Source organism: Mya arenaria, chromosome 6, assembly GCF_026914265.1.
Source record: "Mya arenaria isolate MELC-2E11 chromosome 6, ASM2691426v1".
Taxonomy (NCBI): Eukaryota; Metazoa; Mollusca; class Bivalvia; order Myida; family Myidae; genus Mya; species Mya arenaria.
Window position 1 is genome coordinate 9453194 of NC_069127.1, and position 72089 is coordinate 9525282.

General features: G+C 35.5%; 6 protein-coding genes across 12 annotated transcripts; 3 read left to right on the forward strand and 3 right to left on the reverse strand.

Annotated features, from left to right (window-relative positions):
- The first annotated feature begins 3513 nt into the window (after positions 1 to 3513).
- LOC128238588 (5-methylcytosine rRNA methyltransferase NSUN4-like) lies at positions 3514 to 9686 on the forward strand. Its single transcript, XM_052954659.1, has 6 exons — positions 3514 to 3631; positions 6152 to 6773; positions 7246 to 7377; positions 7649 to 7794; positions 8784 to 8908; positions 9352 to 9686. Exons 1-6 carry the CDS (start codon positions 3530 to 3532, stop codon positions 9626 to 9628), a joined length of 1404 nt encoding a protein of 467 aa, XP_052810619.1. The 5' UTR covers positions 3514 to 3529; the 3' UTR covers positions 9629 to 9686.
- A 1563-nt stretch (positions 9687 to 11249) lies between these two features.
- LOC128238557 (sulfotransferase 4A1-like) lies at positions 11250 to 15374 on the forward strand. Its single transcript, XM_052954601.1, has 6 exons — positions 11250 to 11946; positions 12132 to 12343; positions 12699 to 12828; positions 13032 to 13126; positions 13558 to 13741; positions 14043 to 15374. The coding sequence occupies exons 1-6, from the start codon at positions 11532 to 11534 to the stop codon at positions 14177 to 14179; spliced, it is 1173 nt and encodes a 390-aa protein (XP_052810561.1). The 5' UTR covers positions 11250 to 11531; the 3' UTR covers positions 14180 to 15374.
- A 1043-nt stretch (positions 15375 to 16417) lies between these two features.
- LOC128237364 (rho GTPase-activating protein 1-like) lies at positions 16418 to 41863 on the reverse strand. 4 transcript variants are annotated; one of them, XM_052952821.1, is made up of 14 exons: positions 41432 to 41863; positions 37292 to 37369; positions 36874 to 36903; positions 36255 to 36320; positions 33429 to 33538; positions 29091 to 29248; positions 28466 to 28597; positions 27242 to 27328; positions 24297 to 24395; positions 24009 to 24119; positions 23490 to 23560; positions 23055 to 23261; positions 20817 to 20923; positions 16418 to 20094 (listed from the first exon to the last, which is right to left on the reverse strand). In XM_052952821.1, the coding sequence occupies exons 1-14, from the start codon at positions 41502 to 41504 to the stop codon at positions 19921 to 19923; spliced, it is 1503 nt and encodes a 500-aa protein (XP_052808781.1). In that variant the 5' UTR covers positions 41505 to 41863; the 3' UTR covers positions 16418 to 19920. The 4 variants fall into 4 exon arrangements, with proteins under 4 accessions (XP_052808781.1, XP_052808783.1, XP_052808782.1 ...); XM_052952823.1 differs by lacking the exon at positions 36255 to 36320; XM_052952822.1 differs by lacking the exon at positions 36874 to 36903 and having other exon boundaries at positions 41432 to 41862.
- A 2803-nt stretch (positions 41864 to 44666) lies between these two features.
- Positions 44667 to 59270, reverse strand: LOC128236586 (growth arrest-specific protein 2-like). Of its 2 annotated transcripts, XM_052951554.1 has the most exons (8): positions 59196 to 59270; positions 56209 to 56356; positions 55209 to 55330; positions 54403 to 54544; positions 50499 to 50737; positions 49725 to 49820; positions 49339 to 49365; positions 44667 to 48731 (listed from the first exon to the last, which is right to left on the reverse strand). In XM_052951554.1, exons 2-8 carry the CDS (start codon positions 56342 to 56344, stop codon positions 48537 to 48539), a joined length of 957 nt encoding a protein of 318 aa, XP_052807514.1. In that variant the 5' UTR covers positions 56345 to 56356; positions 59196 to 59270; the 3' UTR covers positions 44667 to 48536. The 2 variants fall into 2 exon arrangements, with proteins under 2 accessions (XP_052807514.1, XP_052807515.1); XM_052951555.1 differs by lacking the exon at positions 49339 to 49365.
- A 982-nt stretch (positions 59271 to 60252) lies between these two features.
- LOC128237107 (snaclec coagulation factor IX/factor X-binding protein subunit A-like) lies at positions 60253 to 61094 on the reverse strand. The gene is made up of 2 exons (XM_052952328.1): positions 60861 to 61094; positions 60253 to 60627 (listed from the first exon to the last, which is right to left on the reverse strand). The coding sequence occupies exons 1-2, from the start codon at positions 61092 to 61094 to the stop codon at positions 60253 to 60255; spliced, it is 609 nt and encodes a 202-aa protein (XP_052808288.1).
- Positions 61095 to 62225: 1131 nt separating this feature from the next.
- LOC128239342 (echinoidin-like) lies at positions 62226 to 65910 on the forward strand. Of its 3 annotated transcripts, XM_052955959.1 has the most exons (5): positions 62257 to 62299; positions 62533 to 62629; positions 62938 to 62981; positions 64576 to 64816; positions 65384 to 65910. In XM_052955959.1, the coding sequence occupies exons 2-5, from the start codon at positions 62621 to 62623 to the stop codon at positions 65768 to 65770; spliced, it is 681 nt and encodes a 226-aa protein (XP_052811919.1). In that variant the 5' UTR covers positions 62257 to 62299; positions 62533 to 62620; the 3' UTR covers positions 65771 to 65910. The 3 variants fall into 3 exon arrangements, with proteins under 3 accessions (XP_052811920.1, XP_052811919.1, XP_052811918.1); XM_052955960.1 differs by having other exon boundaries at positions 62226 to 62629; XM_052955958.1 differs by lacking the exons at positions 62257 to 62299; positions 62533 to 62629; positions 62938 to 62981 and having other exon boundaries at positions 64405 to 64816.
- The last annotated feature ends 6179 nt before the right edge of the window (positions 65911 to 72089 follow it).

A 72089-nucleotide genomic window follows, 5' to 3' on the forward strand; every position in this document is an offset into this window, starting at 1 on the left:
GTTCGGCGTGTCCATGTTTGAGTTTTGTCTTGTTCGGCGTGTCCATGTTTGAGTGTTGTCTTGTTCGGCGTGTCCATGTTTGAGTGTTGTCTTGTTCGGCTTGTCCATGTTTGAGTCTTGCCTTGTTCGGCGTGTCCATGTTTGAGTCTTGCCTTGTTCGGCGTGTCCATGTTTGAGTGTTGTCTTGTTCGGCGTGTCCATGTTTGAGTCTTGCCTTGTTCGGCGTGTCCATGTTTGAGTCTTGCCTTGTTCGGCGTGTCCATGTTTGAGTATTGCCTTGTTCGGCGTGTCCATGTTTGAGTCTTGCCTTGTTCGGCGTGTCCATGTTTGAGTATTGCCTTGTTCGGCGTGTCCATGTTTGAGTCTTGCCTTGTTCGGCGTGTTCATGTTTGAGTCTTGCCTTGTTCGGCGTGTCCATGTTTGAGTCTTGCCTTGTTCGGCGTGTCCATGTTTGAGTATTGCCTTGTTCGGCGTGTCCATGTTTGAGTCTTGCCTTGTTCGGCGTGTCCATGTTTGAGTCTTGCCTTGTTCGGCGTGTCCATGTTTGAGTTTTGTCTTGTTCGGCGTGTCCATGTTTGAGTCTTGTCTTGTTCGGCGTGTCCATGCGGTTTAAGTCTTATTCTGTTCGGTGTGACCATGTTTGAGTGTACTCTTGTTCGGTTTTTCCGTTTCTTGACATAAACGCAACTTATAAGATATTTAGCGTCAATAGCATTCTCGACTCGTTGGAATATTGTAAGTGTGAGATAATCAAGAATTAAGAGTGTTTAATACTTAAAATATATATTGCCGGATGTATAATGTGCATGATTTCATATGGTTATATATTATATTGAAAAACTTGCAGATCGTTGAATAAATGTTCCATTGTTTTGGTCGGACAGACATGAACTATTTATTGATCTTCTTTCCAGGTATTCAATTTGTTTAGACGAATCACATTTAATTTGGAATGTCTACATTAAAATGCTGTTCCTAGACAAATATTTTCTCAGACAAAATGCAAATACTCGGAGTTACGCCATATTGCAAGCCTTGGTATTCGTGAAGATTTGTGTATATTTTATTACCACTGTAAAACCCATCAAATACGACACTAAACTTGATCTCTATCGTCGGAAATAAGGAAAGTCGCTTCAGTTCCGTATGTGCATATTCTGCATGCTTTATAATAATATGTGTTTAAAGTGTCAGTCAATCAATTTATACCAGGTACAAATAAAATAAATAGAACATACAAAGTTAACTCACCACCTTATACGACGGTTGCCCTAAAACGAATAATACTGGTATTATTTGGTTTAGTTTAAACCGGCATATTTATTTTACAACGATTGTAAAACAAGTTATTACAACATTATATTTACAATTCTCGTTGGCACGCTTTTCCGTGAGAGTGTGGTCTTGTGTTGTGTGGGAAACCGGAGAACCCAGTGAAAACCCACTTGTCCGGGTTGGTAACCACAAAGCAATACTAGTATATACTGATTATCATTGCCGAGTGGTACATTTTCTGACTATGCACTTCTCAGAGGAAACAAACAGGATCGCATGCATACTGACCGTTGAAGTTGAAATAAACATTTGTATATCAACTCCTAAGTATTGCAAAAACATATTCATATTGGTGAGTCCGTTTCCAGTCCTCATTATGTCAAGTTCCTTGACACCAATGGCCCTAACTTAAATTGTTCAAATTACACTATAACTAGTATACGTGCAGACGGTTTTCATGACACAGTTGTAAAAATAAATCCAAAGAATTATGATGTTAACTAAAAGCCTTGTTATTGAAATTCAAAAGGGCATCAATTGAGTACCAGAGTATGAAAGGTCGATTTTATGTGCGTCTAACAATGGGAGATATATTAAACCTGTGCTTGGTTGCACAAGTGAAGGTTAAGCCAATTCAAATGACAAAGAGAGATTGTCTACACATGTGGCTAAATTCTTTTGATATACAATTTAATTGGGACTTACTTCGGTAATATGATGATTTAAATGCTACAATGTTTCCCTAGTCTTATGGAGGCTAGGGTTGTTGCCGCAATTGCTACTAAGTATTGTTCTACTCGTATAACTTCACTTGTATTTTCATCATGTCATAGGAAAGTTTGTCGTTTGACTCTAGCCAAATGCCGCTTTTTTCAGCTTTAAAACCAGGATTGTTTTAAGAATTATGTTTTTTGTGTCCTAAAACTGAATGAAATTGTTAATACTACTATCGAAACTATATAAATGATAGTGACAAGTCCAGTACACAAGACTGTTTAGAGGCCCAAATTAAGGCGTACCAGGTTCTGTAATCACGCCTCAATGACGAACCGAGCTGCTCTACGCTTTACCCCTTTCTGTTGGTTACTGTTCTTACAGGCGTGAGGGTCCCAAATAGTTCAACTGGGTTGGTATAACACCGCCCTTGATTTTACAAGGGAACCTGGCCAGGTTTCTACAGAGAATTCTGGGTGTGTTTGTTAGCTATTCTAGTAAGGTAAATTGTCTTATTAGGATACCTCCAACAATTTCGTTTTGGTATAAATAAGAATTTAAACAATGATGGAATAGGACGCTTTGATTTGATTTTCTCTTTCAGGGATGAGGATTACCTCGCATCTGCGGTGTTGAAAGACATTTGCTAGTCGCATTCTCACTGTTGCAGAGGATTAAATTATTTCTGTATCATAAGCGTGTCCTGCATTGTAAAGATCGTATGATACGGTAGCCTGTTGTCTGCAAACAGGCGTTGCGTGGACGATACCTCTGCTGTAGGTTATCATGTACAGTAAGCCAAAAAGGACATGGCAGCCAGTACTGTATTCTGGGTTACACCAAGTGCACTGGATTACTGCCCTTCAACGAACGTTTTCTGATTTCTTTTAGAGAGAAAACACTCAATCCATGTTATGGTGTCGCAATGAACGACTTAAGCGTAGTTTAAAGGACAGGCGTTGGTGGGATACCCTGTGGAATGCTTCGATGAAACCAGGTAGGATGGCGTTTCATTGATTCAAGGTCCAAGTTTTCGAGTGTTACTAATATATCGTGCTAGCCATCACAAATCCATTTTTCGAAATAGGTTCTGTGCCTCCGATGGCCGGTATACTATAGGCATCCCGACGCTACATGGCTGTGGATAATACATAATACTTTCCAATATTTTGAAGCAGATTGAGAGGATGATGGGCCGATAGTTCGATAGAACACATTTTTAAAGGTTGACGTTCCAAGAGCCTTCTTCTAGCCATCTAGGACTGTGCTCTTGTGTAGGAAGCGGTCTGAAATGTAACGTTGATCTCTGAGCCAACTCATTCTCGTACACCAGAGAGATGATTTTATCATTATCAAACATCTGGTGAACGAGAAGGAGCAAACTTAAGAGTTCACATTTTCAATCTAATGACCGATCTAAAATGTCAATGTATGCGAAGGGCAGTCGATAAAACTTAATGTGAGGGGAGGCCACTGCTTGCGGAATGTTCCGTTGAGGGATTATTCTTTTGCTTACAATCGAAATTGTACATACTCAAAAATGAATACATTTATCGGTTGTAGAAAGTTAATGCTTAAAAGTAGCAATTCCTGTTTGACATTTACTTTGAAAAGAGGAAAGTTCAAGATGAAAAACAAGCAAGTAAGATTTTGCATACTCAATTGTCAATTATTCGTTTGAAGTTAAATACGATATTTCGTACTCTTTTGTTTCGTACCCTGTTTTGATATATGTCAAAATCAACATTGATTTGAGCTTCCTGAACCAGTTTTATACGTGTTGACAAACAAAAGAGAATAATATTATCTAACAATTATAAATGTATTTCTAGTTTGGTGACAAGCTGATTTAAGTTCATGTCATCAGTCTGCAGTTGAAGAGTAACCACAATAATGCGCATATCGGGAACTTTTTTAAGTCATGTCAGATGGGCTTACATAACAGATGTAAATCACTAGATTCTTAAGGATAGTCAAGTCAGTGCTGTCATCAATTATAAATCCATAGTATGGTGTAAATTAGTTCACATTTCAACTGTTCTATGATCAAATGTAGGTGGCTATTCTGGATGTTGAATAAATTGTCCGAGTGAAGGTCTTTGCCACTAATGTGTAGGATTTTGAGTAGGCAGTCATGTTTGGATCCATGTTTTATCATACTTGCCATATCCCTCGGTGGGGGGAAAAATCCACCGGAATTTCAATACATCTCCCGGTCTCCCGGCGTGAGATAAATCTCCCACGGAACTAAAAAAAATTATAATATTATATATATATTTATTTTTTTTAGATATTTTACATCAGGCAATAATGAAACCACAGTATGTGAGTAAAAATGAATGTAAATAAACAACTCTGCAAGGGTGAAAAGATGATTTGATAAATGCCAAAAGGAAACCTTAATAACAATGATCAATTAATTTGAAGTAATGATCAAAGGCAAAGAAATATTACTATTATGGAAAAGGAAGAAATTAATAATTTTCATTCCATTTTTTTAGTGTCTGAACGTCATCATAGCTGATTGTTTTAAGCAGAATTTTTTAAAAGACTTTGGAGGAAGGTAAATTTAATTTACAGTATTACAGTATGACAAGACAGTGTATCATAAGAATATGATCAATCATGACATAAAATAATCCTGTATAATGAAAAAGTTAGAGGTTTTCATAGCAAAATATATGTGAATACATTTTTTCGTACTTGAAAAATACTTTAAAATCGCTGACTTAAACCTGCTAAAAAATCCCCCTGAATACTACAAAAATCCCCCTGAATTTTCAGCCTTTCTGAACAAATCCCCCTGAATGGTCTCCAGAAAATATGGCATGTATGTTTTGGATGCTCATAGTGCTGACTCATCTTTCCCGACGGTGAAGGTGATCAAATCTAAGAACTCTTGCTCTGCAGGCAGACACTTTAGTGTGCTGAGCTGATATAAAAGATCTTAGTTCAAAAGCAATCACACCAAGACAAGTGCAGAAATATACAGCATAAAATACATATAAAAAATTGTTTCACTAGCACCTTTTCATTGTGAATTTGTTAGTGAATTTCGAGACTTACGGGCAATTTGCAATGACATTGTGGCTTTTATAATGCAAAATGGGTTATTGATCATGATGGTAGTGTAATGTTCCTGGAATCATGTAGTCCGGAGCCCGGAAAATAAACATTTCTTTTTTAGTGATATTTATAAAGTATTTGATTTTTATGAGTTCTGCTGTGTTCTTATTACCTTTTTAAGATGATTTGTGTATTTAATATTAAAGTCATGGTTTTAGTATAAGATTGATACTAAAGAAGTATATTCTTAATTGTTTTCTACTTTTTCTAAAGATTAATGAACTTGACACCCCTAGCCTGTAATGTAAGTTAAATATAATGGTTTCACCCATAGGGTTTGTTAAAATGGTTCATTCCGTTTTGGTCATGTGATGTTAGGGCATATAAGCAGGGAAAGGCAGAGAAATGGTAATTTGTGTCTGGACGCCGATGGGATATTTTTTTGTACTGTTTAGGGCGGGTTCTGAACTATTGGAGACTAGGAGAATTAAATTGAAGCATTGTACTACAGCTTCTAGTTTCCAGCTTGGACATCCGTGAGGTTTCATTTTTGGCCTCTTAGAAAGCCTGGATCATTGCGATACAGACGGAACAGGGTCAATGGTTTGATTCCCCGTACAAGCTGTACATTTAGGACTGCTGGTTTCACTGATATATTGTGAGATTGGTTTATGAATGTTTTGTATGCTGGTTCTGTAAGGTAAAGCATAGGTGTTATAGAGTTTCTTTTTGTGCGTCTTGGTTTTGGGATAATTAAACATTGATTTTTGAACCATATTAATAATTTCTAATCATTTGGTTTTTTAAGCAATCATTGTTAATCGTGTGTATATACTGATTTCTTCTTTAATTTTTGGGACAATGCAGTCTGAGAATAGGTTTATAATTTAATTTGAGGTAGCGTGGCTGTGCTAGTTAAGGAAGAATCGTTAGAGTAGAGCCAAAGTGACATAGATTTTTAAACACAGAGAAGGTACACAAATATATATATATATAGCATTGTTGATAGAACTTGCTATTTACCTGATCAATACAATATGTCTATTTATGGCTTCTTAAATTGATATATCAGAGAAGATGTCTATTTCTATTTCAGGAGACCATTTCAAAGTTTAACAACTGTGACCGAGCCCTGGAGAACTTTGATCTTTACTACAAACCTGTTTATGGAGAAAGGTGGCCATCAATAAGGATATCCTTGCTTACTGCCAAAAAGTCATGTGTTATTATAAATAATTTTGTAACAGAAAATGAATATGGCGACACATTCAGTGATCTGGGCGCAGTGGATATTTTAGAGCTTGCAAGAAAAAGGCAAACGGCTTATGCTAATAAAATGAATAAAACAAATATTAAACAAAGTTCATTAGACCAAGCAGATGTGTTGAGAAATGTATCGAGTGATCAGTATGCTTCTCAAGAGGACAATTATAGCAATGTTAGTGAAGAACAAAATCCAGTTTATGACAGCATCATCAGCGAAACCGACAGGAAGAACCTGGATCTCTTTATGCCTGCTCAGGTGGTCTACTCTGACCATATGGAGCAACGCATTGAGGAAGTACGACAGAGCATTTACACCCCGCAGGATGTAAAGGTTGACATTGTTCAACCAGCCCCGGTCAGTCTCTCAGTGGACCTTACTGCCCTTGCCTTCCCACCCGGTGATGTCAACATGTTCCCAGAGCCAAAAACACAAAACCGTGGAGGCCTTCTCTGTTTGTTTTTACTTTCCTTTATGTGCAGGATTTTTTTTTGTGATATTATCACGCCCCACCTTTTCATTTCAACTTAATACAACTTGAGTCAATGAAGCTTAAAGATGATAAATTTGGCCTACATTTTTGTAACTCTTACCGGAACAGATTAGATATAATGCAATCTTAGGCTCTAAGAAACCTAGTAGCCTAAAGGTTTTGCTCACTGTGTCCCCACAAGAGTGCTGCCTTAGACCTTCCAAGATTATAACATGATAAACCCACTGATTGAAACATTGATTTTCATTTACCTAAAATATTGCGAGATTTTCCAAAAATAAATATCATTTTAATACATTAAGAGCATGATAAAAAAGAAGAAGAAATGTTTAAACAAATATAGATATTTGGCACATGGCAAAGTGCGCTATCTTCTGGATTATTATGCAGAAAAGTATAATTATTTGGCAATTTGATAATTTTTATTATCTAGGTCACTTCATGCTGGATGCCAGTTCCATATTGCCTGTGTTGGCCCTGGACCTCCACGCTGGGAACCGACTCCTTGACCTGTGTGCTGCCCCGGGAGGCAAGGGCCTTGCCGCTTTACAGACCCTTAAACCAGGTGGGCAAAAAACTAGACATTTGTCTATTTGATATCCATATACTTAAAAGTTAAAAATTGATAACTTGATAAATTATCTTTTGAAAATTTATTGGAGACATACACTATCATGACAAGACTCCTAAGATTTTGAAGAATTGCAGGTGATGAAAGCTTGAAGCCCACTAAAGTTATTTCAGTTAAGGATAATCACAGTTTGGGTTCTCTGCCAATATCAGAGGTCAGCAAAACTATATATATTGCCCAACATAAGTTGAATACTATGTTACAGATCAGGTGCTGTGCAATGATATATCCAAGTCACGCCTGAATCGTCTCAAGAGCATCATGCGTCTGTACGTGCCGGATGAACACCGTGTCCGGATCAAGACTACCCTCAGAGATGGCCAGAAATTTACACAACAAGAGTTTGACAAGGTGAATTTTGGTTCTATTTTACATCAACATATTTTTATATAAAAAAATGTTTTTGAATTTGTTTTACTTAAATGTACATTATTATTTGCATATGAATTTTAAGTTTAATACTTCATAGTTCAATAACCTGGTTTTATCTACCGGTATTTACTTTAATAGATAATAGATTAATAAAAAATAATCAATATTTTTTCTTGGCATGTATTTATCAATATTTGTTTCGAAGGTTCTATTATTTTTTTAGAATATAAATATATTATTTGCGAAAAAGTCTGTGAGTTTTTTTTAAGAATGTTATGGAACATTTTCATTTTAAATGTAAGAGCAATTTTCAAGGATCTGGGGTCTAAGGGTAAAGTTCTTTAAAAAGTAAACAAGTCTTTATAAAAGTTTTACCAGTGGTATTGTTTTGTAAATTTTTTGATTTAATGAAATTATTTTGTGAAGAATACATTTTAACCTTTTGTGGACATAACTCTGAAAGAGTTGTTTGATTTTATTGTTGTTTACTATTTCATGTTGATTCAGTTCTGTGGACATTCAAAAATACCATGATAAGTGAAGATATTTTGTGAATTTTTGGACATACTGGTAATTCTTTATTTCAAGTATTTAAATTGTCACATACCTTGATTACTTTTGGAAAACTGTTGATTCACATGATGCAAGACTATAAAAGACAATAAAAAATTTAATACACACATCTGTACTAATGCCCATAACTCTGGTTTCATATTTGCCGAGTAATGAATGTTGCTCAACTAAAGAAACAACAACAGGTGAACAGCAGTGTTTATTTTACTGAAATTTTTGTTTTTGTTTTTTTATACTGTTCATTATTCCCCAAATCTAGTATGTTTGACCTCTGGTATTACAGGTTGCATAATATTTTTTTATGATTCTTGGGAGTCTTGACACTTAAAAGTACTAGTGATAATTGTATCAAATTTACTTTTTACAATGAGCCACTGTGTGATTTTGTGTGTTAGGTGTTGGTGGATGTGCCATGTAACACTGACCGACACTCGGTGCTGGACGGAGGAAGGAACCTGTTCAGTCCTGCACGCATCCAGGAGCGCATTGGTCTGCCAAAGCTGCAGACAGAACTACTTCTGTATGTAATATGCACCGTCTTCTTTTGGCTTTTGACTTCTAGCATTCAGTATTGACCTATGTTGTGTCCATTCATGTTCATTTTGAATTTGATCTTTTGTCTCCTAATTATGAATGTGTACAGATTGAATTTTAAGTTTAATGTAAAGTATGATGTGCATGTATTTATTATAACATATGTTTGTTGATCAATATTCAACTTTAGTAATAGAACCCAGTTATAAGGGTGTATAATTTAATAAACAATCAACATACATGCCATTATATTTCATTGAAAAAGATTAGATCTCAGATTGGACTTTTCCATTTCTCCTAAATAAGGTTACAAACTGTCTAAAGAGAAACTATTTTGATCGCTTAAAGCAGCAAGTACCCAGTTATTTTCGTAATGTTTTGTGTCTATGTCATTGTGTAGTTGTATTAACATCCATATTTCATTTCCAGATCAGGGTTACAGTGTGTGAAAGTTGGGGGATGTGTGGTGTACTCTACCTGCACACTTTCCCCCGCACAAAATGACGGCATTGTGCAGTCAGCTCTTGACAGACTGTGGCGCGAAACCAACATCTCAGTGGAGATAGAAGACCTTGCAGAATTTAGACATATCTTCTCAGACACCCTTTCCTTCTATGACTCTTGTAGATTTGGACAACTTGTGATACCATCACTTTCTAAAAACTTTGGACCCATGTATTTTTGCAGAATTCGACGAATATCGTAGTGATAGTTATGTGTTTTTTGTTGGTTCATATTATGCTTGCAGAAATAAAATTAAGAAAATAGAAGAGTATTCAGTGTTTGATAGTACGAGGAATCAACCTTTATAACAAGAATTTCCTCCCAAATCATGTCTGCTAAATATGCAAAACAAAAGCTGATCTTTCTAGCATGTGGGTTGCGGGATTGGTCCCCCTCTGTATGCACACTGCAAGTTTGTTCTTACAAATGGTGGCCAATGCTATTTACCTTACTTGTTATATACCAAACAAAGACAGAAGGCGGTATGTTGGAGTCACCTGGTGAGCTGTTGGTTGGTCCATTGCAATTTTCCTTGCCCAGGGCATAACTTGAAAACTATAGAATTGAACTTTATTTAACTTCATACAATGAATATGATTATGAATGTATATATATATAGTTTGTTAGTTAGAGGAAGTGCAATTTACAGGAACCATAACTCTATTTTAGGAAGTTACAGATTAATTGCCCTTTATTTCTTTTTCTTGTCTAGCGCGAAAACTGCCAGAATCTAATATATCTTCATACAATGGTCAAAAATAGACGGACAATGATTGGATAATGTGGTGTACAAGAACCATTACTCTATATTGTTTTCAAACTTTTTTCCGGACAAGAATTAGAATACTACTGGATGGAAATTATTAAAACTCCATACAAGAGGTGCAGTGTATAAGAACTGTAACTCAATTTTAGCCTATAAAAGAGTTGTAATGCCATCTGTTTCAGATTTTCACAGCATTATTACCCATTGTTACTTTTTTCTCTTGAAAGTTATTAAATAGAATTTATAGAAACTTCATACAGTGGTAAAGCACAATAAGAGGAAGTGCAGTGTCCAAGAACCATAACTCATCTAGCTTATTACAGAGTTATTGCCCCTTGCTCAGAACATTTTTAATGAAAGTGTCAGAAATGATCCTTGCTCAGAACTTTTTTAATGAAAGTGTCAGAAATGATCCTAGTGCTCAGAACTTTTTTAATGAAAGTGCTAGAATTGATCCTAATGCTCAGAACTTTTTTAATGAAAGTGTCAGAATTGATCCTAGTGCTCAGAACTTTGTTAATGAAAGTGCTAGAATTGATCCTAATGCTCAGAACTTTTTTAATGAAAGTGTCAGAAATGGTCCTTGCTCAGAACTTTTTTAATGAAAGTGTCAGAATTGATTCTAGTGCTCAGAACTTTTTTAATGAAAGTGTCAGAATTGATCCTTGTTCAGAACCTTTTTAATGTAATAGTTTAATGTTAACTGTACTGGTTATTGTCCTGGAAGGGTTGAATGTTTGTGAATGCAGATGTACATTAAACCTTATTTTCATGTGTGTCAAGCTTTAGGGCTTATGTGGAACATTTTGTGGGTTTAATTGGGGCATTTAACCTTGCTTGTACTTTTTTATAGCAGAATTTAATTCGCTGTACTATTAAGCAAGCATTAAAACAAATTCCTAATCAGAATAATGCACTAAACAGGAGTTGAGAAATCTTGATTTAGGTTAGACAAAACATGAATTTTGTATGAAGAAAAAAGTTGAATGTAACCTGTTACTTAACTGATTATTGCACGATTGCCTCCCTTGTTTGTAAAGTTATCATTAGTGTTTACAAACAACGTGGGTTTATTTCAACTGTCAAGCATGACCTTCACACAAATAAAGCCTTTATACTTTAATAAAATGCTTGCAAAAGGTAAAGCAATTTAAAGCTTGTACTCACTTGTTGGAACAGAATACATGAGAGATGAATAAAATCAGATCCACGAAATTTAACATCTAGTGTATGCAGATTACAGCCTTTTTGATTTTTTGAGTTTGTTCAAGAAATCTGGAGACTAGTTTTTGTCTCAAATCTCGAACTTTTCTACTAATCGGCTAGAGTATTGATATCAATGGGTTCTGCCAAAGTATACTGCAGATTATTGGGTTATTTGCCGCTCAAGCATAGTGTGAAATTTCAAAGACCTTCGCATTTGAGAGCTTTTCAAACCTCTAGTAGGAACAAGAATAATGCACATACAGGGCAAGAAAGCCAAGGACTTAAAGACTATGTTCTTCGAGGAGCAATTTATGGATCTTTCCTAGTTGGAGCAGGTTTGCTTACAGCCATAGGGATTCGGGAGTTTAACCGTTACAAATTGCGCAAGAAAGGAATAAAGTTCCTAAATATTCGAGAATGGGGCAGAACAAAGCTGTATGAGTACAAGGGTTATGTGTTACCAGATTTTGTCATCAATCAGATAGATGATCTTGAAAAGTTTGAAACAAGATCCAATGATGTCTGGGTCATCTCTTACCCGAGGTCAGGTATGTGTTCATTAAGTCTGTCTGTTGAACTTTGATTGAAATATTAAAATTTGAATTACATTTCATATTTGTAGAACTTATCGATTGATAACTTATGTTTTAAGGGAAATGGTAGTTTCTGTCAATATTTTCTGCACCTCTTTATTTTGTAGCCTTAGCAAAATAGTGTGAAATCATATTTTAAGGTACAACTTGGCTACAGGAAATTGTGTACTTGATCCACAAAAACATGGACTTGAGTCATGCCACAAGGGCACTTCTGGACGACCGGTTCCCATATTTTGAGTTCTCATATCCCGGACTGAAGGAGATTGTGGATGCTCGCTCCCCACGTCTCATCAAGTCCCACCTGCCTTACACTCTCCTGCCACGAAGTGTGCATGATAACAAACCAAAGGTGCTTAGTCATTAGTCAATAACAAAAAATACCAGTATGTTGAAGTCTGATTTAAGGACATTTATACATTTAGTTTATACAAATATGTTTGTTTGTTTTTTATTTGAACAGCTAACTTTAAATTCTGAAAATTAAATCAAGTTAAAGTTTTAAATTAGTGTTAAAGTTTTTTTTTTTTCTCTCCTGGAAATTGTATTAAATATTAAAAAAGTATGAAGAGAATACTTTGTTTTATTGCAGATTATGACTGTATAACCGGTACATTGCAGTCATAAAAAGTTGGCCCATAGTGCATGTTGTTTCATTGTTGAAATTGTATTCACTTTTTTAAAATATTTTATTGATTTTCTTACAGATAATTTACATAGCTAGAAACCCCAAAGATGTATCAGTATCCTTTTTCCACTATGTGCGCTACCTTTTTCCGGTCACGCGATACAAGGGCGAATTTCCAGAGTTCTTCAAACTGTTTCTCCAGGATAAAGGTTTGACATTGTAGTGTTTTAAGTTTGAATGAATAAGACTAGATGCATTTCATAATGTTTGCAAAGACCGCATGTCTATTTTGTTTACCATGATTGACCAAAATCTTATGTTCCTAGTTCCAATTAATCATATTCCTTGGTTTATTTGTATGTGTGCTATCCCGATGACCTCGAGTTCTTGATTGTCTTTAACATCGTTTCAGTGATGTACTCGCCTTGGAGCAGCCATGTTCTTGAGTTCTGGGAGAGACGGAATGAGGACAACATACTCTTTATCACATACGAGGAGCTTAAGAATGTAAGCCTGAGTTAGGAACACTTGTATATACATACTGTTATATGGGTTTTTAGCCTTGGTTTAAAAGGGCAAGGTGCTGCAGAAAAGGCAACAGGGTGCTGCAGAAAAGGCAATGGTGCTGCAGAAAAAAGGACGAGGTGCTAAAGGGCACATTGTATCAGGCTGTATTAAACTTAAATATTATAAATTTGACAAAATGTGTAAGAAATGCATTTAATTTAGTATTTTTAGATTTCAACTGTCAGATCTATTAAGTTTTATGTATAAGTGTTGTTGTTGTCCTGATGCTGCCTATAGATTAGATGTTTTGAACATCAAATACATGCAGTGTACAAGTATATTAATTTTGTGTTTATATCAGTAGCGGACACTAATTCTTGTATACTGATATTTAAAAAAGATACATGAAGTTTGAAATATTTGACGTCTAGGATACAGATGGCACTATAGAGAAGATAGCATCATTTCTGGGGAAGCCTGTCTCAGCAGAGGACAAACGCACAATAATTTCCCACTGCAGTTTTGAGAGCATGCGCAAGAACCAAATGACAAACCACAAATGGTTTGAGACTCTTGGAGTTGCAGACAGGGACCAGGGCACGTTTATGAGGAAAGGTAGGCGGAATATTTCGGTATCACTGAAATGAATCTGCTGTGACCACATTTTATAATTGTTCTTACATGTATGTAAAGATGATGTAGTGGTGATAAAGTAAAGTTGTTAAGTGATCTTCAAAAAAAAATCTCACTTTGTAGTCATTCTTTTCAGTGGCACTCAAAAAAGGTTTTTGGGTTACATTGTAAGCACCAGTTTCTACAACACAGTAGTAAGCATTCTTTCAATATCAAACCTGTTTTATGAGGAAATAAACCTGCAGTTTTCATCCAAACTGACATATATTGTTTTTTTCTGCAGGCTGTATAGGAGACTGGGCAAACTACCTCACACCGGAGATGGACGGAGACGTGCAGGATATGGTTGATACCAAGTTCGGTGACTCCGGCTTGACTTTCACCTTCAGCGGAACTCACACCCAGAGTGAGGATGTCTAACCTATGCCAAGTGATTCCCTAAATTTGGACACTGCCATAACTTACAAGAACGGAGGTGGGAGTCAGAGACACCTGTTTAGTTAAACTTTGGCCCCCTGACATTGCCAGAGGATGACTATTTACTAGGGATGGCAACGAGTACCCGAGTACTCGAGTACTCGATCGAACGTCCGAGTACTCGAGTACCAAATCACTACTCGAGTACTCGGAAAAATTAAAAAAATCTATAAAAATCACCAAATACACGATTTACAGACAAAATATCAGATCTGGTTAGTTGCCAAGAGGACAATTTACGGTCCCTCTAATCCCCGCTGTGTACACAATTGACCTCAATCAATTATTTGAAAGTTGTTGTGATAGTTGCAAACTGTCAACAAAGGACCCCTATTTCAAAATAGCTCTGATGTCAATAAGTGAAGTTTTGATAGTTTTTTCACCTACGCAATTCTATTGTTTACCAATTAGAGACCTTTCACCAAACAATGAACGCTAACGAGCGAGAGTATCGACCGTTGATTTCTTAATGGGCGTATATTACTTATTTTTGCAATGATTATCACAATTGATTGGTTGATATTTTAAATCAAGAATTATGAATATTTATGAGGTAAACAACAATTACACTGTACGAAAAACTATCATTTTAGAAAAATAATAATTCTAGAGTGAACAACTGAACGTCATATTGAATTTCGTTCACTAGTTTTATGTATGCTATTAATTTTCGTTCATTGTAATTCTGGTTGTTGTTCATTTCTGCAGTGCATACTTGTATAAAATGAAACGAATAAGACAAATTAAAAGCCTAAAACAACATTCGTTATCTTTTTATATCATTTTTTGTTAAAATACGTAATGAAAGTTTACTTTAAAGGTGAAAATGACCAATAATACGACCAACGCACAATATACGTCATTAACGATACATGTATACACAATCTTGTCTTTGCGAACACATATTCAATTTTTCCGAGTAATCGAGTACCCGAGTACTCGATCGAACGATCGTCCGAGTACTCGAGTATTAATTTTACTACTCGTTGCCATCCCTACTATTTACATATATACTGTCTGTCGTGTCATCTACATGTACAATTTATATCGACTCCATTCTGAAAATAATAGTGGGTAATGTCATCTTTGAGTGCTATTTTATACATCTATGCATTATGAATAAAATGTACCGGTATTAGATTTTATAGTTTTATTCTGTCATTGAATATGAATCTTTGATAATTTCGACTTAATATATGGATGGTGTATAGAAGAGGTTAAACCAGGTAGGGGACAAATGTATTGCTAGAAAAACTATTGATTTGTTGCTCAAATAACTTTGATGTTTTGTTGATATTCAATAAAGAGCCATTGCAACATCAATTATGACAAGATTTTCCAGTTTGATAATTTGGGGATATGGTATGTGAGAGTCTGTGAAATGATATATAAAAGCCAAATAAACAGGCGACATTGGCATATTGCTTTGGCCACCTAAAAGCATCTCTGCCATCTGCATTTTAATGTGCTATCGACTCAAGATATTGATAATGAACAATTGAAAAATAAATAATAAGATGAAACCACGCTTCAAGGAAGTAGCGGTTGTTACAACTTTTAGCTTGATTGTGGAGATAGCTGACAGCTTACAGGAACCATGCTCCAGTATGTTCCTGGGTTTAAACTAGTACTAGTGTCTCTTGTGAAAGGCCATGTAGAATTTGGGATAACATCTCGGCTGAGTAACGGACACCTATGCCATTAGAGGCGGACACCGATTCAACTAGACCACTTTGACCCTGGTAGAGATTAAACCCACAACCTCTTGGGTGAGAGTTGGACATCTATTCCACTAGACCACTCTTACTCTGGTGTGGTTCAAACCTACAACCTCTTGGGTGTGAGGTGGACACCTATACCGCTAGATCACTCTCACCCTGGTGGTGATGGAACCAACAACCTTGTGGGTAAGAGGCAGCACCTTTACCATCTCGTGGGTGAAAGGTGGACACGTATTCCACTAGACTACTCTCAACTCGAGCCCACAAAATCTTTGGTGAGAGGAGGACTCCTTTACCACTAGACCACTCTCACCCTTGTTGGGATCAAACATACAACCTCTTAGGCCTTACAACTAGAGCACTAGCACCCTTTTCTTTACATACACATTACACAGAACCACGGGGCAAAAAACTAATTTTCAACGGCTAATTTTCAGTGTGTACAAACAAGCAAGATGTATGAAAATTGTCAACAATTGTATTTTATATTAATCATTTAACAAGCAGGGTGTTGCTCAAAACACATAATTAGAACAAAAAACATTACACCACAGTGATACACAGACATGGTTACTTATAATGTACATTAACATTTACATCTATATCAGATTTATATGGAACCAACATAATCATGGGAACATATACAAAATGTTCATGGGAACATATACAAAATGTTCATGGGAACATATACAAAATGTTCATGGGAACATATACAAAATGTTCATGGGAACATATACAAAATGTTCATGGGAACATATACAAAATGTTCATGGGAACATATACGAAATGTTTATGGTTTACTACTTACATGGATTATTAAGCTATAGAAGCCATTATTGTAAAATTATGTACATACAAGTATGACTTTTTTCAGTTTTATGAACTAGACAATCAAAATCATAGGAGGTCTTGAGTCTACATGAAAGAAAAACTGTAGCCTCATCATTCCCAGTGATTAGATCCATTATAGTGTGATACTGAAGGGTACAATCTGAACATGATTATGTTTGAAGCAAACAAATAAAAATATAAATAAATTATGATCACATAGGATATAAATGTCATGACAAGCAGAAAGGTAGAGCTCTGTAGACAAAGTACTGTCACTGAGACGGCATGCTCGACGATTCCGCCTCTTTTTCAGTTTAAAGATTGCAAAGTTTTAGTGAAACATTTTTACTGCATTGATCAGTGTGAAATTAGATTAAATGCAAAACCTTAACTCAAATTTCCTTATCAAATATATAAATATAGGAATTTTTTTTGCATCATGCACAATAGAGTTATCTAACTAATTAAGCAGGTTGTATGGTTGATAACAAATGTCAAAAGTTTCAATGCAATACATGTTGTATTTGCTGAGATGTTGACTTAAATGTAGTAACATGCTAAACCTTAACCAGAATTCCTTAGTTGAATAAAAACGGGCCATAATTAGAATAAAAACGGGCCATAATTTGCATTCTATGCAAGATAGTGTTATCTTACTTTATTTAATTAGGTTGGATGGTTGAGTACCATTGTATAAAGTTTCAATGCAATACATCAAGTTGTTGCTGAGATATTAACCTATGTTACTTGCATGCAAAACCTTAATAAGAATTTCTAATAATAATAAAGGCCCATTATTTGCATGTAATCAAATTAGTGTTATCTAAATTCATTAATTAGAGTTAGATAGTTGGGAATACATGTCTAAATATTCAATGCATCACTTGATGGATTTGCTGAGATAGACTTGAAGGTGCTTACATGCAAAACCTTAACCAAGGTGTGACGCAGACACTAAGGGGAGTAGTATACCTCTCCTTATTCTTTAAATAGTCGAGCTAAAAACTGGGGGTTCTGAAACAGGAGCCAGGTGGAAATATCTGGTGGAGTGTTAACAATTCATAACCTTGGTGCTATAACTCCTTAACTTAATATAGACATAGAAGCAGATATTGAGTTATTGAAATAAGGTGATGATACATTGTATGTGATAGGAGTTGAGTTTGGTGGGAATATCCTGACAGAGTTTTTTTCATTTACAATCCAGTACAATGTATGTGTTAGGAGTTTAGCCTTTAAAGCAAAAGACTAATATCAGGTAGATAATTAAGTACCTTATACAGCAGAAATTATTTTTTTGTGTTGAAAACAAGAGGCTTTTTAGATTAAAAAGGATTTCAAATCTGAATACAGTTTGAAAAAACTGAGATTTCCACCTACTGGTGCTGCATCCCACTTTCCAGCTGTCCCAAAGTTGAAGCACAGAACCCATAATGAAAATTGTTTCCTTCAAATTCATTGCATTTAAACAGAATGCAAATGGAGGAATTTTATATAATATGTGTTCGTACGCACATTAAGACTAATTGGACCAAAATTTGTGTTCACCAATGGAATGTTTAAAACAAGGTCACCTAAAAATAAACAACAGAAAAATAGTGGATTTCATTGCCATACAACATTTAGAACAAGAATCTCATGCAAAAGTATTCCTGTACAAACTACTTCAATGTTTTGAACAGGGGTGAGTGGTTATTATACAATGATGACCTAGTTTTTAAAATGGTATTTGTCAAATTAAACAATGTATATTTTATCAAAGTGTTTATGGGTTAAGAAAAAAGTTGTAAAAACATGTTTTTTCTACTTCAACTATTAATAGCACAAAATGAATCAATACCAATGAATAATTAATAAAAGGAAAGGTTAGCAAAATAGTTTCCTTTAGAAAAAATACAAACTTCAGGACCCTAGCACTGCCAGCGGATTCCAGTGTATTCCCATTTCTCTCTGTCAAACAATCATAATTCTACAAATAGTTTTACCGGACTTATGGTCCTTGATATACATAATTAGGTATATTACCTGATCAACTAAAGCACTTATTTCATTTGAACATTTTCCATAGTTTTTTAGTTATTGCAGAAGATAAAAAAAATTCGCAAAGAAACCTGAGGTAGGACAATACCATGACCTTTTCTTTGCAAACCCAATCTGACAAGTTAACAAGCAATATACATGTTCCATAATTATAAAAATAAACCCCAGCAGAAAACCAGATGATTTACACTAGTGTGCTGCAGTTGATGACCGATGTTCACCAATGCACACAACATATAGCTGATATGTCTAAAGTGTGAAGGCAATTTGGGAAACAAAACCTCGAACCTCGGAAAATCTAACATGAACACATCATTCAGAGCACCTAAAACATTTAACTCTGTTCAACACTTCTACAATATTTATAAGTCAAACATTATACTTATCACTAAATATGAATAATCACTATCTACTTTAACAAGTGAAAACAATCCTCAGTAAGACATGAACTACTCGGGGTTAAGCTGCAGAGTTGTGGAAGGGTGCTGCCTCTTGTATTTTTTAGATAGATAGACCTTCTTCCCTCATTAAGACCAGCTTGGGCACCGCTCTACCTTTATATAATTATATATTTAAGACTTTCAAATATTTGTTTTGTTTTACTTTAAACTTATAAGATTATTAATACATACAAACTTTATGTGTTTGGCAATTAAAATTCTTTACAGCCCGACACAATATGCCCTCTTCTCCCTAAGCACCCTGTCCCTTTTCTGCAGCCCCTGCCCTTTTAAACAACCTGCATAAAACCCTTCAAGTGCACAACTGAAATGTGCTGCCATTGGTATTTGTGTAGAAGTGTCAATAACAAGGAATATGATGTGATATACATCACCTAACAGGAATCCAGCCTTAGGAATGCAGACCAGCCCATGAAGCCCTTAACCTGACTGGCCTCAGTAAATGTCAAAGTACATGTCATCTATACAGAGAAGCTCTATTGGTTAGTCAGCTTCTCCCTCCATCACCAATACAGGTACAATGTCACTAAGGGCTAAGCCAGACCACCATAGAGGGCTGACACCATCCCTATTCCCCCTGTTGGTTCCCACGCCAGTCCCTGTTTGCTTGGCTGGTGACTGTCCCGTGAAACTAGGACTCCTGTGGGAAGAGAGTGTCAAAGTTTTCCAGAAGTAGAAGTGTAAAGGTGTTGAAATGCCCTAGAGCGAGGAGGGAAACCTGACCACGTGGCCAAATCAGATTGGGACCGAGACAGATTGCCAGGTTCGTACATGTCATCTTGTTCTTGTCTGAGTGGGCAGCAACCTGAAATATAATGCAAAAATATGATACAAATATGACGTCATTGTTTGAAAATAATGTAAACAAATATAATTGATGACATTATTAGGATATTTTTAGGAACATCTAATTCTCACCAACCATTGGATGAAACATTTTGCCGATCTCTGAACATTTTTGAGAGAACTACTCTCAACAGCTGAGTGTTTTAAAAAACACTACCTTATTACAGCTACATGTAAGTGTTTATAGAGCACTACTATCTCACCAAAGAACTAAAGGGCTCTGTTTTAATACATAGTATTTAAAGAGCAATACTTTATTACAGCTAAGTATTTCAAGAGCACTGCCTTAAAATCCAACTATAATCAAGAACACTGCTTTTATAGTATTTCAAAAGCATTGCTTAACAGCTAAGTAATAAAAGAGCACTGTTTTAATACCTTAGTATTTTAAGAGCACTGCTTAACAGCTAAACATTCAAAAGCTCTGCTTAACAGCTATATATTCAAGAGCACTACTTAACATTCAAGAGCACTGCTTAACATTCAAGAGCACTGCTTAACAGCGAAATATTCAAGAGCACTGCTTAACAGCGAAATATTCATGAGCACTGCTTAACAGCTGTTTTCCAATTAATATAGTAAAAACTTGGATAAATAAACACAGAGTGAGTGGATATATCATTATATACAAAAACATATATACAAGGTACCAGTGAAGTTATTATTATATACACATATTACCTCAACAAGGAGGTCCACGATGTATTTGAGCACTATGCGATTATCCTCTGGTAACTCCTCTCGTAACATACGCCGGGCCTCCTGCAGTTTACGGTCCTTATCCTGGCCTGTTAACAATAATTCATACTAATTCATTTTAAGTTGATGATAAAGACAGCTATAAGCCAATATAAATCACCGTTGAGTCTGTTTCCTGGGTAGAAACCAGTAGTGATGTCTAATGACCGATCAAAATGATCATGCCCCTGCTTGGGATGGAACCAAAAACCCTTGGGATAAAGGCAGACATCTAACCATTAGACCACTTTCACCTTGATAACATTTATAATTATAGTGATGATTGCTATATTGGAAGGAAAGCGGAGGGACAGATGATTAGGAATAGTTGACAAAACCATACATGAGGGATCAGACTAAAACTTAGTTTTTACCATTTGCTATTCTTGAATTTTGAATGACAATCAACCTGAATGTTTCTTATGATAAATGTTTTAAGGTAAGTTTGTCAGAGAGCTTTTTAATATAATCTAGACAATTGTTTTTGTAATAAAAAACTGACGTCTCCCCCTCTGCACATTTCAATATGGTTAACAATGGTAGTGAGTTACTTCAAAATCTTTCCAGCTGTTCAAGAGATGTGCAGCAGACACTAAATATAATCACATGACCTCTGACTTCTAAATATGACTTTGAACTAAGCTGATTGTCAGATGCGCTCTACACATCATCTCAGTATGGTGAACATTTAAAGCAAGAATTTTATTGAGCTGACAAGATTTGTGATGAACAGACATACAGATGAACAGACAACTCGAGCAAAAACAATTTGTCTCACCATTTATGGGGGTGATAATAGATATATTTATCAAATTTACAACAGATACAATGTACAAGAATACTCATACAGTACTTATCAAAAAACAGATACTGGGTTATATATGGTATCCTGCGCCCTGTATATCCCATATCAGGTCACCTACTTACCACAATACATACAGTCAAACCTGTATAAGTGGCCACCCTTGGGAAAAGATCAAAGTGGCTGCTTAAGACAGGTGGCCACTTAATCCAGGTTGGACATTTCCGCCACTTTAGCTTTGTTCAAACATAGGTCGAATATGTATCTTAACCACAACCTCACACCACAATCAGTATCATCAGTGCTATTGTTATTAAAGAAGATTAAATACAGATATAGATAAAATAACTTCATTTCAAATGTATAAAAAAAAAATACATAAGATAAATGATTTATGCTTTCATATTCCTCCAAAATTGCACACTTACGCCTAAGCAAGAAATTTACTTGACTCCGTCCACAGTTAAACTCCTTGGCAACACTTCTTGCACTACGGCTGTTTTCTAATAATTTTATACACTTGACATGTTTGTTTAGAGTCAAACACTTTCGATGTGTCTTATTTTCAGCCATAAAAAAAATAATATATATATCAAGATGAATGCAATGTAAATATCTATTCGCAGAAATATAAATCTGTTCACTTAAAAAATTAATATGGAAATTAATACACATCATGACTCGTTTCACATCTTCAAGAGACAAAGCAAACTGTAAATTCATAACAATCGATGGTCTTCATAAATATATGATAATTAAGTTCATAATTATTAAAGTATCTTCATGAATTGTGTCAATTCTGATTAAAACATTAGCTTCTTGTTGCGTAAACATGCATGGCAATCGTGTGATGTAATATATATTTTCACTAGATAACAGAAATATCCATGGCCGTCATTCTTTCTCGTAAACTTCAGTATGCAATTAAAGCTGTGTAATGGAATTTACAAGCAGAAGTGTCAGTGACAAGGGATAAGTGGCCACTAATTAGCGTTTATATGGCTTCATGGGGTTAAAATGTTGTGGCCGTGACTGCGTTAGACAGTTGGTCGCTTAATGCACATACTTGATATAGTAAAAAAGAAAGGTGGAAATCAGGAGTGGTCCTATAATGCAGGTGACCGTTCAACCAGATTTGACTGTATATATATCAAGTCTACAACCTGTTAATAATGTCCAATTTATAGTAAATGTTTGTTAAATGTTTCATTTATTCATTAGAATTGGAAAATAAGACACCATTTTAGTATGATATAATTAAGTGACCCAATATGCTATAATTTGGATTCATGTGCAGTCATAGTCGCTTGCAACATTCATGTTGGAGGCGTGATGTATATATATATATTTGTTTAATAAATAAATACTTGGTATCTTACCATGCAGCCTGACTATTGGTTCATACAGTTCAAACGTGAGTATTGGTTCTTTGAGCTCTCTCAGGAATGTTTTCAAGGTAACCGCAGCGATCGTCACGTCATTGAACTCCTCAAAGTTAACTATCTCCCCATGATTAAGTCTCTGCTGGACCTGCTTCAGTATGGCTGCATTGGCTGACCGACGGAATATGCCCTCAGAGTCGAGTGCTGGAAATACATTAGTGTATTTTAAAATACAAAACATAACAAAATAGTTAATTTCTACTACAAGATATTTTCAAATTCAAACTATTTCCTTACATACTTGTAAAACAGTGAAGTAATACAGTCTAAAGAACTTTTTACTTTAAAACTTACATCAAGAATAAAGTTAAAACTTTCTCATCTGAAAAAGTACCAAGCACATCAATGTTCAAATTCTCAAATGCAGCGTACCATTTCCCCGCAGGAACTCGACCGTCTGCTGTACTGCTGGTGGAATTACCTGGTTGTAGTTAGTTTTGATCCTGAAACAATCATTCACACCAACATGATTCAAATTGTCTTAATGGACGTTCCTCCTTAAGAGAAGCCTGAACACATTGCAGCATGATATTCTGAAGGTTCGGTGTTCCATCACCACTGTAAGGCTTACTTTCCGCCACTTTCTTTTTACAAATACGAAATATTGGGGAAATGTATGACGAATGTGCAGGGCCTGAATGCCATGGTTCGGATTAACATGATTACCTCATTGAAATGCCAAAGCTAGTCTCATTTCTATTGAAAATGAAAGGGACATAACTCAACAGATATTCTAGCTATGGTGACTAGCTATAATTACCCAAGAGCAGACAACTATCTTATCAACAAGCAGTTACCAATTGCCTTTAAGTCAGTTATTGAAGTGGAAACAGGTATTTGGAAACATTAAACAGCTTAATTTCCTTACAGAGCACAAAGAGGAATACTCACATGTCAAGGGTTACGCCAAACTGTTGTGTCTTAAGAGAACTATTGTTTCTCTGTACCTCTCCAGTGTACGGGTAGGCAGGCTTCTGGGTGGACACAATATTGGCATCATGCCTGGAAAAAAAATACATCAGGCTATATAATCAAGTCAAGAACTCATTTAGTATCAAAACATTTCATAAAACAATTTAAAAGGGAAATAACTCTAAAATAATTTTATAACAAGGGTGTGACAGAATTTGTTTTTTCTTGGAAAAAAAAGACAACCTAATAATGATGTTGATGTCTTACTTAAGAACAAGCGGTGGCACTTTGAGCTGGTCAAAGTGTAGATGGGCTTTTAGCTCATGAAGATAGTTGACATACATCAGCTTTTTACCAAACTTGGCACTGAAACAGGAAAATACACGCTTATAAAAAAACACCTTAAACACTACGAGACACTGTGTTTTCAAGGGACACAGGACTGCTATAACAAGAACGCAGAGCTTTCAAAATGGACACAAAGCTTTCAAAAAAGGCACAAAACTTTCAAAAAATATGTTTTAAGTTGCATGCATGGAGTCCTGGGCCGGTATTTATAAAACATCTTAAGTCATTCTCCTAAGTTAAGTAACTCACTGATCAAATGATATAATAATTTAAAGATATCTAAAATACTTAATAGAAACTGACTTTTTCAATATACATACTCTTTTTTTTAAAAACACTTTAAAGTTTCTATTTTATTTGACTTTGAAAAAAATTACGAAATAAACTTAGGTTAAAAAATTACTGAAGATGTTTTATGAATACCCACCATGGAAATCTGCTGTGTCTCATTCAGGATTTAATTACCCATCTATTGTTGTTTTTAAAACACTCGTTGTACAAACATACTTACATAATAACGGCAACCACACATAACAACCAACTTCAACTGTCATCATGAATGAAATATTTTGTACAAAAACAAAAAAATAAAGAATTAACTACTGAGTATGAAAAACAAGCTGAATTGTTTTTTAATGTTAAGCAGATAACAAAATAACAGTTTAGTTTCCATGTATCATATGGATACAAGATGATATATAGCGTTATCATAGTAAATAAACAATAAATAAATATCTATAACAAGCATGCATAAAAAATAAATTCATGAATAGGATTTCTTGGTGTATTTTTATAAAAACCCACGTATGAAACCAGATTTGACCGCCAACTCTTCAAGAGTTGAGACTTTCCAACAATGTATAAGGATATGCAACCCTTCAATTGACATAGATCTGCTTCATAGTAGCCCAACATGCACATATTTCTTTTTCTAAATGGAAATCAAGACACCTCAGAAACATTTTATATACTGGTAACTTAGCATATTTAAGAATGTTTTATATACCGGTAACTAAGCATATTTAAGAATGTTTTAACCAAAATATTATAGTGGCATCTTTTTGTACAATAATGAAACAGAACATTTATCATGGAAGGGTTGGACAGTAAGATGGGGATGAGAGATTGCGGTGTGTAGAACAAAACTTCACTCACCTACTACAGTCAGCACACAGAAAAAAACACACAAAATAAATGTTAACAATACAGCATAACAGCTAGGGTAATCATTTTAATACGTATATCATGAAATATTCATACTAAATTCGACAAATATCTCAAAATTGCTATATGTCTTGTACATTCTGCCAAACTTCTGTGGTTGGTTTTTATAATGATGTACATGTAAAACAATTATGTTACATTGTAAAACTTTTAGGCATTGAACACATTTTGATTACATGTATGTATACAGTATATTTGACAGTCATACAAGCATTGTTGCAATGTTATCTAACCACGCCAGACTCAGTAAAAGACATCATCAGCAACTCTGGTACTTTATTCCATTCACAGTACAGTAGTATTTAGGCAGGGAAGAATAATCTTCTACCAAAGAAATTACCTGTTACAATTTAATACTCTCAAACTTGGATTAACCATGACATCATAAAGTTACTAAATATAGAAAAAGAACATATAGCCAAATTTAATTGGCTGAGATTCTGAAGATGTCCCCATTGAGATTGCCTTATTAATTATTAATGATGAAGAGATTATCCTAGCGAAATTTCCCTCGGTATTCAATGGAGCAGAGTGTAAAAGTGTGCCGGGGATCCGACCATTGTCAATAGTATATGATACTACATGTAGTATTGAAAAAACTGGTAATATAAATAAAATAAATAATAAGTAAAATAAAAACAGTCATAGGAAACAAACGCCCATCACCATATTTTTTCACAGTATAGGAATATTTCAGTCACATATTGTGAACTTTAAAGATAAATTTGCTGTTAGTGGGATACAATATAAAAGCCAACCTAAAGCCACAAACATACCTTCTGAAGGTCACATCAAGCGAACAGAGAAACAAGAGTGATTATACTGGCGTAATCTACCTCTATATCGTAGTAACTTAGAAGTAATAGTCATCAAATTTAATTCAAAAAAGTTTGAGATACTTGTTTTTTTTTGTAAAAATGGCATCAATTTTTTTTAACATAAATAACTTTAGAAAAAAACAATTAAATCCACAAAGAGATGCCACAATACTTGTCATCAAACTTACATAAAACTTGGCATACAAATTAATCTTTAAGGCCTATGCATTCGTTGACACAAGTCTATTCAATATTTTACTGGTATAACCAGAAAAAGTAATGGGTTTCATTTTTGCTAAACATTTGAGGACACAAACATTCTCACTACTGTAGAAAAGAACATTAAAAAAAACAATTTATTAATGCCAAATCAATGATAAATGATTCATAACAACAGTAAGTGGTGATAAAACTGTAGAACACTATTAAAAATGCTTTTAAAATGCTATAAATTACAGGCACTTGTGATAATGACTACAAATGGCTGTATCAACATAATCCTGAGACCTAGTAGAGATTTCCAACAGTAGAAATGCATGCCCTCACACTGACTACTACTGACCAGCATGTACACACTGAACAGCATGTCAACACACTGACCAGCATGTCCACAAACTGACCAGCATGTACACAAACTGACCAGCATGTCAACACACTGACCAGCATGTACACTCACTGACCACTACTACTGGTAATCAGCAATTCCATCCCCTGACTATTACTGACCAGTATGTATACCGGTATATACCGACAACTACTGACCAGTATGTATACCTGTATTTACTGACAACTACTGACCAGTGTCCAGGCAGGGGTACTGACCTGATGAGAGGCTTAAAGATATTCCAGAGAATCTTGATGAAGTTGCTGGGGTGGACAATGTACAGGGCCTTGAGGTTCTTCTTGTATCTGAAATATAATGGCTTGACTACAGGCAGGGAACAGAGTATTTTTACAATACCGGTATATTTATATCATACCAAATGATTTTAGCTCGACAGCATAAAGTTATGATTTGTATATTTGTTAGAAACCAGCACTAGAGTGTGCCTCAACCACAACCTCTTGGATAAAGTTTGGTGGGATAAATAGTGTACCATTAGACCACCTGAACCTTGCCCTGACACTTGATCTGTGAAGCATGAAACTATTATGATTAAATGGTTACCGTAATTCACCTAAGAGTTTGGACACTCTAAATATTCGGACACCAATAATTATTTTCCAAAATAATTTATTTTGCGTACCTAATTTTCGGACACCCAAAGGACATCAATCATAACTTTTACAGTTACCAAGTTTCACAGGCGAACATTATTGATTTTTATCTTTACAATGCCTGGCTAGATTACCTAACCGTATACACCACTGTGACAAGTTAATTAGTTACTACCCATCCTAAATGATTTATTGCCTGTTGAAAAGGAAGTGTGATATATTTATTGGAGGATTAAAGAAACAACAAGGGCAATCAAGGGATTAAGAAAACATAGACATGACATGTTTGTACAACGATCTGCCAATAAACTATCAAACTTGTACCACACTTACAGACTGTAAGAATCAATAATCGTACAAAGTTATACATTAATCCTGCATAGCAATGTCCATGCTCTCCACGAGATCCTTTAATTAACTTGATGAAGGATTTACACTTATAGGCGTAATAATTAAGTTTATGACCATTGATTACTACGGATAAATTAATAAGTGGTAAAATGCAAACATGAAGAAAAAAGGCAAGTTAAACAAACATGTAAATAAAATGTAAAAATGGTAATTTTCTAGGTTTTCGGACAAAATAAAATTAATTTAAGGTGTCCGAACTCTTAGGTGAATTACGGTATATCACTTTCCATGTTAATTATGGCATTGGTTTGATCATTAAACAAATTTGTTACCTTCCTTTTCTTTATGGACTTGTAACAGCAATAACCTATATTAACAGAGTCAAATACATAAAATTGTTTTAAAATTTTAAATTAAAAATTAATACTCTGGTTTTATTTCCGAAACCTCTTAAAGTTATTACACAAGACCACATACTTCCTGTCGAGTTCCCTGTAGACTTGGACCATCCATGAGAGGCGTGGTTTGTTTCGGCTCGTGAGGCCGTGGTGAAAGTACACTATCACATAGTCCATCTCCACGTACGGGTCCACTGTACGCTTCATAAACCTACAGCATAACTAACAGTCAATAGTGCCCCATGGAACAAGATCTTGATGCATTAACAAATACCTTTTAATCATCACATTTTTACACATGGAAATTAACACTGTACGGTACTCCTTAAGTCTCATAGACAAGAAGTACCCAGAAAACAAACTGATATAAGTAACTTTTTTGCATTTCTCATTGACCATCTCACAATAACCTAGAGACTTTTTTCATTAATTCGAAAATGAAAAGGAAAATATGAAATCAAAAAGACATTTGTTGGTTGCATCAATAACATTCTTTATCAATTTCTTTAAAAAAATGAATGAGGAAAACTCTATACCAGGATAGAAGAAATATTCTTATTTAATAACCCAGGATGTATGAACTTCAGTAAATCAATTCAAGTACACCATGAGAACAATTCTTATCAAACACAGCAGGATATATACAGTCTTTTTTTCAATCTAACATTTAGTAATTATGCAAATGAAGTTAAAAGCCTGCCTACTCTAGAAGCCTGCCATGGTCTAGGTCTGACTTGGGCGGGAGTTTACAGGCAGAGAAGATAATGATCTTTCGTCCATACAAGTCGTCCCCGGCAACCTCGATAATTCCGTGCCGTGCCACATCGTGGTACTCTTCGTCCACTGGTGGCTCCTCCTCATCCTGTGAGTGCAATAATGACTTATTACTCAATATAACATGAGTGCAACAATGACTTATCACTCAATATCACATGAATGCAACAATGACTTATCACTCAATATAACATGAGTGCAACAATGACTTATCACTCAATATAACATGAGAGCAACAATGACTTATCACTCAATATAACATAAGTGCAACAAAGACTTATCACTCAATATAACATGAGAGCAACAATGACTTATCACTCAATATAACATGAGAGCAACAATGACTTATCACTCAATATAACATGAGTGCAACAATGACTTATCACTCAATATAACATGAGTGCAACAATGACTTATCACTCAATATAACATGAGAGCAACAATGACTTATCACTCAATATAACATGAGAGCAACAATACTCAATATAACATGAGAGCAACAATGACTTATCACTCAATATAACATGAGTGCAACAAAGACTTATCACTCAATATCACATGAATGCAACAATGACTTATCACTCAATATAACATGAGTGCAACAATGACTTATCACTCAATATAACATGAGAGCAACAATGACTTATCACTCAATATAACATGAATGCAACAAAGACTTATCACTCAATATAACATGATTACAACAATGACTTATCACTCAATATAACATGAGTGCAACAATGACTTATCACTCAATATATCATGAGTGCAACATTATTACCCAATATAAAATGATATCAGGAAATTGTGTTGGAACTACTGGATTTTGGTGAAGGGTATTTCTTATTTATTTATTTCAATTTAGCAGTTCAACTTACCGTAATGACTTTACTCTTGGAAGTCTTAATTATTTATGCAATAAATATACTTTATGGGCAATCAGTTTAGACTTACTTATTCAAAATACATGTTAAAACACTGCAATTAATTAAAAATTTAAAATTTTACGAACTACTTCTACTGATGTACTGGCATACACCAGAGGTTGTTTCGATGGAAAATGGCCGAGGAGTTCCAAATGTGGTCCAACCAAGTTCTTCACAGGAGATGAACCATATTCACAGTGGTCCTAAATATCCTGCTGAGGAATATTAAGCCCAAGTTTCTTGAGAAATGAATAAACACTGAGAAATTTATGAAAAACTTTGACAAAAAGTTTTATCTGAATATTTGCTCTGGTGACCTATTTTTTTTACCAAAGATGATCCATATTCACATAAGTCTTGAATATCAAGTGGACAAATTCTCTAACAAAGTTTCATGAAGATCGGATAAAATCTTATGTATTTATGACATTTGTTTTTTAAAGCAAAATTGTCAAAGACACCCTCCTACAGGTTGGCACAGCCGGTTTTCACCGATCTATTTTAAACCTAAATTAAAAAATCTGGCTATTAAAAATATACGAACCAATATCAAATACTACAGCTTTATACAGTGAATTAACCCCTTCACCAATGTATTTTAACCCTGAATTTTTCGATAAAAATCCAGCTAAATATACAAATCAAATACCATTATTAAATCAAATACCATTATTATTATTCAGTGATTCAGTGAAATGTTTTACAATTTGGAAATGAGCATTGCAACATTCACTTAAAGTATTACCATATGATTATGATTTAGTTACATAATTTTTTAGTTGAATAATTTTTTTAATATGACTGACTGTAAGGGGCACTTACATTTAAATTCACATAAAACTGGCTCAATGACATTCCAATTAGTACAGTAAAAAAACACTTCAAAGAACAATGGATAGGAAGCAAGTCCTCATAATTCGTTATGCTTAATATATCCCAAACACTTTCTTACAAATGGCAATGAGATCAGAACATCTAGGCTATTGCAGTTTTTTGTTTTTGTCATGCGACACTGCATGCTCAAATTACCATGAAAGATTTATTATACAAGAATGTGACAGATTCGGTATTCAGGTAGTATTACTGTATCTTAGTGGCTAAGCACTTCCTTATTGAAATAACTGGAAGAAAAGTTTACATACTGTATAAGTTATTAGATCGAGGACAGTTTTACCTTTGGAATGAATTTAAATGATAATATGATCAATGATAATATGATCGATCAAGTGATTTAAAATAGTGCTGTTACTCTTAACATTTATTGAAATAAATAGAACAGACTTAATTGATATAAACTATTATTGCTTAAATACAAATAATACATTAGGCTCTTATTGAAAATATTTCATGTGATATATTAATTGCATTTTTTTTTAGTTTATAAGTGTAAACGAAACCAAATTTTTTCACCACCTCTGAGTGATACTTCCAACTATGTGCGTAACGTCCAATGGTATTGCAGATATACCCACAGGGTACAAAAGGAAACTATTTTTCAAATTTTTCTTAGTCTTTATATGTTTATACAAACAAGAGGCCCATGAAGGCCTATGCTCTACTGGCATGGCTCTTGTGGTCATTTTCAATGTAGAGCATGTATGTTTTGGTAATTTGCAACAAACATATAGTTCATTTGGAACATTTTGTGTTTGGGTTAGCTGAAAACATTGCACGTTCAACATCTGAGGACAGAAATTGTTGTAAGCAGATTAGATGCATGAGCTATTTTATTGCTGTAGCTTCAAAAATAAGAAAGTAGGTCAAAAGGTCACAGTCAAGGTCATCCAAGGAATGCATTTATATTTGTTTTCAAAAATGTACACATGGTCCAAATTTCATTGCTGTAGCTTTAAAAATAAGAAAGTATGTCAAAAGGGGTGGGGCCAGCTTTGGCCACAGGGGCATAATTTCAACTGTCTTGGTAGAGGGTCATCATATGATGCTCCACTACAAATATCAAAGGTATGAGCCTTGTGGTTTGAAACGAAGATTTTGACAGTTTTTCTTATATAAGTCTCGAGGAAACTTGTGACCCCCGGGGCAGGGCCAGTTTTGACCCCAGAGGCATAATTTAAACCACCTTGGTTGAGGACCATTAAATGATGCCTTATTCAAAAAAGCAAGGGTCTGGGCCTAGCGGTTTCAGACAAAAAGATTTTCAAACAATTCCCTATATGAGTATACCAAATCTGTGAACCCTGGGGCGTGGCCAGTAATGACCCCAGGGGCATAATTTAAACAAACGTTCACAAGCAATTGTGTTCAGATGGATGCACAAACAACAGACACTTCTGCTCTTCTGGCCAATAGAGTTAAAAAAACAACCAACCCCAACTGTAATTGCGATCTCGTTTTAACAAGGGCAAGGGAGAGTACAGCATAAAATCTGGCTGGTTTTCGAAAGGAACCAAGCTCTGGTGGATATCTAACTACTGTACAAGTTTCATTGAGATACAATAAAAACTAAAGACTGTATGGTGTTTACAAGCAATTGTTTACAGATGCACTGACACAAATATGACATACACATTGCCATCGCATAAGCTCTACTTGCCAAAAACCACAGGGGTCAGAAGCAAATTGTTCATAATTATATTTTCTTAGCCTATATATACTATATACACATTACCACAGGGGTCAGAATTGAACTTTTTTTTATTTTTTCCTAGACTACATATATACACTATAAACACATAACCACAGGGGTCAGAAGCAAATTATTTGTTTATATTTTTCCAGCTTATATTATATGCTATATACACATTCTGTTCCCTGTGGTAACACCCTGGTGGAACGTATGGATCAGAGGCAATTCAGGTGCCTGTCTTATGAATATGCCCAAATGAACCTATTATCAAAACAAAAGCTCATAAAGCCATTGTCACTGCTCATCTGTTTTTTCCTTGCTGGTAAAGGAGCACAACTTGATGACTATTCATCCCAAACGTTGTTGAACCACTTGCTTCTAACTGAGACATCCTGGGTTTGACTCCTGACTTGGCCGCAGACTTTTGGATGAACCAAACTGAATTCTTTCACTAGTAATTGACAAACAGTTTTAAAAAAATTGCTTTAGCCCTGTTATATATCATCCAGCTGTTGAGTAACCTCAGAGAGCAATTTTCCAGTGCTGTGGACATGCAAGCTTGTGCTTGTTTCGAGAACTACCCCATTGTAAGTTTTGTTGGTTGCCACAAAGCTTGATAAGGAATTTTATCTTGGTTAACCAGCATGATACTAGATTGGTCAGAACATTGTGCAGAGGAGAAAATGGATTAATTATAGTATTGTTACAACTGCTTTCATTATAATTGTAAAATTGTTGTATCATATCAAACTCACAATGGGTCTGCCAATCTCCTCCTCGTAATCCTCTTCTATGAGGCCGTCGGGCGTGATGGAGCCACCCCCACGGAACGGGGAACTGCCTCCCGCACTGTTCCGGGTCAGCTCTGTAAAAATAACACACACAGTCATGCCTTATGGTCATCTTCTCTCTTGCAAGATCCCAGGTGGCAGTATTGGTATTAGTGATTATGGATTTTTTTAAACAATTATTGTGTATTTTGTCTGAAAAGGCTGCCTGACACTGAGGCTATTTTATATAGACTACAAGGTAGGATATTGCTTAGAAACATTGAAAATAGCTAATATGTACAAAACAAAATCCCTCTATTTAAAAGCAAGTATAATTAAGAAAAGTGAAATTAATTTATTCCATTATCAGCTGCTAAAAGGGCCTAATATGAAGAATTTAAGGAACTTAGAGAAGCATAGAATTTTAAAGAATACAAAAAGCTTTTTTCTCAAGTTTTAGAATATCAATAGTTTTATAAAAGAAATAATTCAGCTTAAAAATGTCTAGCTAAAAATATTGTAACTAATGCTAGAACAGTCAATGAAATAAATTAAAAACTTGCATACATGCCATACCACCAGCTGTTAGTATCATACCACACTATCAAGCAAGAACACAAAAAACATTCAACTGTAAGTGTTAGGCCACACCTCTTAGTGAAAGCAGTCTAAACAATTTTCACTCCACTTCAAAATCAGCTTGGCTTAAAAGTGTGTGCAGAGTTACAGATAAGGGTTGTAATGAGAGTTAATACACTTAAATTACAATATGTAATTAAACATCTGTTCGAATCAATATGAATAAAAATTATTGTAAGGGCGTACAATCAATGTACAACTGCTTTTAGCAAAATGGAAGATTGCTGCTTAATCAGTGTGACTGTCAAACCAATTCAACTCCTACTAAGTTATCTCCCTTGACTTGAAAAGTAATTACTTTGTGGTGTTTTTAATCAATACAGTTCTGCCATTAGAATCAAGCCTATCAGTTTTATACTCATCATTATTTCATTTATTTTACTTTAGTCTTCATTTAATAAAGAAACATGTGTGTTTACATAAACTTCATCAATTGACCAGTCCCCAGCCTTCAATAAAACAATCAGTCTACCTTGACCTGTCCCCAGCCGTCAATAAAACAATCAGTCTACCTTGACCTGTCCCCAGCTGTCAATCAAACAATCAGTCTACCTTGACCTGTCCCCAGCTGTCAATCAAACAATCAGTCGACCTTGACCAGTCCCCAGCTCTCAATCAAACAATCAGTCGACCTTGACCAGTCCCCAGCTCTCAATCAAACAATCAGTCGACCTTGACCAGTCCCCAGTTTTCAATCAAACAATCAGTGGCCCTTGACCAGTCCCCAGTTCTCAATCAGTCGACCTTGACCAATCCCCAGTTCTCAATCAGTCGACCTTGACCAGTCCCCAGCTCTCAATCAAACAATCAGTCGACCTTGACCAGTCCCCAGCTCTCAATCAAACAATCAGTCGACCTTGACCAGTCCCCAGCTCTCAATCAAACAATCAGTCGACCTTGACCAGTCCCCAGCTCTCAATCAAACAATCAGTCGACCTTGACCAGTCCCCAGTTCTCAATCAGTCGACCTTGACCAGTCCCCAGTTGTCAATCAAACAATCAGTCGCCCTTGACCAGTCCCCAGCTCTCAATCAGTCGCCCTTGACCAGTCCCCAGTTCTCAATCAGTCGACCTTGACCAATCCCCAGTTCTCAATCAGTCGACCTTGACCAGTCCCCAGTTTAAGTTAATACATGTAAAAGCACATGATTGCATTCTCCAATTGATTAACTGAACAATCTTACCAATGATCCCAAAAGGCTGCAGTAATTGCTGTAGCAACTGGTCAATTGCAATTACACTTTATTGATTAAAACCCAGGTTAACAGCCCACTTTCCTCAAAGACATAAGAGTGTATAATAAACTTTAATTATACAAAAATATATGTACTAGCTCTGTGTTTGTCCAAACAGCAGGGGCCAGAAACAAATTATTTTTGTTTATTTAAGCCCATATGTATATATATATATTCTATATATATTTACATATATGAAAATAATTTGTTTCTGCCCCCTGTGGTCAAAACAAAACACTTAAAAATGCATTCAGTGCCAAAAACCCCTTTGGTAAATAACTTAGACAAAACTATCTTATTATTGGTGGGAAATTAATTAATGCCCAAATGGGAATGTTAGTGGTCCTTTTCTTTATATGCTTTTGTAATTAAATAAGAATTTAGCCCTTGATTTCCATTGGCAAGGACATGAGCATTAACACTTATGAGACAGATGTATTGATTTTTTAGCGAAAAACATCCTCATATTTTAAAAGATTCAGGCACAACCATTGTGGACATATTTTTTTCCAATGACCATGGGGAGTTTGTCCCACTGCTCCTTCATTCAGTGAACCAAACTTCATGCTAGTTGTCTTCAAACATATTAATACATTAATATTAATTAATGAACATGCTTCAAATAATGCTCATATAAAGAGCATGTTAGAAATTATTGCTTATAAACATGCTACATGTATGACAACTTGCAAAAACCCCACCACATACTGAACATAAGTGCTATATTCATTAGAATAGATACATTGTAAATAAACTAATAGATTATGGCGTCATAAATTATACATTTGAAATATGTGTATACATTTTATAAGAATAAAATATATCTTTTACAGCTCCAGTGTTCGATAGTGTGTTTATTTTCAGAGCCCCTGAATACAGATCACCAGTTAGTAGCAAGTCAGAAAGCTTCCGAGAGAGAGGCGGGAGTATAATATACCTTCTCCAATGTCCCAGTTGAGAACCGGGCCGCCGTACGAGATATCACTGTTATGGTTTATCTCTCCTTTGTAACAAAATACACACATGTATAGGCAAGAACCAAGATAAAGGAAATAAAAAAACAAAGCAACCAAATGCACCATAATACAGGAAAAATAAACAATGAAAAATGTGTCACAATATATCATGAAAACAACAACTTGAAAATAATTTTAATTCATGCTATATTTCTTCCATAAACATGACTTACATGTATCTGCATGAAACTAAGAGCAATTTTAGATTGTTTTTTTAAAAATGATATTATATTAAAAGGTACATTCTTACAAATTTGTTCTGTTTATAATGTCCTGTTTTTCTTTTTCAAATCATGAGGAACTCTTTGTTCAAGATACATCGCTCATTAACATGACAATGCCAAAATAAAGAAGCATGCAACAGTGTTCTTCATGCATTCTTATATCCTCCACTGACAGTATACAATGTAACAGCATCAAACCTGGTCAATTCAATTTCACGACAAAAAGTGATGTAGGTCATTATGCAAAATGTTTTTTTTGCCAGGTTTGATGTTATACATATTTAAGTGCGAAACCAGGGTAAAAGTGTTATTGTACCTTCTAGTTCAGCCTCTATATCTAACTCAGCTGCACAAAAACAATAGAACGCATAAAGTTATCTCTGATATCAGCTCATAGTGATAATAATGTTAACATGTTATTGTCAAGTGTATTTTTGATGTATGCCGAATTACATTAATTTTTCACCTTATTGCCTGCAATAAAACACAACACAGCTTTCAATACAAAATGATACATAGCATAGCACTCTTTCCATGCTAAGGAAACATATCTAACATCAATAGACTTCAAACATATTAAAATGAAATAATACACTCATATAAGTATTGCACAAATATTCACAGTAAGTATAAATGCTATAACAACAAACTGGTTCTGAATTCAAACTAAATCACATAAAAACCATGATGCTACATAGAGGGAGCCAGAATGATCAATGTTAACCCTGGATTACCTTCCTTGGCAGCTAGCTCCAGGCCTCCCTCATCGAACTCGAGCTCTGGGTCCTGGAAGTCTGAGATGGGAGTATCACCTGAAATAGCAATTTGTCTGTTTAAGATCTAACAGTTAATAGTAGGACAAAAACATAAAACTTAAGTCAAAGAGTACCACAGCGGAAGTTTTCGCTTAACCCACTTTCAACACGTAATCATATCATATGCCTGACCAAAAACCAAAATTGTGATCTGATTAGAATGTTTTTTTTCACAGGGGCAAGCTATTTTCCATCCTTTGACTGTTTTTTCATCAATGTCAGTTATTCAAGTCAATGCTTATAAAAATCAAACATGATTTTATTCCTACTAGCGTAACCTGTGTTTTCACTTGCAGTTTTTGTTATAACCTTTTGACCTTAAAGCTGCACTCTCACAGTTTGAATGTTTTGACAACTTTTTAATTTTTTGTCTTAGAACGAACCAATCTATTCGAAAATGCATGGAAACAAGTTATTCAAGACTGCTGACAAAAATTCAGAACGCAGATTTTCATATTTAAGTTAAACAAGAGGCCCAAAAGGGCCTATGCTCTACTTGCATGGCTTTTGTGGTCATATCAATCCAGAGCATGTATGTATGGGTAAAAGGCAACAGACATATGGTTTATGTTTTGTGTTTGGCTTACCTGAAAACGTAGCACGTTCAACATCTGAGCCCAGAAAGTATTGTAAGCAGATTAGTTCCATGAACTATTTTAATATGTGCCAAGTAAAAGTCATCTGACAAAAAAAAATGCTTTCAAAACTGTACTCATAGTAAAAATTTCTGTAGTTTTAAAAGTTAAAAAAAGTTGGTCAAAAGGTCAAAGTCAAGGGCATCCTAGGACAACATTGATCAATTTGAACAAACATTCACAATCAATTGTGCTGAGATGGATCCACGAACACACAAAAAGATTTTTAAACCTTTCCAGATTTATGTTTACCAAACCTGTGAACCCTGGGTGTGGCCAGTAATGACACCAGGTGCATAACTTAAACATTCACAACCAATTTTGTTACGATGAATGCGCAAACTACAGAACTTAAAGCTAAAAAATGGCCTTTGGGCTTTCAACAAGAACAAGGCAGAGTAATTCACAAAATCAGCTGCAGAAGCAAAAAGCAAATTGTCTCTCAAAATCCTAGACTTGCAAATTGTCTCCCTTAACTCTAGACTTGAATTTACATGTACATGTAAACTTGGCTAAAAATAGAATTCGCTCATGCAGACCTGGCTAAAAATAGAGAGCATTTCTTTAAAACTTTCATGGCCCATAATCTAGGCATTCATGGGCGGATCTGGCTGGTTTTCGAAAGGAACCGAGCTCTAATGGATATCTAGATACTGTACAAGTTTCATTGAGATACAATAAAAACTGAAGACTGTATCGTGTTCACAACCAATTGTTTACAACCAATTGTTTACACAATATAATTTTTTTATACTATCAAGGGCCATAATCTAGGCATGCATGGGCGGATCTGGCTGGTTTTCGAAAGGAACCAAGCTCTAATGGATATCTAAATACTGTACAAGTTTCATCGAGATACAATCAAAACTGAAGACTGTATCGGGTTCACAAGCAATTGTTTACAGACGCACGAACGCACGACCGCACGGACGCACGGATGCACATACTACGTACACATTACCATCGCATAAGCTCTTCTGGCCTTTGGCCAGTAGAGCTAAAAATTGATGTTTTATGCATTTTCCTTAAACCGTTAGTAACAGTTTAAGACATAAAACATTAATTCTCGAACAGAAGTATAAAATATTGTAATCTGACCTTTTTTAAGCAGTCATATATCACTAGTTTGCAGATATATATACACAACAAGAGGCCCAAAAGGGCCTATACTCTACTTGCATGGCTTTTGTGGTCATATCAATCCAGAGCATGTATGTATGGGTAAAAGGCAACAGACATATAGTTTATGTTTTGTGTTTGGGTTACCTGAAAACGTAGCATGTTCAACATCTGAGCCCAGAAAGTATTGTAAGCAGATTAGTTGCATGAACTATTTCAAGTTTCATTGAGATACAATCAAAACTGAAGACTGTATCATGTTCACAACCAATTGTTTACACAATAACATTTTTTTATATTATCAAGGGCCATAATCTAGGCATGCATGGGCCGATCTGGCTGGTTTTTGAAAGGAACCCAGCTCTAATGGATATCTAGATACTGTACAAGTTTCATCGAGATACAATCAAAACGAAGACTGTATCGTGTTCACAAGCAATTGTTTACAGAAGCACGGATGCACGAACGCACATACTACGTACACATTACCATCGCATAAGCTCTTCTGGCCTTTGGCTAGTAGAGCTAAAAATGGGCTCAATCCAAGACAAAAAATAAAAAAAGTTGCCAAAACGGTAAATCTGTGAGAGTGCAGCTTTAATATAAAAAATAGCATGTTCATTAAGTGATTAGTCTTCATTTAGTTCAAGGAGCCCAACTAAGTTAGCAAAGGCAAGTTATTCAAAGAATGGATATAAGGATGATAAAAAACACTGCTTTATAGGTCAGCAAAATAAATAATTTATAAAAAAAAATGAAGGGGCATGAACTCATTGTTTTGATTCACCTTAAAAGTTCCACAACTGATGGTTTTATGAATGCAAAATAGTTCTGCAGATTACAGGTCCATGGCAGGCCTCTTTGACAAAGCTCAAGCCTCTTTTGTATAAATATTGTACTCAATCATTGGGAAAATCCACCTATGATATTCTCAGCAGTGTTACAGTAGCTCAGTATGCCAAGATTGATGTCATTGAATTTTCAGAGACTGATATCATATAAATTTGATGTATACTATCCTGGTAATAATAATAGTTTGAAAAAATATATTTCCTGACCTGCTGTATAATTGGTTTACCCTTTATTTATTGTTATAACCCTGTTTCTCAGGTCATAACTATCACTATGCCAAATCCCAACCGACTCCTAAAATTTGATTACAATTATTCAAATAACTCTATCATAAATTATGTATCATATACATGTATTGTTATTTTGTTACATTGTGTATTTACACCAGCCTTTTTCCATTTTCTGTTTGAAATACATCATTTGGTACTAGCTAGTCCCATGGTTATTTGTCAACTTCTAGAATACAAAATATCTGCCTCTACTGTAAGGGGCGGTGGGAAAACCCCACCCCATGTCTCTGTGAAGTTAAGAACATCAATCTACAAATAAGGTTGTAATTATTAGTGTAGGTGAAAAAAGTGTGCAGAGTCTGGGGTAGTCCAGATAAACAGCCACTTAAGAGTCTTTGACAATTTTGTTTTGGCGACTTTCTGGGATGTCTGACTGTCCGTGTAAGGCCCTTACCCACAACCCCTGGGACAAGAGCATGGCATTCTAAACAACGGAGCTAACCGGGCAGCTGATTATAAACCCCACACACTACACTTCCATTAAGAACTTGAAACTGGAAGTCTGAACTTCCTGTCCATCAATATTGCAAGTTTTTCACTGCAATGTGGAAGTTTAGGTCTCTCATATACAATATTTTGTTTAACTATTTTTTAACTAGTATGTAAAAATAATACAAATGCAACTATAACTTGCCAAATTCACAGATTTGATTTATAATAATTCTTTTTACTTGAAGACTGATTAAAATTGTGACCATATAAGTAATATTGACCTCCGGTTATGATATTTTGAACTTCCAAGCTTTCACCTTTAAAAGTTTTCTTCAAAATTATGGAAGTTTTTGTACTTCCAAAGAATCAATTTTAGAAGTTTTAACCTATTTCTAGACTGTTGGAGGCATTCATGCCACAGGTACCTACATTAAAGTAAACCTTCGAGGAAATGTGCGCCAGTTGTGCGGATCAACCCCATGACCTTGGGAACACTAGCATGGCGCTCAAACCAACTGAGCTGACCGGGCGGCTGGTTTTAACCCCCACACACTACTAAATGTTAAAAAAATCCCTTAAAACTTAAGTTAATGCGCATTAGTGTGGCTAAGTCTGGGGCTCTGATCTACAGCTACCAGAATGGCTCTCTACGATCTCAGGTTACCAGGCAGCTAGTTTTGACTCAGGCTTGCAAAATATTACAGCAAAACCATTGTTGAAGGTTTATTTACCTGTGTTTTCCAAAATGTCTCCGTCAAAGCTCTCCTGAAATTCTAACTCTGATGGGCGCAAATTCTCTGCCATTATGTTTGTGTATTAATTTCTTATTTCTATCCTATAGCTGTAACCGTTTGGTATTGACTCATAATGCACACTCGACGTGATTCACATCTGTCAACACTCAATCGTTAAAAGTGTCAACTCCACTTGTCAAACTCAGCCTCCCAAATAATGAGAATCTTTGCAACGATATTGCATGAACTTAAGCGGTTGAAATGAGATCTAATTATCGACGATAGGGATTCCTTTCATATTCTTTAACGATGGTGAAACGTTTTTTCCAAATAAATGAGAATGTAAACATAAATGAATTTACTTCCGATGGGCGGAAGTTGTTGACTGCCAACATGAAACTGTTTTGTAAAATTGGCAAACTTCACAGTACACTAATAATTTTTGAGGTTACATTATACTAAACTGTGTTTCTCAACGACGGGTTGCATTGTCTTGAAGTACTGTCACATGCATTTTATATTTAATAAGAGAATGAAAAAAAACCCTCGAGAAACCTATTTTTGTTTGATATCTGGCTTCTGAATGTATTCATTTTCCATTTAATGCACAACAGTACTAGTAAATGTTTTCCATACAGGACGGGGAATTATTCGAAAAAAAATCCATGAGAGTTTATAGTTTCTTAAAACACATCGACAGACCTTTTCACAATACGGCCGTCTGACGGAGCACTGTCAAAACATTCTTTTGGAAACAGGTTTGTCGACGTGTTTGATGAAACTAATCTACTAATTACTTTATCAAACTTTGGTAATAAAACGAAGGCGGGGCTCTTTAGCAGCACAGACTTCCGCCTTTGTATTTATTTAAAATGGTGAAGTTAAAGAAATTTTATGTTCATTTTAAGTCTTCATTTTAAGCAAATAATTGCATTCCGACATAGAATATATAACGTCATTTATCACGTGGTAAACACACTTGGTTAACGAAAATTTTAAAATTTGTGTATAATTAAATATCCTCAAAACATGCATCTATCATGCAACGGCGTACCTGCCCATACGCCTATACGCTCGTGCGTATAAATGGAAATAAGGACTTGAAAAAAAAATGGTTTAAGGGGGAAAATGGACTTATAATCGAACCCTTACCCGGTTGATGAGTCGACTATACACAACTGACGATCACATTAATAATTTTAATGTATATGTAATAAAAAGTTATTCACCTTTTAATATTTAATTGTCATCGGTTTCTTTTACCTAAAGCATATGAAAAGTTAACTCACTGTTGTCCCCCTTAGCACATAATCACTATTTCTTTACGATATCCGAATGATGTTTGTAAGCAAGTTGATAGAGCGGTAAATTTTAAAGTTAAACGTTGTCTCCACCATATCCTGATGTTTTGCGTGAATCGTCTGCTCCTCTGTCATACCAAGAAAAGCTTTCTCTGTTAACAGAGCGATGGGATGCTCAAGAATACAAGTTTCCTACTAGGTTTGTATTTGATCCCCCCCCCCCCCCATATACTAATAAAGCTGCCCAAACCTGAAAACACCATACATACAACTGATACACTATTTTAAAATGATTGTTTGAAAAGTAGTCTCTATATTGAAGTAATGTGCATGCATTCTTTAAGAGACTTTTAAGACTGTACATAGTAGCACTTACATATATGACTAAACATGATTTTTAGTGGTAAAAGCGTGAAGGCTAGCGTGTAAAGTTTTCTTTCTGTATACTTGAAGTAAAAAATAACGAAGCGGGTATTAACTGATAAAAAATATTCATGTTTTTTGGTGTATTTTTTTAGATTCAATGGTGGGAAAGTGCGAAAGGCACAAGCGGGCTGGTTCACCGCGCACACATGGCTTAAATACCCCGTCTCATCTGACGGGGTTTACTGTGCCCCATGTTTCTTGTTTGGTGACCAGGACCCAAGATGCAAATCCCTATCTAAAGTTCCTGTTTGAGATTGAAGCAACATTTAGAAAATCATCGAAAAACATGAAGAACTAGCTGTCTGGTTAGCTAGGTCAATTAGAGCACCTTGCTCGTGTTCCAACCGTTGTCGGTTCGAGTAAAACGTGTGCACACGTTCCCCCTCAGGTTTACATTAGTATAGATTTCAAGTACATTACTGCTCTAAAGCAATTTTTACCAAAAATCTATTAATATAATTGATGACAGAATATGATTCCAACAGAGTACAAGCATATATTGTGAACCACTCAAGGCTGTAAAGTGGTAAAATGAACCGAGTTAGTCAGTGAGTAATAAAAATATTGAAAAACAACAACAGCAGTATACAAAAACATACACACAAGTATTGGGACCTTTTGAAATTGTCTGATAAAGAAAGTGTCAAATCTCTACACGAATTTAAGCCTTTTTTGGCTTGCGCACTAAAATATGCAGGATTGTCTCATAAACGCTACTCTTAGTACTGAAACAAGTTCGTCCAATAAATGTTGACCCATTGTAACACTATCAATGTTAGTTCACAATTTCATAGTAGCGTCACAGGATTAACCTATGATGTACACTTTGATTCTAATTGTACTTTTAGCGATGTAATATATCTTTTGGAGCTAGTTTTGGTCACAACTGACCCTAATATAGAGTCCTGGCACCGTGACAACCTCCTTCGTTTATTTGTGTGTTTCTTTATCAAATATTTTTATTTTGCCGCCAAACGACGTGCCACAGTTATATGACGTTGATAACTTTATGCTGGTAATAAAATAAAAATGTTTGTGTGTTTTACTTTATTCATAGGTTTATTTGACTGTAAAATCAGCCAATAGCCACTCATAGCTCATTCTGTTCTTAGTGAAAATGATCCATAAATTTTGAATACTGAAGCCGTTTTGGCATGTACATGTACCAACTAGTTTAACTTGTTTTCACTGAAACAATTATTTTACCACAATTTTAATAAATCTACTACTGATTCTTCTATATTCTGTTATATATGCTCCTATTTTAATTAAAGTTAACTTGAGATTTTCTTGTCAGGAAAAACGGCTCAAATACAGTACACTTGCAGCTGAATGTTCTGGAATGTACTGCCGTAAAATAAATATAAATGTTATGAAATAAAATAACCATCCTATAGTATTAATAGTAAATTATAAAAATTGGGGTGTTTTGGGCAGAATTTATTTTCTTTGTGAAAATCTAATACCAATCATGATCATAAGACAATTTTTGTAATAACGTTTATTGGCAAACATATATATGCAAAGAACTGCAACAATAACGGTAAACTGTAAAACTGGACGGAATTACATGTAGCATAAATATTTACCTGTCTCATTAACAGCCTAGAACAAAGTATATAAAAATAAATCCTCTCAGCAAATATATATATATATATACACTTTTTAATTGGACTTAAACTTGTGCAATAAATCAATAGTCTATGGGAACACAACACCTGATGAATTCTTAAATAACATCGGAAAAAATACGTTTTCAAATGATTATGTTCTGAAAGAGTCATATGTCATGGGCAAGCGCCTCTCTGCCTCCGAGCTGCATTGTTATGTTTAATGATGGAGAACTAAAGTCAACATATGTATTCACCAATTTCTTGCCATGCACAGTGGGGTTTTTTGCATGTGTATATTACCTTTAGAGTTTTTTTTAATAATTCTAATTTCTTTAAAAATGAAACTTCTAAATTTAGTATTAAATCTACGAGCCAAATTTCACAACAGCTAAACAGTAGACAAAATAAATGGATTATGCTTTCATTAAAAAACAACAAAAAACAACATCACATTCAAAGCATACAGATAAAATAATAAAATGCCATTATGCAGAACACAATTTTTAATATACATGTATTAGAAAACAACTACTTTGTCCAACATTTTCTAAAGCATTCAATACAGAAAATAACCAGGAGCAAAGAATGAGCGGGAAAAATAGCAAAACGAAAAAGATAAAATAAACAGCATAGGTAGTAAATAATATTGCAACAAAAAGCAATTGCATTTGCAAGAAGCATACAACAAAAACACTCAACAAAAATAACTATTCAGCTTATAGCAAGACACAAAATTCCACAGCTAGAATGTTACAACATCTCATTGACATAACATATCTGATGTGACAATACACTTAAATTGGTGTACAATGCAATTCTGGTAAAAAATGTTAATTCTCTAGTTTCTGATGGTGCTTCAGATATATATTTTTTGTATTCACAATTTCTGAATATCTAAAGAGTGCTTATTTTCATATCATCATAGCAGTTTCCAGATGATTTTCAGACAAAAATGATTCATTATTAAAATGGAAAGTAACAAGAGCTGTCGTAGGACAAATAAAAAAGCAAACAAGAAACACAGCAATGTGACAAAACCAGGTTTTTAACGAATGACAAAAGAACTTCTGTCTTCTTGCTGGATTCAGTTTATTTACAGTTACAATGACCTTAACTAAAGTTATTCAGTACCAAACCTTTATCAATTTTAGTAACAGTAACTATGACCTTGACCCTAGGGGCCCCAAACGTAATCCCATGAAAGGTCTCCATAAACTTTTCTTAGATACCAAGTTTGGTCACAATATGTCAAACCAAACTAAAGTTATTCAGAAACAAAACTTGATATATTTTTAGTAACAGTGACCTTGACCTTATGGGCCCCAAATGCAATCCCATGAAAGGTCTCCATAAACTCTTCCTATATTCCAAGTTTGGTCACACTTGTGATACAATACGTGTGTTAATCGCTGCCCTCCCACCGTACTACCTAAACAATGACATACGTCATTCTAATAAGACTTTGTGAAAATCAGGTTATGGTAAGAATATAAAAATGTGCTGGTCTAAAGCAATAAAACAAAAATTAAAAACAAAATTTAGAAAATTTCAATCAAGTGCCATAATATGTATTTAGGGTTAGTTTCAAGTTATGTAACCTAATTGTTATATGGGTGCCATTAATTGTGTCAAGTAATAATTAAATTTAGGGTATAGAATTATAAGTGAAAATGCCAACTTGCCATTAAACTTAACCATATTGATTTAGATGCTGACAGTAGGACAAGTAGTATAGCCTCCTTATTCTCCGCATAGTTGAGCTAAATATCGCAAGAATTCCACATACCAACATTTCTTGTTATAAAACTCATACATGAAAAAGAAGTTTTATTCAAAAATCTGATTATTTTTATTTATATTTCTACATTCTAAAATAGTTTTACCCTGAACACATTATGCTTGTTAGTGTCACCATATTCATTGTAAAGCTTCTCTTTTTTCAAACAACATTTTAAAATCGTAAGAATGGGGAAAAAATTCGTATATACCGTAACAAAAATGCAAATTGGAAAAATAAAACAACAACAACAGCATAATATCTAAATTAAACATATGTTTAGGAACTACATAACATGAGTGTTAAGAAACTTTATATCTGTCCCTTAGTTGTCCAAACAGTAAGTGAGAGACATGTATGCAGAATTGTCTGCAGGGGCTGTTTCATCAAGGATGCTTTACCAGTAAGCGTTTTAATACTTATGAGGGTTTCAATAGTGCATTTTACTTTTTAAATCTCACCATGGTATGAAATTTCTCCTAGAACTCCTGACCAAACACCAACCATGTGTTTAAGAAAATAGTGCAGTACTTCTTAAAATAGGTATGAAATTTCTCCTAGAACTCCTGACCAAACACCAACCATGTGTTAAAACAATAGTGCAGTACTTCTTTAAATAGGTATGAAATTTCTCCTAGTGTTCCTGATGAAACACTAACACATTGTTGGTTACACATATATCTTAATAGTGAACATTTAATAAAATAAGAAGTCACAAAAAGTTACTGACTTTCTGTAGAACTCATAATACTGTATGTTTCACAAGCACAGAAATACATCAGAATAATACTTGATTAGTAGGGCGCATTTCTCTTTAAAATAACAAATATCTTAACACAAATTATCTTGTATAACATCAAAACAATTGTTACAAAGTCATTGTCAAAGCAAATTTTACTTGGCATAGCAACATAATATGTATGTACAACAGGAAACCCTGAGAACTCTATAAACTTGAATACAGAAACAAACTGGCCAGTCAAAACCAAGACACAATAGCTGGTCAAAACCAAGACACGATAGCTGGTCATAATGAAGACATAATAGCTGGCTGGTTGAAACTAAGACACAAATGAAGACACAATTGGCTGGTCAAAACCAAGACACAATACCGTGCCAGTCAAACCAAGCCACAAATGAAGACACAATTGGCTGGTCAAAATGAAGACATAATCACTGGCTGGTTGAACCAAGACACAAATGAAGATTCAACTGGCTGGTCAAAACCAAGACACAATACCTAGCCAGTCAAACCAAGACTCAATATCTGGCTGGTCAAACAAAGCCTGTGAATACACAATACTGGCATATAAAACATGGTTAATGTACTTAAAAATCTTATTACGTATATTTAGCACCAGCATATTTAACAATAACACCAAAATCAGATGCTGATACTTGTCTGTTTTTTCAAGTGATACTTGAGAAGGTCAAGGGGCATAACTTGTTTATAACATAAACCAGGGTTATGGTTACATGTGTGTGCCTATTCATATTTGCTGTCATCAGTGAAAATGAATCCGTTGGCCGAAATAGTGACGTTTTAATTTTTAAAAGTTTTGTGCCTCAAAAGCAGCGTATGTAAGCTATTTTCATACATTTTTAGAAAGGTTCACATTGTTATCAGTTTTTGTAATCCTTTCTTTTGGTTTAAAATAGTTTTTGTTGATAAAGTAAATAACTCAACAGGACCCATTTTCACTGACAACGTCACATACCGGGGTATGTGTAGTACAATAGTGACACATACGAATAGAATCATATATATCTCGCAGTTTTGAGCTATTTCTGACATTTAAAGATTTTGCATATTTTTGCCGCTGCCAAAACCATTGCTATGTCATAATGATAAACAAGTTTTCTTCCAAAAACAGACAAGCCAAAATTGTATATATATGGAATGACTCGATGCATGCTATCACAGTTTTAGCAATAAATGGCTTCCTGTACTGTATGCAGCCATGTGGCACCCCCTGGTGAAGAGGTCAGGACTGTGACTTGTACTTGGCCTTGATGTGGAGGAACTTGTCTCCATCCAGTACGTTATCCCCGGCAAGGAAGTCTATGCTGCCCTTGCGGCGGTGCTCCGAGGTGAATACAGGGTTGTGGGTGAGCAGGTAGTGCTCCAGGGTGTCCCAGCCTCCACCCACACGGACCATCAGGTGGCGGTTCTGCAGTAGCTGCAAGACAAATTTACACAATGTACATGTATATAGTGGTGAATAGTAGAATGGGTTTGTAAACATCTGGCCACAGTTTCCAAAAACACTTTTTAAGCAAAATTATTTAAATCTTAACTCATTTTTTTCCACCATTTTTTAAGAAACCAGATTCAAATTCAAGTTTTTAGTATTTCATTTCTAATGGCTAATTAATTGATTTTTTTTTATTAAAGTACCATTTAGTTATGATTTAAAACCAGTAGATACTAAGTTACAGTCATTCTTTTAACTAAAAATTTCATGTTTTAAGTTCAACTTACGTTTTCTTCTTGGTATTATAAAGACTAGAGTAAGGTACCAAAGATTGTTCATGTCAATCTTCTTGAGGTACAATCAAACTTTATAAAGAAACTGAACAAAAACATCAAAAAGTGGCCTGATTTTAGGTACTCAACCAGTACTAAGAGTCTTTTACCATTTTAACCATGTTGAACATATAAAATGAAAAGATAAACAAACTTAAATATATTATTGCAACACATTTTAATATCTTACACAGAAAGATAAACCACAGTAAAAAAAAAGACATTAAACCATTGAACAAAAACTGGAAACAACATTTTACCATATGCTTGGGGGCTCCTCTAAATGACTTGATATGGAATTACAATCAATTTTCAGTTTTCAATATTTACAAAACAATGCTACATGATACAATTGAAGAACAAGAATGCAGTATGGGACCATTTTATCAACAAAATTATTTACATTTCATTTCTCAAATATTATTTTGATGGTTATATTGGAACTGAAATATATTTTCTAACAAATAATTTGTCTAGAAATATTTGATTACATTTAATTAGATTTGCAGGTTGAAATCCTAAAATGATTTTTGACGTCTGTAAGGTATTGAACTAAATTTGATCATGTGACAATATTAAGTTGTATCCTTCTTGATGGCCAGTCTTTAAAATATGCCCTTTTTATTGAATATTATGGTAAATTTACCCGAATGATGACACCCTTTCCAAACACCATGTACATTCCCTCTCTTAGCCGCTTTACTTCATCAGAACAGTTGCACTTAGCTGCCATCTTACGGACCTAAAATGGAATAAACAATTAGCGGTATGTAACATTCAATCATTATTCTGACAGCTTTTTTGCACCATTTAGTTGTTAAATCACATAATTTAAATGTATTTTGTAATATGTTCTAAACAAGAGCAGTACAAAGCGAACAAAATCACTTGTCTGTTCTTGTTTTTTTTCAGAAGAATAAGGGGCATAACTTAAAGCTTTTAAAATTACATTTATACCCTGCGTAATGTCTCTGGCATGTGTACTATTTTGTTTACGGCCACGGTACTAGTTTTGGCACAACAGCACTTAGTTAAAAATAATAGAAGTGTTATACGGGATTCTTCTAAATAAATAAAGGATTTGCCATATCAAAAGACCTTAAAAAAAAATCGGTCAACGTACAATTATTTGGACTAAACAGCACTAAGACAGTGACAATACCTTGACACCAGACAATTTAAGATTATGTCTATTTCCTTGCATATAAGACATTTTCCACCTTTGACCAACACATGGTCCATATATTTTTTATATTAATCTAAATTTAAATCTAATTTAAAATTAATCTGAACAGACTCATGAGCCTAATCATTAGACTAAATCCATATGTAATGGTTGTTTTATATGTGCAAGTTTTCACTTGTATATTTTTGTAATTGTTAACTGCTATATGAGTGAAATTTTGGCAAAATTGTGTACCTCTTCATCAAGGTTGAGAGGCCTATTTGACTGCTGTATGGGTGTGGGGACAGAGGCAGGGGCAGAGGCAGGGGCAGACACTGGGGCAGGTGGAGGCGGAGGTGAGGGGGGCGCTTCATGCTCTGAGTCAATCTCCTTCTCCAGCTTGATGATAGCGGGTGGTTCCAGGCCAAACTTGTACCCGAGCCTTGCCAGCTCCAACAGGTTGATGATCACCTGCCGCTCAGACTTGTGTGAAACTGAAGGGAAAGCATGCGATATTACCGAGAATGTGATCATGTTTTATACTACTAATTGTATTTCTTTACTTATCCTTTTTCCTAATCGTCATCAAATTTAATATTTTAAATTTATGGTTCAAAACAGGAACATTAAGGAAGACCATGAAAAGTGTGGTGTTTGTCTTGAAAATATTTGTTTTAACCATTCTAAACTATTAACTACATTTATTGGTTAAGATTACATTGTGAAGATCAACAAACAAAATCTATATCATTTTATTGTTGACTTGTACACACATGCTTTGTGAATTTCTGTCCACAAAATTCAGCTAGTAGACCCATCAACCACCTTCATAACTGAATGGACACAAAGTGAGGAAGAGAATTATAAGTGACATTTTACCCTTGCAACACAGGACATATTTTTTTAGATACAGTTATAATCCCCAGAATAGGATTAAAACTATTGCCTGCATACCCAGTACTATTGCCTGCATATCTAGTACTATTGCCTGCATACCCAGTACTATTGCCTGCATACCCAGTACTATTGCCTGCATATCTAGTACTATTGCCTGCATATCTAGTACTATTGCCTGCATATCTAGTACTATTGCCTGCATATCCAGTATTATTGCCTGCATATCTAGTACTATTGCCTGCATATCCAGTATTATTGCCTGCATATCTAGTACTATTGCCTGCATATCTAGTACTATTGCCTGCATATCTAGTACTATTGCCTGCATATCTAGTACTATTGCCTGCATATCTAGTACTATTGCCTGCATATCTAGTACTATTGCCTGCATATCTAGTACTATTGCCTGCATATCTAGTACTATTGCCTGCATATCTAGTACTATTGCCTGCATATCTAGTACTATTGCCTGCATATCTAGTACTAATGCCTGCATATCTAGTACTATTGCCTGCATATCTAGTACTATTACCTGCATATCTAGTACTATTGCCTGCATATCCAGTATTATTGCCTGCATATCTAGTACTATTGCCTGCATACCCAGTACTATTGCCTGCATATCTAGTACTATTGCCTGCATATCTAGTACTATTGCCTGCATATCTAGTACTATTGCCTGCATATCTAGTACTATTGCCTGCATATCTAGTACTATTGCCTGCATATCTAGTACTATTGCCTGCATATCTAGTACTATTGCCTGCATATCTAGTACTATTGCCTGCATATCTAGTACTATTGCCTGCATATCCAGTATTATTGCCTGCATATCTAGTACTATTGCCTGCATACCCAGTACTATTGCCTGCATATCTAGTACTATTGCCTGCATATCCAGTATTATTGCCTGCATATCTAGTACTATTGCCTGCATACCCAGTACTATTGCCTGCATATCTAGTACTATTGCCTGCATATCTAGTACTATTGCCTGCATATCTAGTACTAATGCCTGCATATCTAGTACTATTGCCTGCATATCCAGTACTATTGCCTGCATATCTAGTAGTATAGATTGTATTAATGGACTTGGAATAAAATGTTTTAGCTTCGGTTTTTTCCCTGTGTACTAAAAATAGTATTATGAGATTTTCCCCGCAATTTATCTCTGCTAGCCCATTATCTACAGTAAAACTTGGCAATAGTGCTGAGAATGTTGTGAAAGAAGGAATAGGAGGGCTGCTTATAGAAAGGGCATGCAGAAAGCTCTATGTCTAGATTATTTTGATTCATAATCACTTCATCACAATGTAAATATGATACATCTCAACAGGCAGCTACCAATACATTGTATATCTACAGAAAATGAGAAAGTATAATCCTAAGTTGTGACCATGCAGAACTTACACTATGATCATTACTTTCCTTATGAAAGCCAGATTTAATGGTATTATAGAGTATAATTGTTTGTTTCAGTTTAAGATTGTTATATTACTGAGTTAGCACCAAGTTTTAATTCATGATTTGCGTTAAAAAAATAATATTCACTTTCGGTGTTCACAAGGTGAAATATATTGCTATCATACACTGAAATAAACATTTTTTTCTTTTTGTTTTAAGCCTCTGATTGGAATTAAAGGCATTAAATTAGCCCTCAATAATGGGAAATGACACCATTGATATAATTGTCTCAGCCCTGTGCATGCTGATGTTTGATTTGATTGTAAAAAAGTTTGAAACAGAAAAATATCAATTTTATTTCAACTCTATAAACCACCGCAAAGCATATAATAATAAATTTCTGCGGCCATGGATAAAACAGGCAACATTTTGAAAACTGTATGAACTGTTCTTAGACCTTTCTATCTCAGGTGTTTGTGCATGCTTCAGGTGCCAGAGACAAAGCCAATTGCATTCAGCTACACAACTTGTGCATTATACCCACCATTATACTACATGTTTTCTGTAACATTTATAATAATTCAAACATAAACTTATTACATACATATAAATGAACAATCTACCAACCTACATTAATACAAAAGAAGTGGGTTTACTTTATTACATCAAATCATTTGAAAATCTACAAAATCCAAGACAGAATTATATTAAAAAACTATCTTTCATAAACATAAAACAAACTAGAGATTGTTTTCTATGGTAAATATATGTCTCACCAGCCCTATATGCCAGCCATTCAGTAACTGTGCATATATAGCAAAACTCACAGAGATTTCTGGCCATTTGTTGCTGAGAAATAGTGTAAGGGACAAAAAAGAACAAATGGAGATAAAAAATAAATAAAGCTTATGTAAATGTTAAAAAAATTAAATGAACAATGCAAGGAATGATTAGCACTGGTACGGTAGTTCAATAAGGAAAATTTCATTTAGCAAATTTGAAGCCAATGAGAAAGAATCCTTTTCAGGATCACACCTGCCAGCTCATGACAAATTATTCTGTGAAGTATCAAGAAGATGAAGCATAAACTGTAGAAGAAGTTTGCATGACAAAATTAGACAAAATCCAGTATGGCCACCAGTGAATGTGATTGGAAAACGTTTAATGTAATGCACATCTACATATAGTGTTGGGTCACTGTGCAAAGGTAGAAAGGTATGCAATCACGTTCTTGAGATCTGGTGCCGACAAGAATCTCTAAATGCATTATTTGTAAAAAATCAAAGGACCATTAGAAAAATCACCTTATTGAAATATGCAAAACTGGGCTGGTTACTCAAAATCCCTCCATTGGTTTAAAAGATTTTGTGCAGACAAACTGATCACTTTGTGCACTATAAATGAAAATCAAAGGGCCATAACTTTTTTAAATAATGTCTGGTCAGAACTTGCCGATGATCATGTACAACTAGGCCTACTACTTATTCTTCCTGTGGAGATTTTGTGCATCTATCCAGACAGACAGTTGGTCTGCACAACATCAAAAAATATATATTGCAAATAAGGAGGAGTCATAATAAGATAATGATAAAACTTCTGAACAATTATGAATAAATTTTGGTGATATGCACATAAATATTTTGTGATGTGACAGAACTGGACGTAGGCAACATGTAATTATATAGCCCCCAGATATCAGAGGGTGTAATAATGCATGAAGAATTTGCTACAGCTTTTTGTTGGTGTTGAGATAAGTTAAGTTACCAGATAATAAGCAACAGTAAGATTGTACAGTGTGGCGATCTCTACCCAGATCTTCTCTCTCAACAGTTAGATTGTACAGTGTGGAGATCCCTACCCAAATCTTCACTCTCAAACAAGCTGTCATCCTGCATGCCCATGGCCCGGCCCCATTTTACATAGCTTGCTGCATTGTCCCTGGCAAACCAGCTCCCAGACTCGGCATTCCTCCGACACCGCGGCCCTGACTTGGGCAGATCCTGCAGTACACAGTCACAATGAAGGTGATAACTGGGATTAAAACAGTAAAGAAATACACTTTAAAGTGACACTCTTATTCAAAAATCAATACAAACAAAAAATTAATAAACATATATTTTGAGTGATAAACTTTAAACTTCTTACTAAACAATGCACAATGGAAATTAGTAATTACTAATAACAAGATTATGGCCATGTATTTACTAGCTGAAATCGCAAAAATATTAAATGATTGGTGAATGCTAAAATATTGACTCTGATCTACTATCATTTCATATGATAGAAATACCGTGTTTTCTACACATTTCTTTCAAATTAAACTCGGTTTCCCTCATAAGAACCATTGTTTTTGACATTTATTCATCTTATTTGGTAGATTAAATCAATTATATTAATTGTGGTAATTTCATTTGGGAATAAGAGTGCATCTTTAATGCTGAATGTATACAATACGTCCACATTCAGAAAGAAGCTAACTCACATTTGATGTAATGCACAGCATCACAGGCAAACATTTTCTTAAATTGCATGATAATCTGTTTCCATTTAAAAATGTATTCTAACTTGAAGGAACACTGGGTTTACTTGTTTATTGTTATCTACTCCTATGCCAGTGATTTACAAATATATATTGTGACAGGGAGCTTATAGAACCCTACTAACATGCTGGACCTTTCCCTGCTGTACACAGTCCACAGCATGCTCCTGGATGACGGTTGCTAGGTCACAGATGAACACACCATTGTCCAGCACATCCATCAGAGTGTCACCAGTAACATCTATCTCTAGTAATGGTCAAATGTAATTTGAACAATGATCTTTGAAAAGTATATTTACCGGTATCTGTGTGAGCTCAGTAATCATTGAAGTCAAGGATTTATTTCTTACTAACATCCTACAGAGCAGTTTTGGGTCAATTTTTACATTAAGCCAAATCTAAATGCATCTTGTAATAATTCTAAATTCAGAGTATTATAATGTGCAACAGGTATGCAGATATCATGTACAATGTATTACAATTTTTTTTTAGCTTACCATTTAAGAATACTTAAAAATATTTTAAGAACCACTGTCCAGTCCAAAGTTAACCATGTTAAGCAAATTATTTACACTATACAGCACTCTGGATACTGGGCATATCCTGCATACATGCGCATTAATTGTCCATTTATGCAGGTTTATCAGATCATAGAATACGCTTCCATAGAATGCTGACACCAGGTCCTCAAAATATGTGTGTAAATATGTTCCAATGAGAAGTGACAGGTAACCATATAATGGGCAAACATCCACATGTACCAAATTGAATTTTACAGAAAAAGCAGATCTTCTTCATAAACCTGAAGGTGTGTCGCTGGATTGTTTACTTTTAATATTCAACTACAGACATTTGGCTTTTTGTATGTGACTTATATGTCAAATTATATAAAGAAGAGGATAAATCATGAGAAAAACAACACAAGTGAGGACATGGAATGTTTATAAAATATCAATGATATGCATTTGACCTCCAGACTTATGAGTGCTAGTAGACCTGTTATGATTTAAAAAACAAAACATGTTTAATCTAAAAAGAAAGAAGTTATGATACTCATTTGGTAATTTTTATCAATTGCATTGCTATTAACATTGACTGTTTGAGAATACTACAAAGTAACCATACTGAGTGTTTTAGCAATCCAGTCTGCGAGGTCATCCCGAAGTGGTCCGAGACTCTCCTCCTGTAGGGCGCGGGTTTTTCTGTCTGTCACATCCCCTCCAACTGCCCTACTTCCTCTGCCTGCATCTCCACTATTCATGATCCCTGAACTCTGAATGAAACAAGACAAGTATTCAAACAAAAATAACATTGCATAGACATTTAACTTTTAGGGTTTATACATACATATAGAAAATGCCAAATTATGTGATTTTTTGTACAACTTTTTACCTAAAAACATGATAACAACATATTTTGTTGTTTATTTAGTAATGGTTCCACAACCTTGTTATTTCATAGTTTGCTGATATACATGTAAAATTACACAACTCATTTTGATGTCCACTTCAAGGGAACTATCTCTGTCATTTAAAGAAATGATGATAAAGAAATTTTATCTCATGGATAAGATGTATTTCACTCATCACTGAAACAAACATTTTGAGACTAATTATTGATTTATCCTAATCAGTGATCGAAATTAGCAAAGCCCGCAAGTCATGCACTTGTGAAATGCTTTCCGAGCACCAGCTCAAATTCTTGATATAGTATAGTAGGGCTGGTTTAAAGGTTTTGTTGCCAAACATTAGTGTAAGAATTTTGGCTTATCCGTCCTAAAGTCTTATATGGAAGACCGCCACATATATCTTGATTTAAGCTTTATAACAAGTCTTTCAAACACATTAACCAACAAATATATCTATCAGGGCCTCACAAAGTGGGGTGCAATTATGATTACTGTCTACATTACGAGAAGCAACATCAAACTCACAAGATATTTCTTTTTCAAGTTTCCATAGTTTCAATATTTATATATTGACCAAGGTTAGGTAGAGCAAAACCAGTCTGAGGCGAACTTGTATGGACCAAGGTAAAAACAAACACGTTAATTGAATGAAAAAAGGGCATTTATTCAAAATGCTATAAAAGTGTAATAGACTAATATATACACATGTAGTTTTTCCAAGAGATAATATCTGTGTGGATAAAACCACCAACAGGTCTAACTGTACAAAAAAAATAATTTAAATGCTGTAGTTGAGAGTCTTTGTATGTTATGTTTGTGTGATCAATGAAAACAAACTAAATTAATTGAAAACTAAATTAACTTAAAAATATGAACTATATATTTATATATATATTTTATTGTGAACAGTCCTGTGGTCGAAATTAACACAAGCCCGCAAGCCCTGCACTGGTAAAATGTCTTCCGGGCTTGTTCAAATTCTGAATTTAATATAGCAGGGCTTGTTCAAAAATTTGATGCCAAGCTATATAGTATATGAATTCGGGCTTGTTCATTCAAAAGTCTAATTTCAATGAATGGAACACAATGCAGATTAATCACTGTCACTTTTATTATTTTTTTTTAAACAAGGGATAGATGTGTTAAATTCAGTCCTTTGATTGTTTTCTTTTAATAAATCAACTTTTACTTTCCAGTAAAAAAAATCTAAAATAATTGCATTTACGCAGCTTAAGTTAGGTAGTTTTAGCAAGGATACTCAATAAGGTCACAAATCTGAACACTTAAAGAGTTTTTGGTGTTGTAAGGTAAAATATTGTATCAAACACCTTTGGTTAATGTGTCAACATCAAAGTACAAGTTCACAGTCATATTACTTTTATGCCCCAAATCGTTCTTATTATGGAGTATGGACAGTAAATCACCCGTCAATTCATGATTTGGATACCACAAATACAGAACACTTAAAAAATATTGTTTTATCGCAAATTAATACACCGTTTTAAAATCTTCTCCTAATTTTGTTAAGTATACGTCGCTTAACCAAATTGTTTGACGTTACAAACTTGAAATGGATACAAATCCCAAACACGAGTTAAAACACACGCTTTTTATGGTGATCAATAATGTGATGATGCAGACCAATAAAGAGGCTTGCCTGGGTCACACTTACTGTTTTATCTGGTTTTGTTGCGTTTTTGTTTTTTAAATGCCATTCAATGTTCTAATACACTTAAAGATCAAAATGTAGCACCTGGGGAAATTATGTCACAGGGCGCATGTGCATCTTTGAGGCGGTGCAGGTATTTTGACCTACATTCAAGATATTTAGAAATAAATATCATGCTTTACATTTAATTTGCATGTTTTGAAAAACAGCGGAAACAATAAATAACTTTGCTTAATTAATATAGCATACATAATAATCATAGTTTTATGCACAGGGGCATGTTGCGTTGTTTTGACACATCACGTCCCCGTCCGTTTTCTTTGACGTTTTTTATCAATTTTTTTATCAAATTGTAGTTACTTGTGAAAATTGGCAAAAAAAAATATTTTTATATTTTATTATCTTTGTAATATACAAAGATAATAAAATAAAAAAATAATAAAAAAAATATTTTTTTTTGCCAATTTTCACAAGTTACAGTTACCACATCATATTCTTACTAAAATTTGATAAAAAAAAAATGATAAAAAACGGACGGGGGCGGTGTCAAAACAACGCAACCTGCTCCTGTGGTTTTATGTACATGTATTTGAGGTTGATTTTTGGCAGCTTACTACCAATCAAATTTTTGATGTTATACTGTACTGTTATCAATTTTGTCTTTAATCCAATTAAAACTTAAAACACTCATCTGCTTCGACATAATTTTGTCAAAAAATTATCAAAACTTTTTTAAGATTGGTGCATCATTTTTTGGCTCAAAAAAACAACCCATGACAGAGTCTTTTACCGATGGATACTTAAGCTATAGTTCCAGCGTGAATTGTGAAATGCTGGTGTCAATTTGCATTCGTTTAATACACTTCAGTATGTAAACAAAGTTTAAAAAAACATTCTGAAACAGTTCTGAGGGTCAAAACAGATACTGTGTTCTTTCGATTTTTCCCAATTTGGAAGACGGTGGATTTTTAATTATTTGTTTTGAAATCTGTTTTACACGGTAATAATTCAACAAAAAGTTATCTGAAAAAATACCCTAATATTTCCAATACGATTTGTAATTTTCGTCGTGTCGTTTGGAAGTCGCCATTTGTAAACAATATCAACACTTTCGGTTTACAGATAAAACGTCTTTTTGAGAACGTTTCCGAAATCCCTGTGATTACTTCACTTCCCCAGGTCTAAATTCTGCTGAGTACCATTTCATACGAGGCGGATCATGAACTTTTCTACTCTTGAATTCTCCCGTAAAGAAGAAAATCAGATACGCACGTACACACGCACGTTAACACAAATACTAAGCCTATTTTAAGGAATGTTTGGCATGATAATCCCCTGCTGTGCATCTCCTGCTAAACGGAATAGTTGCGTTTTCCTGGCGAGTTCCTTGCCTTATCTTGAACAAATTCGATCTGATTACATAATTATAACACTCTCACAAATGTTTTCATATCATATCCATACTTAATCAATATTTCCGCCGTAAAATCTGATGCCGCACACGGAATGTGAAAAAAGGATTTCTTTTACATGTAAAAAAATGTTTTGACATACTGTACCTGTATATGCTTGTAACGAAAACTTACATTTCATTGCATAATAATAATAATAATAATAATAATAATAATAATAATAATAATAATAATAATAATAATGATGGTAGGTAAGCCGGCATATCCATTTCTGGACGTGACTGGACTTCTACCTCATGTTATATTATTGGGCCCAGCCTACGGGCAATAAATACATCGTAATGGCACACGACGGAGTCAAGCCACAATGCACGCAATGAGCTACGACAAATCTTTATAAACTGAATGCTTTTGCTATTTTGCTATGAAAACGGCGACCCTTCTCCTTGTAAAATTGTATTTACACACTTCAGGTATTTAAAAAAGATTGTTGAAAACTAGGATGGTCTATTTGATTTCAATTACATTTAATAAGAACATTATTAATTGAAGTTAAATTATTCTACAAACATTTTAAGGGTGTGGGTGATTGAAAAACATCATGTCAGAAAGTCAAGTTGTGGATCATTTATCTTTTCGCTATTACAGAAAACATCACCAGAAAAAAATGCATTTTCAAATTAAGCACGTTTCTTGCACATAAACTGGTATTGAAGTTCACAAGAGACATCAAACCACTGAAAACGGTACATCGCCATACAACCGTCCGCCGTGTTCGGCTCTTCGAAGCCGAAATTCTCAAATCCCCACTGTTCTCCGCTGCTCCAGCGCTGCGCACCTCCAGTCATTCTTCCGCCGATCCAAATGAGGTCTAACTGGCGACCAAAGGCTAATGTAAGGGAGGCGACAAACGCATTTTCCCGCGCGGATCGTATGGTGACGAGATGGCCTTTTTGAGCGACACACACTGCCTCGGCATCCGCCCAGTTGCTCGTACGAGGAGATAGTTTGAAGCAATGACCGTCACTTTCAAACCAAGAAACGTCACAACTTCCCTAAAATTTCAGAAAAAAATAACAATTGTAAAGACCTATTTTGTCATAATGCATATATTATCGTTGTCTTTAATTGTTCTTCATGTAATGTTTACTTGATAAAAGCAGTATAAATAAAACAATTTCAATACAATGACAATTTTATGTCAAATTAGATTAAACCCAAAAGTTTCTTTACCTTTATACACATCGCCACCAAACAAAACATCTGGTGAAACAATGAATTACATTACCTGGATTAGGTATTGGTCTGAGCGCGCATCCAAGGCGGCAAGGTCGTGTAGGCGGCAAGTACTGGCAGACCGCGGTGTCGCCATCACGTCGAACGCGTGACAGTCCGTGCTCTGCAAACACTCATGCGCACATCGAAACATCAGCCGATCCGTGTCAATTTTGTCTACAATCGGATATCCAGGCGTCGTAGACAGGGACGCGCCAACTGGTAGGTAGGCGAGGTTTTCGTCCATGTAACTGACCGAAGCACCTGTCACGGGGGGCGTCCGGACGAACCTCCCCTGTTTGGTCGTGAAACATGATACACCCACAAACAAAACATGCACTAAAATGAGTCGCACCATTGTTTTTGTTTTATTTCAAAAGACAATTACTCTGGTATGTATAATATTTAAGGAACACACTGATCGACTGTTCACTGCTTTGTCCGGGCAGTTCAGCAGATCGAAACAAGAGGTTTAATTGTGGTGGATTCCTCCCAGTCATTATGTTGCTGATACAAGCAAGTTCTAAGTAAACATGTCACAATTCATGATTAGAGAGTGATATGAAGTTTGATTTTACTGCACACATGCTGAGGTCTGCATTGTTTTTTTTTTAGTATTTTAATTTTGCCGTTTAAGGAAATAAATAGGAAAAGCAACGATTGCCCGAGTACTCGATCGATCGTTCGAGTACCCTTGTACTATTTCCCTAGTCGAGTACTCGGTAAAACAGGTTTAAATTTCACATAATACACGATATACAGACGATGTAAAAGTAGCGAACTATGAACGACAGTTACGAGCATTGATTTTTGCAATGGTCATCACAATATCTCAAATAATAGATAGTATTGATAATTGCAATACATGCGTATTTTTTTCGAGGTGGTATGTTCGCATGTCTTTTGATGGTGATGAATAGTCGTAGAATATATAATGTTTCATAATAGCGTCCTCGCGGCCTATCTGCGTGAAGTTGTAGTCCAAATAATTGTAAGTTGACGGATTTTTTTTTAGATTTTTGATATGGCAAATCCTTCACGTACAAATTGTTTAGTATCAAAAGTGGGTAGTTGTTCCGATCAGGATTCCGGGTTAAAGCATATAGCGTCTATAAAATATCATAAAAACAAGAAATATTACCAGATAATGTTATTTTATATTAGTTCCGTACACAAAAATTAAATATCCAACTTATAATAATGAGTTTGACGGCTTTTCTTCATTTCATTCTGTCAAAACATAACGATATATACATGAAGGGCACCTGCAAGGCTTCAGGGGACAGTTTTGAATCGCTCGGAACATTTCGGCCATGGCCGAGTTGTTACGATTTTACAACGAGGTCTATCTCGAAGCTTTGTCGGAGGAGGCCGAGTTATTACGATTGTATCGAGTTGTTCCCCTTCGCATAATTGTTGTCTGTGTCAGTCAACTTTCGTTTTATTGGAAAGGTAAACAACTTGTTTTAATGCATTAAATGCTTGTTTAGTGCAAAATAGCATTTCACTTACATGGTAAAATATGAATATAACTCTTTATGATCAATTTCAACCATAAAATCTTTCACTTAAAACAATTTCAATATTTTTAAAACACCCCCGTTTTTTGCACATTCCCGTTTAGACGTTAGGGATTGGAAGAATCCCGTATAACACGTCTAATATTTTAGACTATTAACCACCAGGCCACAAATTTCACACCGCCAGGCCGCTTGACTGGTAGTCCGCCAACTGCACGCCGCTAGACTAGCCTACCAGACCGCTAACATACATATGAAATGGGTAACATACCTTTGGTAATTGTTTGTTTTAGTGTTAGAGTATATTTCACTGAATTGGCAAAAAGCCGTTTAATTTCATCCATGCTTATAATTCATTATAGATTATTACCATCACTGAAAACACTTGGCTAACCCTTAAATGTCGAACATGATAAAGTGGAGAGGTTGTCATATGCTCATATGCCCATTGGCTGTTATACTTTTTCCACTCAAAGTTCCTCTAAACTTTTGTTGACCTCTTGGTTTCGCTATGATATTATTTAGACGTTATAAGGAACAACACAATATTTTTTCTCTCCCTTTTAACAGAGGATATTCTACATGGGTACTTGGACAGGACAAAGCTCCGCTTGGTAAGCATTACCTTACTGCAGAGGACAGAATAACCAATCGAAATAAGCAATGACACATACAACGGTTGGCTATTATCGGAATAGATCGAATGGTAATTATCGAGTTAAAAATAAGTTTCAAATCATAATGCAGTTTTACGTATGTAAATGAGCTGCCGAATGCCATTCACGCATCGTTTTAATACTATACGATATGATTGTGTCTTCCATCGAACCTGGTGTCTACGGGTTTTGGTGTTAACATTTTTGCGTTCGCCATTGCAAAAGCCCACGCCATATAAGTTTGTGTCGAATTTATACGAGATATAATAAAAAGAACGCGCTACCTCGGACTGCGGATAAGGTACGCCCGTTCTATTTTCTGTAGACTTACAGTTACTGGTATGCCATCTGCGATGTATATGCTGGGCCAAAATAAAGAGTCAGAATTGCGGTTCTGGATGCCAGTAGCTGCAGCTATTTCCAAGTATAATAACAGCTGGTACTATGTAATCTTAGTCAGTTGGAATACTACAGGGACTCGTTCATAGTTTTCATACGCAATAACGTGTTGCAAATCATTAGGAGTGTTAAAACTAAGATACTGACGGCTGAAACATACGTTGATATGCGCTTTTAAGTCCACAATGTGAAGCGTGTTTGATTGATTGTTTTCAATGAAGTTAAAATATTTATCAACCTAGTATGAGTCCATGTGGGCGAGTAGATAAGCTATCGGTTTTCTATTTCTTTAACTTGACTGCCCAAGCGTTGATCGCTCCGCACTACAACCAGGTCTTGTGAATAATTTAATTGCACTTTTTCCCTGCAATTCCGGTTTCAAAGAATAAAATAATTATAAAATAAGTGTTTTCAGATGACTTGAGAGGAAAATTATTTTTGGTGCCAAAACATGGGCGAGTCCCTTTAATTTATAAGAAGGACTCATTCGCTTCGTTCGTTTTTCACTGCTGAATTATCAAATGTTTACCTCATTTATCGGTTAATGGATATTTAATTATTATTTTTAGCCAAACCATGTCATACCGTAAATGACATCTTGAATTTTCTCCACAGCCCTATTAACGGGCCAAAGTAAGGAAACAATAACATAATATTTCTACAAACGCACTGATTCACAAGGAAAATTTGATCGGCATATAATTATATAATTCACCGTTATTTTCAATAAACCACAGAAAAGGCATGAACATAATTCACTTTAGATAAACCTGACCCGTAGATTGTTATAAAGAAATTAATATAAATATGGTCACGTTTTTAATCGTTTGTTTTGGGATATTTGATCGAGGCTGGTGACGTCCATGTTGCTAATCAAAAATAATTTGTTTGATGAAAGATTTTCTTTGGAAATCGTTACTTATTCATTACTTTTTTCTTAAACCTATCAGAGCTATTGAGTAAAAATATCAAGTGGCAATAATCAGCTAATATCCGAAGGTGTTTCGTATTAAAACAATCGAGGTAAAACACAAGTTACTAGATTGTCCAGCAGCGGAATGGACGGTACACGTGTGTGGGTTGTTGTGGCCGCGGTAGTACTGTACTATACATGTGCTGGGGAAACACAGGTAATCACACCCGTACGTTATAGGCGCATAACGCCACATGCATCAGTGGTACGAGCGTACACGAAAAGCGGTGCCGGCTCTATGGACGTAAAAACCAACGACGGTGGCTCAGGTGTCATCTATGCCGGGGACGGTGGTGCGGAAGGACGTTACCTGGACAGAGTCGCACTCTCATGCCTCGTAAATTGCAGCCTCGATCCGGGTTGTCAGGAGATGCACGTGCTCCGGGATCCATATGTCGGATATGTCTGTAAACAAGCTGACGTGAGTGCATGGACTTATTTGTTTTATTTGTTTATTTTTCTTAACCAAGTAGTAAAACATTTAAAAAATATTCAACGCTTTAAAATATTCACCACATGACTTAAAGCTGGGAATGGGTTTGATATTGGCCAAAGCTTAAAGGCATTTATTTTGCAATCAATTTCCATTGTGCATTTTAATGGCCCCAGTTCCTCGAACAATCTTACGCATCTTATAACAGGATGAAACTCGGTTCAAATTTTCGTTTAAGTATACTTATATACATTTTAAAGAGTAACTCATTTTAAAAAGCTTTGAGGGAATGAAAGGAAATGGTTTTAAAGATAATAATGATAAACTATTCAAATTAAAGAGAGTGATTTGACTTAATGATATTCATACTGAAACCTGTAACGCTAAGCATATTTCGAGAAATTTGGGTCTGTAATGATTTTAATTTTAATGGTATTTTTATCCAGAAGAAATTTGTTTTGCCGCGTTTTCATGTGCCATATCTGCTGGGTAAATAGTAATACATGGTTTATCGGATAATACAGGCACACAGATGCGTATTTATCTTTTTGTCAGTGTCCATCGGACTGGTCCAGCTATTCCGGCCGCTGTTATAGGATTCTCCCTAAGGCCTCCTGGGATGGTGGTTTTGCTTCCTGCAAGAACCTTGGTGCACACATAGCCGTCGTAACAGAGTATTTACAGAACACCTTCCTACATGACATGTGGATGTCGAGCGCCGAAGGTACGTCGAATGGTCTTTGGCTGGGCGTCACGGACCACAAAGAAGAAGGCACATGGCGGTGGGTCACCAATGAACAGTTATCATTCGACATGTTTGGCAAGAATGAAAGAAACGGGGGCACGAGGGAAAACTGTGCGGCCATGATTGCCGCTGACGGGTTGTGGATGGACGAACCATGCAAAAAGACGTACCCTGTCTTGTGCGAAAACATTCTATGAGAAAACGAAGGTTCTGTTATTTGGGTGGGAGTTTTAAGAATTAAAGACAATGTTTTTTAGTTTTAGACGTTGAATTACGTAATAGTTTAAAGGTATTGGAAAAACGCAAGTTTAAATAAACGCTCATTTGTTAATAAATGTATAAAACTGTGGCATTAAAAGCTTTGTTTTACAATGCTTCATTTTACTGAGAAGCTTTACAACACTTTATGTCACCTGTAACACGAAATCCGTGAGCGAGTACCTTTAATGGGATATTTTTAAAGATCATAATCATATGAAAATTTTAATGAACAGACAAATCAAACAAATTTTCATCGATTCTTCATCGCAATTCCAGCCATCTTGGACGTTGTTGTTATACTAGTATTGGCAGGTCTTTCCACCGGAAGCATTCAAATAAGACACGCGAACTTATTGCATTTTTTCACACAAGGGTTTCTTTAACTCTTATAGCTCACATTATACTTTTCATATTTTGCCTCCATATATGGTCGCAAAATCAAAACACCTCTTTAAACAAGTCGCAGCCATTTGGCAATCTTTCACTGACCATTTTCACTATTATCGTAATCACCATCAGACCTCCGCCATCACGTCCCCATCATCTCACCAGCGTGTCCACGCTTTTTAAAGTAAAATCATACCTTCACCAGTTTATTGTCATCATTTTACCTACCCCATCATACACTCATAATCGTAATTCCATTGTCATATTGCAATCATCAAGCTACTGCACCATACCATCGACACTTTGCCTCCGCCTTCAGTTTACCACCATCATTATACTACGACCAGCATACCTCAATCATTAGTCCTACACCATCATCATAGCGTAACCATAAACCTGTGCAACCATTATACCACCACCATCAGTACTCCGCCAACATACCGCGCCACCATCATATGGTCACTACCATAGCCCGATTTCATCACCCCTCCTCCATAATACAGTCACAATCGTACTGCCTTTGTCATATCGCAACCATCAATAAACAGCACCCATACCGGCCATATCATCGACACTATACCTCCGCTTTCAGTCCTCCACCACCCCTATACTGCCACCAGCATACCTCACGCACTAGGCCCACACTTTCACCATATCGTAACAATAAATCCACCAACAGTACGCCGCCAATATACTGCACTATCATACCTCTACCATGATACCGCGCCATCATAATACCGTCACCACTGTACCTTGCGCCACTATCATACTGCCACCACTGTACCTTGCCCCACTATCATACCGCCACCACTGTACTTTGCGCCACTATCATACCGCCACCACTGTACTTTGCGCCACTATCATACCGCCACCACTGTACTTTGCCCCACTATCATACCGCCACCACTGTACTTTGCGCCACTATCATACCGCCACCACTGTACTTTGCGCCACTATCATACTGCCACCGCTGTACCATACCCCATTATCATTCTGCCACCACTGTACCATGTCCCACTATCATACCGCCACCACTGTACCTTACCCCACTATCATACCGCCACCACTGTATCCTGCGCCACTATAATACCGCCACCACTGTACATTGCCCCACTATCATACCGCCACCACTGTACCTTGCGCCACTTTCATACCGCCACCACTGTACCTTGAGCCACTATCATACCGCCACCACTGTACCTTGCGCCACTATCATACCGCCACCACTGTACTTTGCCCCACTATCATACCGCCACCACTGTACTTTGCCCCACTATCATACCGCCACCACTGTACTTTGCCCCACTATCATACCGCCACCACTGTACTTTGCCCCACTATCATACCGCCACCACTGTTTTTTTTTTTGCGCCACTATCATACCGGCACCATTGTACTTTGTGCCACTTTCATACTGCCACCACTGTTCTTTGCCCCACTATCATACCGCCACCACTGTACTTTGCGCCACTATCATACCGGCACCATTGTACTTTGCGCCACTATCATACCGGCACCATTGTACTTTGCGCCACTATCATACTGCCACCACTGTACCTTACCACATTATCATACCGCCACCACTGTACTTTGCGCCACTATCATACCGGCACCATTGTACTTTGCGCCACTATCATACCGGCACCATTGTACTTTGCGCCACTATCATACCGGCACCATTGTACTTTGCGCCACTATCATACCGCCACCACTGTACTTTGCGCCACTATCATACTGCCACCGCTGTACCATACCCCATTATCATTCTGCCACCACTGTACCATGTCCCACTATCATACCACCACCACTGTACCTTACCCCACTATCATACCGCCACCACTGTATCCTGCGCCACTATAATACCGCCACCACTGTACATAACCCCACTATCATACCGCCACCACTGTACCTTGCGCCACTTTCATACCGCCACCACTGTACCTTGAGCCACTATCATACCGCCACCACTGTACATTGCGCCACTATCATACCGCCACCACTGTACATTGCGCCACTATCATACCGCCACCACTCTTCCTTGCGCCACCATCATACCGCCACCACTGTACCTAGCGCCACTATCATACAGCCACCACTGTACTTTGCGCCACTATCATACCGCCACCACTGTACCTTGCGCCACTATCATACCCCTTCCTAAACCCACACCGCTCTACCGCGCCATCATCATTCTGCGTCACCATAACTCTACCATCACAGCGCTACTGTCATACTGCGCCACTATACCGCCTCCATAACCCAATAGAGGTCTACATGTCTGTTCCACGGCTGGTTAGGGCTCTGTTTATCATACAATCGTCTGTCATATTAAAATTTAGTGGCAAGGTTGGCACAGTTCACCAATCCTCTCTTCCATCATCAACCCTCGCATGATGCGATGAACGATGGAAAGACACTGATGGACTTTTTACACGTCTTATATTTCCACAGTACATTTAACATAATTATGTCCGAAAATGAGCATTTTCAAATTATGTATGTAATTGAAGTTTATCAGTTTTACAGTTCACAAAACACATTCATTATATCCATGCACTGAGAGTGCTGAATGCGGCAAAACCTTGATTAATCTGACGGTCGATGGTTAGTTGAGTAAAGGGGAAAATATAATATTGAAACTTAAGTCCTCAAAACCGTGGTTCAAATTGCAATTTGCAATGATATGTGAACAATGAGTGAGTAATACACTGAGACGAGCTAACTAGCCAATTGTTTTTAGATAGTTTGTAAGGAAGTCATGATTGCAAAGGAAATCCTTGGTTGCTTAGGATGTAAGTAGGTTAGGGATGGCAACGAGTAGTAAAATTAATACTCGAGTACTCGGACGATGAACGATCGAGTACTCGGGTACTCGATTACTCGGAAAAATTGAATATGTGTTCGCAAAGACAAGATTGTGTATACATGTATCGTTAATGACGTATATTGTGCGTTGGTCGTATTATTGGTCATTTTCACCTTTAAAGTAAACTTTCATTACGTATTTTTACTATTTTAACAAAAAATGATATAAAAAGAAAACAAATGTTGTTTCAGGCTTTAAATTTGTCTTATTCGTTTCATTTTATACAAGTATGCACTGCAGAAATGACCAACAATCAGAATTACAAGAACGAAAATTAATAGCATACATAAAAATAGTGAACTAAATTCAATACGAAGTTCAGTTGTTGAGTTGTTTACTCTGCAATTTTTATTTTCTTAAATGATAGATTTTCGTACTGTGTAATTGTTGTTTACCTCATTAATATTCATAATTCTTGATTTAATATCAACCAATCAATTGTGATAATCATTGCAAAAATAGTTAAAATACGCCCATTAAGAAATCAATTCTCGTAACGGTCTCTAATTGAGATACAATAGAACAGTGTAGGTGAAAGTACCGCTATCAAAACTTCGCTAATTGACATCAGTGCTAATTTGAAATAGGGGTCCTTTGTTGACAGTTTGCAACTATCACAACAACTGTCAACTAATTGATTGAGGTCAATTGTGTATACAGCGGGGATTAAAGGGACCGTAAATTGTCCTCTTGGCAACTAACCAGATGTGATATTTTGTCTTTAAATCGTGTATTTTGTGATTTTTATAGATTTTTTGATTTTTTTCCGAGTACTCGAGTAGTGATTTGGTACTCGAGTACTCAGACGTTCGATTGGGTACTCGAGTACTCGGGTACTCGTTGCCATCCCTAGATGTAAGGGTTTGCCAAGGAAATAATTGGTTAATATGAATGAAAGAAGTTGCTAAGATTGTCATTCGTAACTAAGGAAGTCGCTTAGGAATTCATGGTTAATAAGTTAATAAATGGCTGCTATGGATGTAAGTGGCGGCTGGGGAAGTAAGTGGTTGCTAAAGAAGTCATTGGTCACTTAGGAAGTAATCGGTTGATAAAGATATACGTGGTCGCTAAATAAGTCAATGGTTGCCAAGGAGGTCATTGGTTGCTAAGAAGTAAGTCATTGGTTGCTATGAATATATGTAGCCGCTAAGGAAGTAGAAAATTGCCAAGAAAGTCATTGGTTGCTAAGGAAGTAATTGTTTGTTAAAGATTAGGTCGCTTAGTAAGTCAATGGTTGTAACAGAAATCATTGGTTGCTAAAAGGTATTTGGTTACTTAGAGATACACTGTTTCCTAAGAAGGACATTAGTTTATATGGAGGTCATTGGTTGCTTATGCAGCAAATGGTTGCGGAGGAAGTCATTGGTTGCTAAAAAACATTGGTTGCCTAATAAGTAAGTAGTTGATAAGGAAGGAACTGAATTCTAGGGAAGCCATTGGTTGCTTAGGATGTTGCTGGTTGCTAAAGAAGAAACTTGTTGCCAAAGAAGTCATTGGTTATTATGAAAAACATTTGATGCCTAGTAAGTAAATGGTTTGGTGTGGGATTGCTTCATTAACTTTAAATGAACAAACAGCTCTTGCATACGCAACGTCGATGCATTAACATTAACATACACTTTTCCTCCCTACTCCATCCAAGCCGCTGGCGTTTGATCTACTCTGGAGTATGTGTTATATGAATGACATGACTATAATTATGTTTCATAGTGTGCATGAATTTACTAATGACATTTGTTTCCACATACAATAAGTTAAACACTAACATTTTCTTCTTCATATTGTTCAAACTTACACCATTAACATATTATGATATAAACCATTGTCTTATAATTTGATAATTTCTGAATTAATGAAATTTGATCTCTTATTTGTAACTGCTCAGGGAGCGATGTTAACTTTTTGGAAAGTGTTCTAGTATTCTAAACTTTTAGAACAACTTGACCTGACCTAAACTGAACTAGACCATTGTGTAAAACACGTTATACCATACAAAAAAGTTAGAAAACATACGAAGTCATACCTACATTAACAGTTCCATCAATTCTCAAATCTTTGTTAACATCTGCTAAACATAAATTTAACAAGTCAACATTTTGCAATTACAAAGCAATAAATTATGATTCCTATATGTCTAGATATGAGGTTTCAAAATTATCCTGATGTCCAATCAGGAATAATACTATTAAGACAAACAATCTAAATAAATTTATAATTAATGATTATTGTTCCAGAAAGCGAAACATGGTCTGTTCTGGTAACTGTATTGATTCTTTGTAAAGTTAGCACAATATTCGTTTTTAAACTCCATTGCTCGCGCTGTTTTATTACATAATACATTTTACCATAAACAATCACAAAATGATAGTTTTATTGATGAAATAAACATGCTCATCATGCTTAACAATAAGTATAAGGAAATTGTTAATTTGTCATACACAAGCAAAAAGGTTGTCCATATTAACATTGATAGATTTGGCGGTTCCGCGTTGATTCCTTATACATATTGTGATTGGTTGATTTTGTGGCAATGTGAATATTTCGGGCCGTTCCGTTACCAGGTTCTTAGTTATCGCACAGCAAGTTCCAAAATGTTACGTTTGCAGTCTGGAACTGTCAAAATTTTGAAACATCTAATCCTGACAATGCTTATGGCAAACATTAAGATAATCGAAATCATTGCGCTATATACAATGGTTAATTACTAATGCACTCCAAAAGGGATGTACACGATATAAAAGTTTGACTAGTGCGGTACGCATTCCGATACCTACATTCTACTGAATGTGTCACCAGGATAGTAAACAAATAGCTATTTGACAATATCATGGAGAAAAAGACGGACCGAATCCCTATCATTATCAGTGTATGTTTACGTCCACGTGATAAATTACGTCATTAATCACGCCTGCGAAACAGTGGCTCCAGCTATTTAGGAGCTGTATATATATATAAAAAAGAGCCAATGACAATTCCGAGCTAGAGCAAAAGAACGGATATCA

What these genes read in the sequence shown, in the direction of transcription:
- LOC128237107 (XM_052952328.1), bottom strand. Translation starts at nt 61,094, where the DNA reads ATGGACGAAAACCTCGCCTACCTACCAGTTGGCGCGTCCCTGTCTACG. An exon ending in CAGACCAATACCTAATCCAG is followed by an intron (nt 60,628 to 60,860) that starts GTAATGTAATTC and finishes CTGAAATTTTAG; the next exon opens with GGAAGTTGTGACGTTTCTTG.
- LOC128237364 (XM_052952821.1), bottom strand. Translation starts at nt 41,504, where the DNA reads ATGGCAGAGAATTTGCGCCCATCAGAGTTAGAATTTCAGGAGAGCTTT. An exon ending in GGAGCTAGCTGCCAAGGAAG is followed by an intron (nt 36,904 to 37,291) that starts GTAATCCAGGGT and finishes GTTTTTGTGCAG; the next exon opens with CTGAGTTAGATATAGAGGCT. An exon ending in TCGTGGACCTCCTTGTTGAG is followed by an intron (nt 20,095 to 20,816) that starts GTAATATGTGTA and finishes ATTATATTTCAG; the next exon opens with GTTGCTGCCCACTCAGACAA.
- LOC128238588 (XM_052954659.1), top strand. Translation starts at nt 3,530, where the DNA reads ATGAATACATTTATCGGTTGTAGAAAGTTAATGCTTAAAAGTAGCAAT. An exon ending in TCAAGATGAAAAACAAGCAA is followed by an intron (nt 3,632 to 6,151) that starts GTAAGATTTTGC and finishes TTTCTATTTCAG; the next exon opens with GAGACCATTTCAAAGTTTAA. An exon ending in CACAACAAGAGTTTGACAAG is followed by an intron (nt 7,795 to 8,783) that starts GTGAATTTTGGT and finishes TTTGTGTGTTAG; the next exon opens with GTGTTGGTGGATGTGCCATG.
- LOC128239342 (XM_052955958.1), top strand. Translation starts at nt 64,481, where the DNA reads ATGGACGGTACACGTGTGTGGGTTGTTGTGGCCGCGGTAGTACTGTAC. An exon ending in ATGTCTGTAAACAAGCTGAC is followed by an intron (nt 64,817 to 65,383) that starts GTGAGTGCATGG and finishes TCTTTTTGTCAG; the next exon opens with TGTCCATCGGACTGGTCCAG.
- LOC128236586 (XM_052951554.1), bottom strand. Translation starts at nt 56,344, where the DNA reads ATGAATAGTGGAGATGCAGGCAGAGGAAGTAGGGCAGTTGGAGGGGAT. An exon ending in CTGGATTGCTAAAACACTCA is followed by an intron (nt 55,331 to 56,208) that starts GTATGGTTACTT and finishes GACCATTACTAG; the next exon opens with AGATAGATGTTACTGGTGAC. An exon ending in AGCAGGGAAAGGTCCAGCAT is followed by an intron (nt 54,545 to 55,208) that starts GTTAGTAGGGTT and finishes TGTGTACTGCAG; the next exon opens with GATCTGCCCAAGTCAGGGCC.
- LOC128238557 (XM_052954601.1), top strand. Translation starts at nt 11,532, where the DNA reads ATGGGTTCTGCCAAAGTATACTGCAGATTATTGGGTTATTTGCCGCTC. An exon ending in ACTGTTTCTCCAGGATAAAG is followed by an intron (nt 12,829 to 13,031) that starts GTTTGACATTGT and finishes ACATCGTTTCAG; the next exon opens with TGATGTACTCGCCTTGGAGC. An exon ending in GGGCACGTTTATGAGGAAAG is followed by an intron (nt 13,742 to 14,042) that starts GTAGGCGGAATA and finishes TTTTTTCTGCAG; the next exon opens with GCTGTATAGGAGACTGGGCA.